This window comes from Lissotriton vulgaris, chromosome 3_2 (assembly GCF_964263255.1).
Source record: "Lissotriton vulgaris chromosome 3_2, aLisVul1.2, whole genome shotgun sequence".
Lineage (NCBI taxonomy): Eukaryota > Metazoa > Chordata > Amphibia > Caudata > Salamandridae > Lissotriton > Lissotriton vulgaris.
In genome coordinates, this window is record NC_141690.1 from 168085579 (window position 1) to 168157667 (window position 72089).

Sequence of the window (72089 nt, forward strand, 5' to 3'; positions counted from 1 at the left end):
CCCCCAAGGAAGCATGGTGGGCGGTGGGACGACAGCGATTCCTCCACCCACTCCCTACCAAGCAAGAATAGACGACCAAGTGCCTGCAATAGAAAATCTCCTAACTAGACCTATATCACCATGTTTAGAGAAAGGCCCAGTTGAATTGGTTGTAGAAGCCTCTCCCCTTGTCCTTGTTCTGACTAATGTACCCCTTTTGAAAGCTGGCCAGATAGAATCTACACCCTCGCTGATGAGCAAAGCCCTACATTGGCTGTCTAATAACATGCTGATAACCGCAAGGGGTAAACAACAACTTGCTGGGGAAATAACTATGGCAAGAAGGGTGGGCTGGGTAGGGATGGGACCAAAAAAATGTGAAGGTGACTGTGTTGTTTTGACTTTTTCATGTACAGAAGTACTCCCAGAAGTATTGGCAAATATACTCCCCCCCCCCAACGTAGGAGCACTGATATAATTCCGCTTACACTCGACTTCTTCTATGGTAAAGGGGGTACAAGAGTGAATTCTAGTGTACTAAGGACTAAGTGGAATTTGGTATCGAATAATGGGAGCAGGGGTGCTCAAGTGAGTGAATGGGGGGTTAACTTGGAAAATAGGTTTGCTGCATTGTCCAACCTAAACGAATGCGATTGACTTGGAGGAGGTGTTAGCACTACGCTTATAGAATCAAGGGAGTCTGATAGGAGCTCTGTTCCCCCAATCCGGGGAGCTGTACTTTCCAATAGCACCCTTGTACATATAGAAAAGAGGGTGGGGGTCCCAATTATCTCAGGGTCCTTATCAGAGTTCAGTAGCCCTGTGCGGCTGACTCTTGGTAAGCATCCTGCGATTCGCATTAGGCCGAGCCCAGATTTCCCCTTTTTAGCTACAGTAGATTCTACGTTTGCAAACTTAGGATTTGAATCTGGAGAGGAGGCTACAATCCAAGTTCCTTTAACATCTCAAGACCTGTCATGCCCCTCTGCAGTGGGGGCTAGGCTGTTCATCCTCTCATGGATTTTAGCTGGAATTTCCAATAAGATAGTGTCTCCAGAATGGTGCAAATTTATTGACCAATATGACATTATTTTATTTCAAGAAACTTGGTCATTGATCCCAGTGCATCGAGTTGGGTTCCTTAGCTTTCATGTGCTGGCTACGAAAAATCCCAAAGGGCGCCCGTCTGGTGGGCTAATAATTTGGGTTCGCCAGTCATTACATTGCAAAATCAGGCTTAGGAATTCTCCATTAACTGATATCCTGTCTGTAAACATTACATGGCCCAATGGACAGGGAATGGTCATTTTTAACATCTATGCTAGGGGGGTTGTGGGAGGCCAAACTTCGGAAGTAATTGCCACCCTAGATCGCAAACTTGAGCTGCTTACGACCCCGGTATCAATAATGGTAGGGGGTGATGTTAATACCACCTTTGAACCGTTGGGACAGGAGGACCAATTTTTGTCTGCAGAAGAGGACAGTAAGTGGGGTGTGCCTCAATTGGAACTACCAGGGGTTCGAAGATGGTCAACAGTGGCCATTCAACCTAAAAGCCTATGTCTGGTGAGAGGACTAAGAGCAGTGAATGGACGCACGCCTTCCGATCGTCAGGGAGCTAATACTTTCGATAATGGGAGGTCTTCGAGCAGAATTGATTATTTCCTTGTGGATATCAGGGAATGGCACAGGCTGATTGACATGAGGATAAGCAACAGGTTGGAAAGTGACCACAATCACCTCTGCATAGAAATCTTAGCCTGTGAGGGCTCAAGAGAACTAAGGCAAGGGGGTAGAATGGTTCCCCTGGATATTGTAGCCTCGAACAATCTTAGGCACATAAATTGGGAGAGAGTGATCGAGAACCCTGAGAGTTTGGAGGCCCTTAAAAAGGTGGTTGCTGAAGAAGTAGCGAATATTAATCTACTTAGTAAAAATCCCCACTTTCCGATACTTATGTTAGAGGCCCATGCAAAATTTTTCATCAAGTTTCAAGGGTACTTTATGAAGTCTAAAAAACCTGCAAATGCCAACAAAAATCCTCCCATAATGGGGTGGTACAACCAGGCCTGTAGATCAGCTCGCAGAAATCTTAGTATTCAACTTAGATCAAGGAACAACCAGGCAGTAAAAGAGGCAAGAGACAAGTACAGGAAGGCCCAGAAAGTAGCCAAGAGGCAATGGGATGAGGACTATAGGCGGGATTTAAAGTCCGCTTGTATGGCAAAGGACCAAAAACGTTTTGGGCCCTCGTAAAGTGGGATAGAGGAGGGAGAGCAGAAACCCCAAAAAACAATGTAGCAAAAGATCAATGGATTGATTTTTTCAAACCTCAATATGCTTGTGATCAAACTGTAGGCGATTGCATAGTACCCCAACAGTATACTACCACCATCAGCTATTTACGGCAAAAGAGGTAAATATAGCATTGGATTGTGTGACTGGTGGTAGGACTCCAGGTATGGATTGGATACCTGCTGATATATTCTTGAGTGATCGGGCAACTTGGGGTCAGTATCTTGAATGGCTAGCAAATTCAGTGGCCATGGGGCACCCATTCCCGGTTCATGGCTGGGTGCGGAAATAATCCCGGTGTATAAAAAGGGGGACAAAGCTCTACCAGGTAATTACAGACCTATCAGTCTTATAGATTCTGTACAAAAAGTGATAGGACGGTTAGTGCAAAATAAACTGCAATCCTGGGTAGAAGAAAACGAAATTTTGTTGCCATACCAAGCTGGCTTTCGCCCTTGCACGAGCTCAATTGATCAAGTTTTCTTTTTTATTGCTCTTTATTGGAGGAATGTGACCCTATCCAAGGGGACCCTTTACGCTGTTTTTGCTGATCTAAAATCAGCATTCGACTTAGTTCCTCGTAACAAACTTTGGAGGGTACTTGCTGATGCTGGGGTGAGCCCCGAACTGTTAATGTTGATCGTCCGTTTGCATGAGAACAATTACGCCAGAATTAGGTGGGGGGCTCAGGGTGAGGTGACTGACCCATTCACTGTCGAGCGTGGTGTTTGGCAGGGGTGCGTCTTGGCACCCACCCTGTTTTCTATTTACATCAATGGCATAGTAGACCATCTGAGCCAGTCCCCCACCGATGCTCCTGTCTTGGCAGGCGCATGCGTTCCAGTTCTCATGTTTGCGGACGACACGTTGATAGTTTCTCGAACTCCAAATGGGCTACAGAAGGCAGTCAACGCATTTGGGGAGTTTTGCAAGGTGCGCGGCCTTGAATTAAACACTTCCAAAACTAAGTTTATGTGCCTCAACCAGCGAAAAACCTTCAAAGGGAAAATTAATTTTAATGGAACACCCCTAGAACAGGTTGAGGCTTTCACATACCTTGGAATTTTACTCCAGAGCAATATGGGATGGAAAAATCATACTGATATGGCAGTTTTGAAATTTCATCAAAATGCGGGCGCAATATTAAATAAGCACAAAGCGTCAATGACAAAACGAATTAGTTCTGCCCTGAAAATCTATAATATGAAAGCTGTGAGTGCCTCCTTGTACGGGTCTGAACTTTGGGGATTCTCAAATTTAAAGCAAATACTGTGTGAGCACTCAATCAAGTATCAAAAAAGTCTTTGTATAGTTTTCACTATTCAATTTAATGTCCAATCTTCCTTCATTCAAATCCAGTTCATATCAAACGATAATTCACAGCCAACACGTGTTTCGTCATGTCCGTGTAGGACGAATTGACTTCTTCAGGGCTGCAACCCAAATATATACAATCAGTCTTAATTCACATAAACCAAGATTATAAACCAACTATTTATACATTTATCAACGTAAAATAAAGTTTACATCGAAAATTATTTTTTCAGCCTGTTCCAAAATCTTATATACAGTTCAAGTAGTTACACACTTGATTTCACAAAAGAAGGAACATAAGTACCAAAACCATGAACTTCACATAACTTGGTTTAAACCATTCACATTTTAAATAACAGCGTCCCAAATTATCTACGAGTCAGTGGTATTGGGTATCAGGTATAAGGCTGTGGTTCCCGATAACACCCATAGGTGCCAGGTCCTAAAGCTTGTAATACTATTAATCTAGTCATTAACTCACCTATTTCCAGATAGATGTATCAGGTTATTGGTGTCAACACGTGGTATATTTAGTAAAAACCGGACTTCATCCTATTTCTGTAGTTTATCTCGTAATTGTCAACTCCTATAAGTAAATCAATCAATAGTACTATCAATGCTCAATAATGCATCAATAATCTGTAATTCAGTGTAATATATGGACCAATAATTAAACTCACCACTTTGTAAAGTGAAGAACGTGGTAGATTTCATACGCGTGTAAATATCCTCATAATCATCTATTTCAAGTTTGATAGCGTCTCATAGGTACCTACAGTAAATTAACATCGCTGTCAATACTAATCAATAAACGTATGGCAGCTTCTAATCAAATCCAATGAAGTACCGACAACCAGCTGAACGTATGTACCATGCAGTTCTCACCTTGCGTATCAGTAATAGCAAGTACCCATATTATTTCCTCTTCTAATGGCTTCTTCTATTGTGAGTGTTCTCAACACGTGTTCGTGTCTAGTAGAAAAGAGAAGACACCCATGAAGACTATGCCTTAACTAAATCCTCCTTAAAGTTCCAAATAGTTCCCCGCACTCACCATTAGTCAGTCTGTAGCGTTCCGACTTTGGCGTTCTGCACGGGCGCCATCTTTAAATGTCTATTTATAGCCATTCACACGGGCGCCATCTTGTAATGTCTATTTGTAATTACAAACCCGGCGGATCAGCTATACAATCAGAGTCTCGCCATATTTTGATGGGCACAATTGCAAACAATACATCCATAGTCTGGATATCGTCTCGTATTAAATTGTACGGTGCTGTCGAAACTTAATGGGATTTTAACACTCCATATATTATAACTTTGAACAAATATTTAGATCGGTTCTTAAATCATAGTATCAAATAGGTCCATGCTTGTGATGTATTTCACATATATTATTATATACCAAACGATACTAATTATAACAAGTTATGTGTCTTGTGTATCTTATATTTTCTCTCCTCATATTTTGCTCCTGAACCTGTAAACCGCAGGGGTCCTCAGGTTAACCACAGCCCCTCCTGTTAACATTATTCACTCTTGTCAGTCATGTTAACAAATTCATAGCATAAAGACAATCCAGCAGGGTAGTAGGTTCGAAATTAATATCCATTTGATTTTATGATATCCGTATATACAATACAAAGGTATGTACTTGCCTAACATATCACTGTACTCTCTCATACTGTAGAGTTTTCTGTGTTGGGGTAAAGTTTGTAAGTTACAGAACAAAACCAATGGCTTCAACATTGTTTTCAGTAAGTTTTACACTGGTATCTCTCATATTATCTCAGTTTCCTAGGTAAAACTCAAACTCATGATCGACGTTAAGGCCACATTCTACTGCTTTCAATCTAATCAGCCAAAGCACCTCACGTTTTCTCAATGTCAATAGTCTATTTCCACCTCGTGGATCAGGTCTGATGTGATCTATCCCATGATAGGAGAAGACATGTTGGTCCTTGTTCTCAACGTTTTGAACCAAATGTGACGCAATTGGGTACCGTGTGTCACCGTTTTTAGTGCTCTGAAGTGCTCAGCAATCCTATCTCTAAGCCTCCTCTTGGTACTCCCCACATATATTTTGCCACACGTACATAGAATTACATATACTACATATGTAGTGTCGCAGTTTATAAACATACCAATAGTATATTTTCCAGAGTTGTTGTACTCAAAACATTGTACCTTCCTCATTGCCCATCTACATGAGATGCACCTTCCACATTTGTAAAAGCCCTTGAAGCTATTCAACCAATCAGTTTTATTGGATTTAGTCGGGTAACTAGGACTCAACATGTTCTTCAAAGTTGTTCCCCTTCTAAATGTCACACTTGGCCTATCATAAATGTACGGTTTCAAATCATTATCTATACAAAGCAGGTGCCAATGTTTGTTCAAAATTGTGAATAATTTTGAGCTGTCCATTCCATAGTTGGTTATTAGTCTAACCTTCGGGTCAGTTGTTGTACCAACTTTACTCTGTCTTACCAATGTGGTCTCTCTTTTCACTTTCTTCACTCTTGATACAGCTTTAGTAACCACATTCTGTCTATATCCACGATTAAGAAATCTGGACGACATATCTGCTATATTGTTTTCAAATTCTCTGTCTGATGAACAATTGCGTCTAGCCCTAATTAGTTCTCAATACGGTATAGCTCTTTTTTGGTAATTAGGATGACAGCTCCCTGCATGTACAATTGAATTACAACTTGTGGGTTTTCGATACATCCGACTTTGGATCCTTTCCCCCTCCACATACAACTCTACATCTAAGAAAGTGATACTCTGCCTATCATATGAAGTGGTAAACCTCAAATTGTATGTATTATCATTCAGGTAATCGAAAAAGCCCATTAGTTTCTCAACTGTGCCTGTCCATATCAACAGGCAGTCGTCTATGAATCGACCCCAATAGTGTATGTATTGGGTCCATTCAATTCCACCAGGGCCCCAGATCCGCTCCGCCTCGAACCAACCCATGAATAGGTTAGCAAAAGACGGAGCAAATCTAGAACCCATAGCTGTCCCAAGGCGTTGTCTGTACCACTGGCCATCAAATAAAAATACATTGTTTTCCAATACTAATCGGGTCATCCGTAATAGCATTTGAGTATGGTCAAACATTTCAGCAGGTCTTGTGCTGAGAAAGTGGTCCAAAGCAAGTATACCCATATTGTGATCAATGATAGTATACAAAGATACCACGTCCAATGTAACTAATAACATACCATCTTCCCATACAATATCTTCAAGTAAGTTCAGGATGTGTTTAGTATCTTCAATGAAAGACGGTAAGTTATAAACATACGGTCTCAGAAAGCAGTCAATAAACTCAGATAAACGCTCAGTTGGGCCACCAATGCCGGAGACAATAGGCCGCCCAGGCGGTTTGTCCCGGCATTTGTGGACCTTAGGGAGTGTATATAGACATGGTGATCTGGGTGTACTTAACGTTAGGTAAAGGAATTCGTCATAGTCGAGCAATGTTTGCTCGTGCCATAGCTTAATCTCATCATTAATTTTAACTATTAAGTCTGGCATTGGATTGGTAGTCAACTTCTCATAGTACAAAGTTTCATTGAGTTGGGAGTGGATCTCATCATTATAATCACTAGTATTTAGTATAACAATATTTCCACCCTTGTCCGCACTACGTATCGTTATTGCTTTGTTATTGATAAGCTCATGTAGCGCATCTCTTTCTCCAAATGTAAGGTTGTTAATTATTGGTCCATATATTACACTGAATTACATATTATTGATGCATTATTGAGCATTGATAGTACTATTGATTGATTTACTTATAGGAGTTGACAATTACGAGATAAACTACAGAAATAGGATGAAGTCCGGTTTTTACTAAATATACCACGTGTTGACACCAATAACCTGATACATCTATCTGGAAATAGGTGAGTTAATGACTAGATTAATAGTATTACAAGCTTTAGGACCTGGCACCTATGGGTGTTATCGGGAACCACAGCCTTATACCTGATACCCAATACCACTGACTCGTAGATAATTTGGGACGCTGTTATTTAAAATGTGAATGGTTTAAACCAAGTTATGTGAAGTTCATGGTTTTGGTACTTATGTTCCTTCTTTTGTGAAATCAAGTGCGTAACTACTTGAACTGTATATAAGATTTTGGAACAGGCTGAAAAAATAATTTTCGATGTAAACTTTATTTTACGTTGATAAATGTATAAATAGTTGGTTTATAATTTTGGTTTATGTGAATTAAGACTGATTGTATATATTTGGGTTGCAGCCCTGAAGAAGTCAATTCGTCCTACACGGACATGACGAAACACGTGTTGGCTGTGAATTATCGTTTGATATGAACTGGATTTGAATGAAGGAAGATTGGACATTAAATTGAATAGTGAAAACTATACAAAGACTTTTTTGATACTTGATTGAGTGCTCGGAGGAACACAGTATTTGTTTGGAACATTGGTTTGTCTTGGAGGCTGTGGTAACCAGCCCCCCACCTCTTCCTGAGCACCACTTGCTACATACTGTCTGAATACTTAAAACCTGAACTTTTTGTTGTGCGCTCTTATAAACCGTTACCATTGTTTGCTGTCAAATTTAAAGCAATTAACACTGGCGGAGAGCAGGTTTCTACGTAGCCTTATTGGGGTTCCCCAAAGTACCCCAACCATTCCAATAGCCTACGATCTGGGGAGAAAGAAAATAGAGGATTTGGCACGGCTGCGACCGTTGTTATATTGGAGGAGGGTAATGACGACCCCTGAATTGTCCCATTATGCCACTGCCCTACGAGATGTTATTGGGGCAGATCGTTTTCATTGTATTCCCTGGCTGAAGGAACTAAGGAGTTTGTTAATTAAGTTGGAATTAGGTCATTTATGGAATAGACCCAATGATACAGGGTTCCCATCAAAGGTAACTCTGAAAAAAATATACTGGGACATGATCTGGTCGCTTGGTTATAGAAATGGTCCCATTACTGGGCTGACCGAACGTTTTCTTTATCAAGCCTTTACCAGCTTATGAGCCGTTTTGGGACATTATTGAACGGCCGTTTGATAGGAAATTGTATTTCCAATTTAGAATTGCAAAATTTTGGGGGTGGGCTTGGACAATACGTGCCCGCGATATTCAGTGTTCCGTTGATGCTTAATGAATTATTGCCATTGAATTTTGTATGGTCAAATTTTATTTAAATGTTAAATTGAACTGTTTTAATTGATGTTCATGAATTGTTTTAAATTGAACAAGACAGCTTAGTTTAATAAGATTTTAATATGAGGATTTTTAAACAAAAAATTTAGTATTTATTCATTGTAGGTTGCAACGTGGTGTAATGCTTTTATGACTTGTTGTCGAATAAAGCTTTGAAATATGAAATTTTGAATAAAAAATAAGTCGTTTTTTCTGTGTCTAGTAGAGACCATATTTCTAATGCGTGCTTAGGGAGGGACTGTGCATTACAGTATAAACAGGTTAAGTGTTTAGGTGTTAGCGGAGTAGACTCTGTTTGGGAACATTTGATGCTACTGTGTGCTTTCATATGTTGCCGACTAGGTGGGGGGTTCCTGAGCTGCATGTTCTCTGGTAAGTAGGCCAGGACTATTACCAAGTGGGTTGTGGGGAGCTGTGTTTAGAGAGTGAAGCTCCTGGCTAGTCTATTTGAGAATGGCCATTAGAGGTCAGTGAGGTGGAAGTTGTGGGTGAAATTGGGCAGGGTGCCTGGTGACGGTCAGGCGCAGACGGGCCTGCCTTTGGTGCACCTTTGGTGCCGCCGGTGTGCCACTGCACATGTCCGCTGCGCGCACTTGCTTTTAGACAGAGAGTGGACGGGACCGGAGCATTAGTGCATGAAGCGCTGACCTTGCGTTCCAGGATGTGAGTATTTCAAAGGAGAAAAGCTGGTAATTAGCCCTTCCGTGCAATCGGCACACACCGCGATGGACCAGGGGGAAACCAGAAACACAAGTGAGCAATAAACAATTTTAAAATCACGTAAAAGTTTAAAAATCTGACAGAGTCAGTTCTGCCTGACCTGAGCAGTCTTGGTAGTGTCTATGGGCTGAGTGCAATTGCACAGTGCTGGATGCTTGTCCACACTGTGCAATCATTGCGAACGGCACCTTGCACAATGCAAGAGGTCCCTTCTTTCCTTTTTTGTCACCGAGTAGATTTTTACTCGAGCGGCAGCTTTCTCAACATGAACAGGCACTTTCTCAATGCGAGCGGTCGCGAGCATATGCGACCACTCGCAAAGAGAAACCTGATCTCCCCCCCCCCCGCATTGAGAAATCTTACCAGGAGGTTTATTTTCCATGCTCGCGCTCGCCAACTTGATGTTGACGATCGTGAACGTGGAAAAATCTCGCCGGGAAGTGGATTTTTCTCACTTGCGCTCACCAACTTTATGTTGGTGAACGCGAGCGAGGAAAAAAACTCTGCTTGTCTGCACATAGCGGAGTTTTTCGGAACTCCGCATAATGCGGAATGCGGAAAACTCTGCAAACTCCGTGAGCGGAGCAGCGTTCACAGCCCAGGGTTAATTCTTACACAACACATTGTATCAGCACATGACCACCATGGGTGCGCAGCCACCAGCCAGGTCATGTTTACATCTGTTCACTGATGCCATATGCAGATAGTGCAGACCATTTTTTCTTGTCCCGGGAGATAGCCCCCGAAAAATAGAAATGCTTTCTCTATCTGTACCTATGTAGGGTTAGGGCCAAGATACAACCTAACAAAGTAGAACCCTATAAAGAAGTAGTGAATGTGACCCGTTACAAGACTATTCCCACAACACTGTACCTCTTCACCAATTGTAGTGAGATTCAAACAGAGCTAGATAGGATGCACAGGCAGGGCACCATAGGGGAGGATACTGTTTGACCCCAAGAGATTCCAGAAAAGAGATTCTCGGATATAGCAAAGTCATTGCACCAGTTCAGAGAAACGCTCTCTCCTACTTTCATCTGTGGTCTTAGGGTGGCCCTTAGCATGTCTAACGCAGTCTTCTTTAACAACAAATGGATGCCATTCATGGAGTTTCAGTATAGGGCCATCCACCTCGATAATGCGAAGGGAAACAAGTCTTGTGGGGAAAGTTAAACACCAGCATGTAAGGAAATATGGGACACTGAGATAGATAGGCACATGTGGTTGGAAGGGAAGGGACATCCCCTATTTGTAGGGAAACTTACACTATATTTCTTGTATTTCAGAGGTAAAGGAATGATCACACTTGGCACAATTGAGAACTGTGGCACAATAAAGCACATACCAGACATGCAATGGGGCACCTACACACTGATGGATACCTACTGGCAATGCAATGAATTTTTATATAAATATGTCCTCTGGGAAATTTTAAATATCCCCACCGTAACTCACATTCATAGTCCACATCACATTCATTCAGGTCCAGTATTAGAAACCACCCCCAATCTTGAGTTTGTTTTGTATTGGCACAAAAACATGTAGTTAGTGGATTGATGGATGAAATGTATTAAAAATAATATGTTTTTCAAAAACATTACACAAAAACCATTTTTATTAAAAAAAAATCACAGTGAGGCAATTACAATGCATTCAATATTAAAACCAATTCATCATAGTAAAATACACAAAATATTGCACAAGAGTTTATAAACAGACAGTAACATTTGTCCTCAGTTGCCACAATCTCGAAAAGAATTAAACCAGATAAATCCTAGTGCTTTACAAATCATATGCATCTCAGGTCATGGTGCCTACAAACGAATTTGTGGCTACAATGAGAGCGTCAACGCATTTCGAAGGAATAGTCATCTAACACCTTCTTTTTCAAGACAGTAGTATTGTTACTCACATTCCTTTAAGGATGCGTACTGGCCCCCCTTCTCTTTAACCTATTTATAGCCGACCTGTCAAGTACCCTAGATAAGGTAAACAGCCACCCACCTAAAATAGGAGGTGCGGCACTATGCAACCTTTTATATGCCGATGACCTGGCCCTGTTTAGCCTTACTAGAGTAGGGTTACAAAGGCTTCTTGATGCACTGTCGCAATACACGTTTGATAACCATCTAGAAATTAATATGGAGAAAACCCTGATAGTACCATTTGGTAAGAAACGCTACAGTGGCGGTGGCTGGTCAATCAATAAAACAAGTCTTACGATTGGCCAATCATACAAATATTTAGGCGTTCACTTGGACTCCAGGGGCAACTTCACAAAGCAAAGCAGTGCGATCGCAGCCAAAACTACGGCTCTAGGGGTATCCCTGGCCAAACTATCAAAGAAACTCTCAGGCCCAACTCTTGCCCCCTTACTAGAAGTCCTTAGAGCAAAGATTGGGCCAACACTCTCATACGGCATAGAGATCTTTAAAGGTAAAATGAATACTGCCCTAAACAAACACACCACTAAAATCTACAGAAAGGCACTTCACTTGCCTAGCACCGCCTCCCCGGCCCAGATTAGATCAGAGCTAGGACTAACTAACTATGAAGCCTCCAATGTCGGCACCTATCTTAAGCTGTGTCATAAACTAAGACAGGCCGATCAAGGTACACTAGAATCTTTAACCTGGAAAGAAATCAATGAGACCAACCCAGGGGGAAACATTTGGCCGCCTCTTGAATGACTATATTCTCCAAATGTCAGTTGCCGAACTCTGGGCCCTTAACCCCAGTCAGACCGTTTTTAAAAATATAATCAAAAAATGCGTAAGAATAAAATCTCTGGCTGCAGACAAAGCTTTAGTCACAAAACGTAGTCACTCGTGGGCAGTAGTCAATTCCTACAAACGACTAACCCCTGCTGCCTACCTCTCCACGACATTTTCACTTCATCTAAAGCGCTGTCTGATTGCTCTAAGAATGGGAGATTGGCGCTTTCTTCAAAATCTACCCACTTGGCGCCGCACGAAGAAGGCCACAACATGCAGAGGATGCGGGTTAGCAAATGAAACAATTTTGCACGTGGTCTGCCTCTGCCCTACATTTAATTCTCAACGCAGGCGTCAGCTTAAGCCAGAATGGAACAGGCTGGGGGTTCGGTCCTGCAGGCATGCCATTACTGCTGCTTTGTCTTTAGATAATATTATTTTAAGCATAAATTTGGCCAAATTTATTCAGCAAGTATACCGTAACCTAGATAAAATGGACACTGCTGAGGTCTCTGCTCATCGCTAAATCTGAATATGCATTCTAATAGAACTTGCAAAGACCGGAAGGGCTAATCTTCAATTTGTAACGTTTTAACTGGCATGCTTTAAGCCACATTTTATTGTTTGCTTCTCTTTTAATCATTCTTTTACTTCATAAAATTGTATATAATGTGATTTGTGCGACCTTTTAAAGATATGTTTTATATCTAAATAAAGGAATTATTATTATTATTATTATTACATTCCTTTAAAATTTTAGGCGATAAATCCGCCCCCGAATCATCAAAAGCACTTCAGGTAAATGAGTCCCGATTACTCCATTTCTTGTCTCTTAAATTTTTTATATAACTCGGGCATCTGGTGCACAGCGGCAAACTGGCCTTAGTTAAGGAGTCACAGCATTGGCCTCAGCCCTGATCTCATTATTAAAAACAATGTTAATCAGCCCGTTGGGTACGCTTCCTCTTTTAGTTATGGGAAGTATTGCACCAGAACTTTTTCTTTCAACTGTTCATCAGAAGGACCTGCTATAATTTCTTATTCGGACAGAGCTTTTCTTTAGTAATATCGATCTCTATTCAATTTCAAGCCGCAAACCAGCGGCGTTTCAGTACGTCCATCCTGGTGCTTTATTTCAATGTTTAACACTGAAATAAAGCACCGGCTGCATTTCAGTATGTCCGCCAGGTGCTTTTTTTCCGAAAACGTGCAACCTCCAACCATGTGCACCCATGAAGTGACTCCAAAAGAAGTCAACCCTTTAGGGAAAAAGCCAAAGCTGAAAAAAAACCAAAGCAAAGATGATCTAAAGGAGATTAGCACAATCTAGTGACAAGTGAACTGAATGTGATCAGCAGGAACCAGAATAGGCACAAAGGTATTCAGTGGCACAGAGGAACAGCACGACTGCATCGCCAATTAGGCAAAAATGTAACTATTGAACAGAGACAAAAAGATGGGCTATTGGGTACTCGAAAGGGCAGCATGTGACAAGAACTTGTAGAAGATACTCCACCTTGCTTTGAGACAACCTATGAAAATACAGAACTACAAGGGCCATTTTGCTTTGGGGAGAAAGAAAAAAGAGGTAACTCCCAACTTCCATATCCATTTGCAGGTTCTAATAATGATACTGCCTATGTGTATGTGGTTGGGATGGAATTGGGACATCATGCTGCTCGCAACACTCAAGAAAATGCACTCACAGACGAGTGTCAGGGCTTTCTAGTCTCTTTCAGAGGGTGTCATGGCTCCAAGCAAGTTTGAATATATTATATGGGGCCATAACTGCGCTGTTGTAGATGGCCCATTCAGTAACTGATAGCTCTTCTGTGGCTTCACCGGCGTGACCTGTAGGATCTGTCCTGTTGTTACAGGTGCCCTGGGCAGCATCTCTGGCAGCTTCCAAGGATTCATCTCTGACATGAAAGTGTCATTTGTGCTGCTGTAAGTATGCTGGTGATGTACACTCATCGGTGGTTGACACAATCTGACTGATGATGTAATCTCAGCACTCGTTAACACATTCAGCAGTCTAAAATCTGTGGAAGTACCTCATGGAGATATCTTCCTGATAGCTGCAAACTAATATATAAATATAATGGTCTGCATGTTACTGGTGCTACTACAGATTAGAATATGAAGGCACAGCTCAGACCAGTTAGTGTGATCTAACATGAAGACTGCAGAATTGAGGAAAAAAGGATAAACTATATAGGAGATAAAACTAAGGCAATGGGAGTATGTGTGATTCTTTCAGTCCCTGTTGTAATACAGTGCTAACTAGAATGGAAGGAAAATAGTTATGTAATGTTATGGTATGCAGATTTGTATAGGGAGCTCATCACCCATGAAGGTAACCAGGCACCTCACAGGTGGTTAGGCGGGCGTCTTCCTGTATTATTTGAAAAGCCAGGTCTTTAGCTTGTTGCAGAACTCAAGAAGTGATGAGGAGGTTCTAAAGGGTGCTGTGGGGGTTGTTCCATGTTTTGGGGGAGATGTATGAGAGGGCACGACATCCTGCTCTGTTTTTGTGCATGTGGGGTGTGTGTCAGTGAGAGTTCAGCTGAGCAGAGGAGTCTGGAAGGTTGGTATAAATGTATGTATGCATTTTCTGAAGTAGGTGGGGTCTATGTTGTGTTGTGCTTTATATATGTGTGTGAGAAGTTTGAATTAAGTGTGTTTGTATATGGGAAGCCAATGGACTTTCTTTAGGAGTGATGTAATGTGGGTGTGGTGTGGTAGGTGGAGAATGAGTCTGGCCACTGCATTCCAAATGGTTTCGAGGCTTTTCAGGAGCTATTTGGTGATCCTAGAATATAGTGTGTTGCAGCAGTCAACTCTGCAGGCTATGAGGTCCTATGTGACTGCTTTCCCGGTGTTATCTAGTAGCCACTTGAGAAATGTTCGCAGCATCCTCAGGAAATGGAAGCAGGTTGTGTTGTGATGATGGAATTGACTTGGGTCACCATGTCGAGCTTGTTGTCTATGATTATTCCTAGGTTTCGAGCATGAGTGGTGGGTGCGGACCTTAGGCCTTTTGGCCAACAGGTGTAGTCCCACAATGAGGTCTTCTTTCTGAAAATCAATACTTCTTTCTTGTATGAGTTGAGTCTGAGGCACCTGGATTTAATCCAGGTGGCCACTGCTGCAATGAAGGCGTAGAAGTCTTGACCTGGGCGCCTTGACCGTGAGGGACAGTATTAGTTATGTGTTGTCTGCAAAGGTGAGCATGTTGACGTTGATGCCGTGCGTTCTGATGATGTTGGCTAGTGGTATCATGCAGTTGTTGAAAAGGGCCGGGCTTAGTGAAGATCCTTGGGGGACTCCACTGAAGAGGTTCTTGGCTTCACACGTGTTAGGTGGCATGTAAGCTTTTAGGGTTCTTCAGGTTAGGAAGGGGCAGATCCAGTTGAGGGTGGGATCTTGGATGCCTGTCTTTTGCAGTCTTCTGATAGGATGGAGTGAGAGACTGTTAGATATGGGGGTCTCTAGTTGGCAATGGTTGGCACCTTTGTCCAAATAGTGACCCTTCTTCCTAGTCAGGCTAAGGGGTATACACTTCTAAAATAACACCTGCTCACCCCCTTGGTAGCTTTTCATGAGCAGGCCGGCTTATCGCAGAGGCAGTGTGTAAAGCATTTGCACATAACCAACAGTAATACAGTGAAAACACTACAAAAGGACACTACACCAGTTTGGAAAAATATTCAATACATTTATATATCCGAAACCAGGCAAAATGACAAAAATCCAACAAACACTACTTTAAAAATATGCACTTTACAAGAATCCTTTAAAAACACAGATCCTTGAAGTCGGTAGCTTTGTCCAGTGCTACTGCTGTGCTGTCAATAACAGTATCCATCAGTTCCAAATGACTGCATCTGTCAGGGGTATCAACAGACTCATAAACAGTACATTTCATGTTGCGGCTGGCACGTTGGTGTGGGCCTTTCATGGCAACAGCTGCGGTTGCAGTGTGAAGTGGAGTGGTGCGACGTGAGGTCCCTTCAAGTTGAGGTGCAGGCAGCGGCTCGGTAACGGTCACCCAGCAGCGCTGGTGAGACCAGGGCAGCAGTGCGGAGTGAAGACGGTGCTCATTGTGGTGCTGACAGATCACGTTGCAGGTGACAGAGCCGGTGGAAGGAAGCTGGCGTTGGTCATTTTGGACTGCGGTGTGGGACGGGGTGGTGCATCATGGGACTTGATGTTACGAGTGATGCCCCCCAACCCACGATGCAGTCATGGAAGTCGCTATCAGTGTGCAGAGATAGCATCGGTAAGACCAGGGGCGGTGAAGTTAAGCGAGACGGTGTGGAGTGCGGTGCCGACAGGTCATAGTGCATGCAGTGGCTCGTAGCGTTAGCGGAGGCAGTTGTTGGTGAGAACAGGGTTGCAGTGTGAGATGCGGAGGTGTCCTCTGCGGTGCCCTCAGGACACAGAGCCAGCGCCGGAGTCCATGACGGAGTCGGTTGCTTTTCCCTTCTCTGTGGCAACTGGTACAACTGTTGCAGAAGTGGTACTGTGAGGTTGGTTAAGTCTTTGCAGTCCCTGACACTTCAGAACAGGAGGCAAGCTCTATTTCAAGCCCTTGTAGATAGTCAGCACAAGTAAAGAAAGTTCATTACAGTACTTTCACTGTTCAAGGGAGAAGCAGCAACTCCCGGCAGCTCTTCCAGCTCTTCATCTTGGCAGGTTCCTTGATTCCGGTGAGTACGCTGAAGTCTTTTATCTCCCTGAGACTTCCAACAGGAGGCCACCTCTACTTCAGGCCCTTGGAGAAAACTCTAACAGCAGGATGATGAGAGTACAATCCATTCCTTTCCCTGCCCAAGACAGAAGCAGCAAGCAGCAGGCCAACACAGCAGGGCATGCAGCAAAGTGGCAGTTCCTCTTGACATTTTTCCAGCCCTTCTTATTGGCAGGCTCCTTAGTTCAGCATTAATCTAAACTTCAGGGGTCTGGGTCTGGGTCTGGGCTCCACTTTTTATAGCACAAATTAATTTGTTCTCTGATAGCAGGGAAGCTCTTTGTCCAGCCAAAAAAAGTTCTGTCTTCTCTGGTGCAGCTACCCGGCAGGAGGTGGAGACTGCATTGTCCCAGGCAGACTAGGCCCATTCAGGTGTGAAAGAAATCTCCTCCCCCTACTTTAAATGCAGCCCATGTCTATTTAGCCCAGCCCTGACTCATCCAAGAAAAGTGGGACGCACATCAACCCTCCCCCCGGTGGCCTGCTGAGACAGTGCACATCCTCAGCCCCTGTCATTCAAAAGCCAGACAGTCAATCCACTAACCAGGAGAGGCACACAGGATGGCTAAGTATTAAAAGTTGGGGTCTCTAGTTGACAGAGGTAGGTACCTTTGATCAAGCAGGGACCATTCTTCCTTGTCAGGTTAAGGAGGATACACTTCTAAAATAACCCCAGCTCGCCCCATTGGTAGCTTGGCACAAGCAGACAGGCTTATCTCAGAGGCAGTGTGTAAAGCATTTGTGAACACATACAGTAATACAGCGAAAATACTACAAATGGACACCACACCAGTTTAGAAAAATAAGTAATCTTTATCTAAACCAAACATGACCAAACAACAAAAAACCACAATACAGTATTAAAAATATGACTTACAAATGGTAGAAACAGTTCAGTTCAAAGCAATTTGAGATGCAATACTTTTCACACAAATTACCCTGGATGCATCACACACAGAAACAAAGGGTCGCAGGGAAGGTGATGCGTTGGTTCCTTTTACTCAGAGGTGGTGATGCGTCCGTTCCTTGCTCCGGGGGAGGTGATGCGTCGGTTCCTGACTTCAGTGCAGGAGAGGTGATGCATTGGTTCCTTAACGGAGAGGAGGTGATGCATCGGTTTCTTATTGCGAAGGGAGGTGATGCATTGATTTCTTACTGCGTCCCCCAATGATGCAACAGTTTTCGTGCCTCGATGCGAAGCGATGATCCAGAACGGTGCGTGGGTTCTTGCAGCCGCACAGCAGGACTTGCGTCAAAATCGGTGCAGTGATCTTGTACTTCGGTGATCGGTGCACTCGATGCTGCATGCAGCGATTTTTTTGAGCTGTGGGCAGGCTCTGCGATGAGTTCTTTGGCAATGCATCTGAAACAGGTGCGGATTTGTCACGCTTCTCGAAGTTGCGTTACTGTTTCCAGTTTTCAGTGGCAGACAGCCTGAAAAGGTCCAAAACAACAGCAGGCACCTCTTAGCAGGTCAGGACTCCCAGCAAGGAAGTTCAGGGGAGCTGGTGGTGAAGTTTTTGGGTCCCTGAAGCTCAGATTCTAGCCCTTCGAGATCTTCTTCAAGAAGGAGACACAGCAAACAGCAAAATCCTTTTCACTTTCCTTGGTAGCAAATAGCCACTGTAGGCCAACCCCAGACAGCACACACCACAGGGGCAATGTTCCTCATCAGTTTCTCCAGCTCTTCTCCTTGGCAAAGGTTCCTCTTGATTCCCAGAAGTGATCTAAAATTCTGGTTTCTGGGCCACAATATTTATATAGCAAAATCCTTTGTTCTCTGGTGACAGAGAAACCTTGTGCTCAGTCAAACCCAGTTCTGTCCTTTCTGGTGCAGCTTCCTGGCAAGTGGTGGAGACAGCATTGTGGAAGGCAGACCAGGCCATCTAAGTGGAAAAAAATCTCCTCCCCCTACTCTAAATGCAGCCCAGTTCTATTCAGCCCAGACCAGACTCATCCAGACTCTCTGGAGCCACTGCACGTATGCAGCCCTGTCACCCCAAAGCCATACAGTCAATACACATCCTAGCAGAGGCACACTGGATGGCTAATCAAGAAAATACCTACTTTCTAAACGTGGTGTTTCCAAACACAGAATATAAAAATCACCCTCACTAAAAGATGCATTTTAACATTCTGAGTCCGCGCATAATCAATGTTATTTTCCTACCTTGTTCCCAGGGATAGTTATGTTTATAAGATGTTATAAGCAAACTCCCCATTCTATCGTATGGGAGCAGGTAGCCTTGCAATAGTGAAAATCGAAATTGGCAGTACTTCACTATCAGGACATGCCACACACAGCAGGGCATGTCCTACCTTTCACATACACTGCACCCTGCCCACAGGGGAACCTTGGGCCTACCTTAGAGGTGACTAACATGTAAGAAAAGGGAAGGTTAGGGCCTGGTAAGTGGGTGCATTTGCCAGGTCGACATGGCAGTACTGGACTGCACACAGGTTCTGCAATGGCAGGCCTGAGTTACATTTACAGCCTGCTTACATGAATCACCAATCCATAACAATAATTTACAAAAGGGAGCACTAGAATTTTGGCACTGAACAGCAGTGGCAAAGTTCCGAAAGTGTGATCGGTCGTATAGTTGATAGTGTATAGGCGCCTCCAGGTCATTTCACTTTATATTTTAGTGTGGGTTCAGATATTTCCGTGGTCTGACCAACGAGACAAAATACAATATTGTACCCCAGCACTCGTAAATTCAAAACATCTTTTCAGAAATTATTAGCACACAAAACACAGTTCAATTTGTCAATTTTTTCTTTCTCCTTTTTTAATTGGTCTTCTTTTTGTTTGCTGTTCAAAATTTATTTCCCAAGCCAAGCCAACATGTGTTTCATCGCCTCTTGTGGGTAGTACATGCGACTTGTTCACGTCTGTTTGTTTTCGCTGTTTTATGGTTATACATGTGGCGATAATTCCAGGCCACAAGTGCTCCTGTGGCGTGAGACGAAATCAGTTTCACAATAATAGAAGCCGGGTATATTTCATGGCGGTGCCTCTCAATATCAGCCTCCCAAGTTTGTTTCAGTTGATCTTGAGCGCTGTTCCGCGTCCTTGTACCGCACGCCGGTCCACTCGAGTGCTAATAATTTCTGAAAAGATGTTTTGAATTTACGAGTGCTGGGGTACAATATTGTAAGTGCCCAAAGCATCTAGACCAGCAAAACAAAGTCTGACACACAGCAAAAACAGAGGAGGCAAAGGCAAAAATACAGGGAAACCCCACGCCAAGGATACCAGGTCTAACACTAAGCAAGAAAATTCTCACTCTCTTGAAGTGGTATTTTCAAACACACAATATAAAAACCATCTTTACTAAAAGATGCATTTTTATATATTGAGTTCAGGCATACTAAACTCCATCTTTCCATCTTGTCCCAATGGGAAGTAATATTTTTTAAGATGTTATAAATGAAATCACATTCTATCCTATGTGAGAGATAGCCTTTCAATAGTGAAAAACAAAATTGGCAATATTTCAGAATCAGTACATGCCACACACATCAGGGCATGTCCTAACTTTCACATACACTGCACCCTGCCCACAGATGCACCTCGGGACTACCTTAGGGGTGACTCACATGTAAGAAATGGGAAGGTTAGAGACTTGCAAGTCGGTGCACTTGCTAGGTCAACATGGCAGTACCAAATTGCGCACATACACTGTATTGCCAGGTCTGAGTTACATTTACAGGCTGCTCATGTGGGTGGTACAATCAGTGATGCAGGACCACTAGTGGCATTTGATTTATAGGTCCTAGGCACACACAGAGCACTGTACTAGGGACTTACCAGTAAATCAAATATGCCAATCATGGAATCACCAATACATAAACACAACTTACATGGGGAGCATATGCACTTTGGCACAGAATAGCAGTGGTAAAGTGCCCAGAGTCCTAAAACCAACAAAAACAGGAGGCCAAAAAGCAAAATGTCTGGTGGTAAACCTGCTGGAAAAAAAACGAGTATAACAGAGATCTTGACAAAAAGTTCTGTGAAGTTTAACAGGTTGAGGGCAGATGCTTCCCCTCAGTCGAGGATCATCTTGATGTCGTCTGTTGCTGCAATATGGGCTGTCTCAGTACTGTAGTTCCGACTAAAGCCTGATTATGTGATGTCTAGAATCTGGTATTCATCGAGGATGTCCACTAGTTACTTGCTGATTGCTTTTTCCCTGGCCTTGGCTGAGTACAGTAGAGGGAGATTGAGTGATAGTTTGCTAGCTGGGCAGTGGGTCTGAAGAGGGTTTCTCTAGTAATGTGTTGACTTCTGCATGTTTCCAGGATTCTGGGAACATGGCAGTGGCGAGAGAGGTATTTAGGATGTGGTTGAGTGTTTGATAGTGGAGACCATCATGTTGTACATGTGATGGAAGCACAGTTCTGTCAGGCATCAGAGTGTATGGTTCTCATGATAGCAGCTGTCTCTTCTGTGATGATAGATTTCCATGCAGACATCGTTTTTCCTGTGTCTTCCATCTGTAGGCTGGAGTTCGGTTGAGGATGAAAATTGTTGTAGATAGTTGGGATTTTGTTTCTGAAGAAGTCTGATTGGTTGTCACGTAGGACTTGAGTGAATGTGGTTGGTTGCAGTCGCTGTTGGGCAAGTGAAGTCCTTGAGTGTTACAAAGATCTCCTTGCTGCTGTTGGAGCTGAGTTATATGCGCTCAGTTAGGACCATCTTCTGGATTTCTCTGATTTTTTGGTGGTAGCATCTTAGTGCAGATTTGTAGGCGAACTTGTGAGATTCATTCTGATTGACTCCATTTTTGCTCTCGTTGTTTGCAGCATCTCCTGGTTGATCGGAGTTCCTCTGTGTACCAGTTAGCTTGCTTTCAAGTTCTCGTCTAGCGTTTTTTTTATGGGTGTCAGGGCATTGGTGCAGTCAGAGACCCATTTGTCAAAATTGTTAATGTCTATGGCTCTCTAGAGTGTTAACATAGGGTGTGTGACCAGTCTGTTTCAGTGATGTTGTTTCAGATTTGGTGGGCTTGACTTGTGGAAGTCATTCTTTTGTTGCATGGAGTGTTGTTCTGAAAGTGGACAATGGTGTAGTCAGTCCAGGTGAGTGGTGTGGCTGTGCCAACCTTGATATTGTTTAATGAGGTGATATTGTTTAATGCGGTGTGTGTTGGCCCGGTGACGTGTTATGTCAGACCGAGGTTGCCTAGGCTTTCCTAGGGATGTGGCTGAGTTGGGGTTAGTCTGATCTTCCCTTTGGTAGTTCAGGTCTGCTAGAAGGATGTAGGCTTTGGAACCAATGGTGAAAGGGACGAGAAAATCTGTGATGTTGTTGATGAAATTTGCTTAGCAAACGATGGTTCTGTTTGGGTGAAATTGTTCGAGATTTGCAGTTTGAAGTGCAGGTGTTCCATGAAGTTGATTTCATTCTCTGTGGAGGTGGTGTGGTTGATGATTTCGTTGGAAAAAATGGCAATTTCTCCTGTGGATTTGTGTTGGTGGTCATGTCTTTTATCTGCCCGACATAACTGTGGCGATGTTGGAGGCATACGCTGACGTCAGCGATGTCTACTTAGGAAAGAGGAGGTCTGGGGCATCATTTTCCAAAGGTACCAGATTTTCGTGCTGTGCTTGATGAGCGAACAGTTGTTGAGGAGCATGCGTATCAGTGTCTCTTGGGTTGCGTGCTTGCTGACAGAATGAGTTGACCGCTGGGTGTTGCCAGTGTAGGTGGTGCTTGCATGGCGGGTGGGTTGCTGAATGTGACATGGCAGTGGGTGCATGAAAAGGGTCCTTCTGCATTGTGCGGCGATGCAGAAATGCAGAAATGGGTGTCCCAGATTGAGATTCCAGAGGAGTGCTGTTGAGTATCACTGAGTATCATTCAGACCAGGGGTTCATGGTTCTGGTGACAGTTCCGGTGGGGACAGGCACATACAGGCTTGCCTTTGGTGCAAGTTCAGTGTGCCAGCAGGCGCCATTAAGTAGGTCCTAGGAGGGAGAGAAGTGCAAGAGGTGGTGGGTGGGGTTGGGGAGGAGTGCAGTCTATAGGAGAGCAGGAAGGAGCAAGAGGCACGGGGATCAGGTGAGGAATGGAGGAGGAGAAGAAAGACACAGAGAAGGCTGGAAAAGGGAGCAGAAGATGACGCATGGAGACAGAGAGAGCGAGCACAAACAATAAAAGCAGAGGAGCAGAGCACCTACAGGATGTAAAGGTTGAAAAAGTAGCAGCACAAAGGGTTATAAAAGAGTGAGTGAGATATAAAATGGATAAAAGTTAACAAGAGGGGAAGTGAAATTAAAAACGGCACAAAAGTTCAAAATCGGTGCGAGAAAGAGCAGAAAGAGATCACAAAGAAAAAGATGAAAAATGGCACAAAAAGTAACAAAGAGTCGGTTAGTGAGAGGGTAAGTGACACAAACAGTTCATAGAGAGGGGAAGATGGGACAGAGAGCTCCGAGAGAAGTCAAGAGGAAAGAGAAGAATGTCAAAGCTTTAACCTCACATCGTTTCTAAAACAGTAACAATTCTCATTGCTAGAAAAAGAATTAGGAATGACATGCAAGATTCTAAACTGAGAATTTGAAACATAGGAACTTGAATAATCTTTTTCAATTACAAAATGGACACCTTTAACAAGTTAATACACATCATCATACAAACACTGGAAAAGTTATTTGGGCCGCATGATTACAGATGTCATCTGCATTTATCTTTGTTGATACTCAGAGATGAATTCAAGCATTCCATCCATCATTCTCTGATCAAAGCGAATCTTCTTAAGTAGGATGGGAATACCCAGGCATGGGTTCCAAGATCGCTGTGCCATAGGCAGAGCTTTAAATGGGAACAATAAGTGCAGGTACTCATTAAAATAAGGTATAAGTGTAGTGTTCTCCAAACCCAGTAAGTCATCCTTTCACTCATCCATCTCTTTATCCACCCTTTCACTCATCCATCAATCTTTTCAGTCATCTATCCAGCAACCCTTTCACTCCTTCATTCCATCCACCCTTTCACTCAATCCCTACTTTCACTCATCCATCATCCACCCTTTCATCCATCCTTCCTCCCTGTCATTCATCCATCCAATCTTTCAATCTTTCACTTATCCACACATCATCCGCCCTTTTATCCAGTCATCCACCCTCTTTCACCCAACCATCCATTCTTCCACTCATCTATCCATCTATTCATCTATCCATCTATTCATCCATCCATCTCTACATCCACCCTTTCACTCACCCATCCATCCATCCTTTCACTCATTCACTCACCCACTCACCAACCCTCCCTTTTACGTTACTTATGAACCTTTGTCGCCGAGCGGACATGTACACACAAAGTGCCACCCAATTTCTTTAAAATACCTCCCAAGAGTGTCTTGATTCTCTCTCTCTTTCTCTCGCTTTTTTTCTTACAAAAAACAGGCATACACGTGCAGGCAAACACACAAACATAAGCAGACACACAAAAGATGTGAGTATGATAAAAGCCATTTTATACTTTTCACATACCATGACTTTTTTAATTACCTCTGCCAGGGGACTGCCATCATTCCTGTTTTTGCACAAATGCACATGATAGGGTGAATGTGATTGACAACACAGGGCCTGAATGGACCCTGCTCTTTCAAGCACAGCGTAATGGTGAGCACCCGGACATTATTCAAATGAGCCCTGCTAAATAGCTCAGCTGGGGCTCAAATCAGGGCCACAAAAGTGGTGCCTTGGCTGCCAGAGACACGTTCCACTCCTGCTCACCAGCACTCAGAGCAAATGCGCCTACCTTTTTATGAGTACCAGTACTCTCCTCTGCAGTGGAGAAGTGCCGGTACTCAGAGTGAAAAATCTAAGAAGTGCTGTTACTCAGTACCGATGAGTACTGGCATATTTAAAGCACTCAACGCTCAAAAAGGCAGAAAGAAGTCTGGGGAAGATCTATGCACAAGAACTTTTCTCTCGGGTAAACTGGTGTAAGGAAAAACAATAGGCTGCACCTCACTGATAAGGCCCAAATAACTAGAAAAGGCATCTGGTTGTCTGTGTTTCTCACTGTAACTCACTGTTGAGACCCACCTACACATAGTGATGAGGTCACATAGTGTGAAATCTGGTTAGGTTTGCTAGAGGGCAAACTGCACTGAAGAGGCCTACATATACCAAAGAGGTCTGGGATTGTCTGGGGTGCCTTGTGTTCTTCTGATGTAGCCTGGGATTTGTGCTAAACAGCCCTTTTGGTTTAGGCCAAGACTGATTGGCCCATGGTTGACCCCAGACAGGTGATCTAAGAACAATGGACTTGCATGCGCCCATAGAGTTTCTGAAATTAATTCGATAATTCCACCCAAACCTTTTCCTATTTACCAAGATGGTGTTAAACGCACCATGCGAGCTATACTTGTGCCCAAGGAGGGTGATCTTCATAGAGAGGACTGGGCAAGGGACAGATTTGCAGTCACTGAGGGCCAAGACAACAAGGTTTGCAATCCCAGAGCCCTGATGTTTAAGCAGTGGTTTACCCTGCAGCTGTCTGGGCTGGATCGCTCTTTGTGGCTCAATGGCAAGCAGTGTATATAGCAACTAAAAGTGTGTTTTATCTGCGAATTCTGCCTGCTGGTAACAACTCCATCATCCCGCCTCCGAGCTTCCATGCTCACCAGGGTAGGAGGCGCTTGACGAGCAGCACCTGGGCGTGGGGTTTCTTAATCTGCCCTTCTGAGCCCGTTACAGGTTGATGCACACATTTTGTGCATGGTGCGGCGTGCGTTGGACCCATTAAACACCCTTTATTTTCTTTGATGGATTTGGTCATTAATCATCCTATCACAATTATATAATTATTTCCGAACATTAACAAAACAATTATTAGTATTACTGTTAATGGTAGTAGTATTATTATTGATCTTATTATATAATCGACAGGTTGTATTAATTAAAAATTATAATACAACTATAGCCTGTCACGGTGCTCGGTTGGCTCCACTGCTAATGTTTTCATCTTCCTGTTGTTCGCTGAGGAAGTGGCCCGAAGGCGCTCTTTCCTCGTCGCCAGCTGTAGTGTCAGCTCGGTGAGTGCACTGGGCTGTAACTTCATGAGGAAGGATTTTCCGCGATGTTTGTGCTGCTTAAAACGCTTTACTAAGTCTGGCACTTCTCGTTTGGCGCCTCGGTGCTTCCTCCGTACTTGAAGTGGTTGGGAAATTGCTGCGTTTGTCTCTCTTCTCACTAATGTCTTGTTAATTGTGCCAACGCTGGAGACATACTGAGTGTGCCTTTAATGGAGGTGAGCTGGGCGGGGGGCGTGGCCGTAATTTAAGTGCTTCCAAAATGAAAGTGACCGAGATGCTGAGACTGTCATGAGGAAGTTGAGGAACACACTAAGCACTTTTCTCATAGAGGGCACGTGTTCATAGGGCTGATAGGCGTTCAATGCAAACATATTATATTGTGATGTTCGTAGGACCAAAGGCATTCCTTGTTCGTTGTGCTGTAGATATGGTTGTGGTGTCGTGGTCTAGTTTTTGTGTATTGTATTTTCTTCTTACCGCTCTTTATTTAAATCAGCTCATAGTTATGCGACAGAGCATATATCGATGCCTTGAAAACATCAACAGAAAAGGCTGAGTCGCAGCGCTTTTCAGGTTGCAAATGGTATGTGCCCGTCAAAAATACTAAGTTTTTTGTGTATATGCTGTCCAAGACTCATCAGAAAAGAAGCAGGCGATGCGGAAGTTAAGGCAAGAGCATCAAGCAGGCTGGGTGTGTGCAAACGTGCACTGCAATGGGTGACTTTTGTACGCCCAGCGTGGATCTGGCTGGCAAAAATGAGCACAGCTACAAATCACAAACGTGCTTTTTTGGTTTGACTTAATTTTCTTATTTGGTGATTCGCTAATTGGAAAGTACCCCAATCGCAGACCTCCAGCCGGCTCCTTGTCTACTGTACACAGGTCGGGGGATTGTTCACATGAACACGGTTTTGAGGGATGCGTGTCAGAAGTGTGCAAAAGTACAATTTTGTTATTTTTGTTCGCGTGAAAGCATTTCCTGTGCAGAAATCCGCACCATAACACACGAGGGAATAACCCCTCCTGTGCGGCAAGGGAAATCTTCAACTTTTTACGTGTGCGTGAGGGGGACACCAACCATGACTTCTTGGTGAGTCGTGTCATGCCCTACTAACCTTCAAATGATTTACATTAGGAGTGAATGCGCGCATTTAATTTCTTCTGCTTTGGGGCTATATTCACACTGTCCGGCTTTAGTGCGCTATCGCGTGTGATTTATGGAACGGCAATGATCACTACTACTTGAAAATTAGTGTTATGAGGACTCCAGTTTTTTAATCTTCAACACGTGCTATCAACACGTATGTATGTTTGCTAACACGCAAAGTTCCTCACATCTTATCCTCCCTAACTCACGCATACTTGCACACAATCACGCACGTATTCATACATACCCTAAAAAATCCTCACACTTACACAATCACCCGTTAGAAACTCGGGCACACTTCTTTCCACTCCCACGCGTATTGGCCCACACACTCCATCATACACAATTAGTCACATATGAACCCACCTATAATTCTCTCTCACACTTCTTCACCCACACACTCACACGGTGTCACACACTGACTTAGACATTCTCGTTCTCACACTTTTTCCACCCTCATGCATAGATTTGGTAACTTTGACCCGTCTTGTATGGTAGCTCAGGGCTTGGAAAAACTAAGTATTTGTGTTAGAACCGAGGGTCCGCTAAGAAATAGGTCTTTACTGGCAGAATCTTATTTACCGCCTGACCGCCTTAATATTATTCGTTCTTCGCATGGGTTTGGGCCCGAGATATCAGCAGCTCTGAGCAGCCAAGGGCCCAGTGTCGAGGTCGGGCATTAATCGTGACCCAGGAGCTGTAACACCCGTCACCGAGCCCACTGGAGGTAACCAGCAGCAGTCACGGGCCTTCAGTTACACGGTGACTCACTGTCCGCACCCGGCGCTCGCAGGAAGTGAGTTGGGTCAGTGTGTAACTGAGGTATGAGTATGGAGGGACCTCAGTTACATACTGACCCAACTCACTCCCAGTCACAGTCACTCTTCAGACTCACGTAACCACTCGCACATTATCTTACCCGACAATTTACACGCTCACTCACACTCCACCACACTGACTCCTTCAAAACACCCAGGTTCACGCTCACACGTTTAGCCACTCGTACACTTCCTCAAGGTTCAGGCACTTCTCTTTCTCCCTCTCACTCACTGCCTGGCAGCGTCGGATTGGTAAACGGGCAATCGGGCAATACCCGAAGGGCCGGTAGCCGAGTTCCAGCTGTGGGCCGTCTTTTGGGCAGCCTGTGGGCTGTCTGTGCTGTTTGAATGCTGCAGTGGCCCAGTGAGTGCCCGAGAGGCCTCTCTGGGGGCAGATGGGCGGATGTGTCACTCCTTTTCTCTCGCTGGTCCGGCCCATTAATGCATGCTGATTGGGCAGGGGCCTGAGCAGAAGTGGTCTCACTTGCATTCATTTGTGGTTCAGTGGTGTGAACTTATCCATGCATTTTTTTTTATCTACGTGAAATTAAGGAAACATCCTGGTAATGTCATCCTGCTAATGTGGACCACTTGTTTTTCAGCGTGCCAGGGCCGATTTTCGATCCCAATCCAACCCTGCTGCCTGGGTCTCAATCGCACCTTCCCTCGGCTCAGAGGTTCAGTTCTCTTTCTCCACTCACCGACTGGGCCTCACTAACACGCCCCCTTAGTCTCAGACCTCCCTTTCTCCTACTCACTAACTGGCTCTCGCTCGCACTCTCCCTCGGCGTCTCAGATCTGCTTTTTCCTCACTCACCCACTCACTGGATCTCACTCACCCACTCCCTCAGAGGTTCAGAGTTCCTCTTTCTCCACTCTCACTCTCATAGGTCTCACACGCTCACTTCCTTCGACCTCCTCATCCTCGCACTCATTGGCTGGATCTCACTCGCACTCCCTCAGAGTCTCTCTCTTTTCACTGACTGGGACTCACCCACCCCTCAGAGGCTCAGATCACCTCCTTCTCCACTCACTGACGGGGTCTCCTTCGCCCTCTCCCTCACTCGGCCTGTTTTTTCATCAATCGAACGAAAGCCGGGATGTCGGGTGCGATCATGTGTGGAGTGACGCGGGTAACCAGGAGGTCACGGGCAGCGGTGGCAGGCTCAACTAAAGAACTATATTTGCTAAATCATTTCCTAGAAACGCGCGGTTGGCAAAGCTTTCCCGGGGTCACGAAGGTCAAGGTTCAGAGATAGAGTAACATGTGACCTTCACACGTCCCCCCGTCGCCGCACACCGCGCCCTGACGTCTGTCCTCGTGGTGCTCCGCTGCTCAAGGGTGTATTTTGCCATCTACGGCACAAGCCGCTGCTACGAGATTTTTTGTGGCAGATGATGACAAACCCTTGCCCGCAGGCTACTCGTGTCACAGCCCTGAGCCGTTTTTCTTTCCGCTAAAAAATGACCTCCGGCCTTCGATGAAACGCAATAAAACCGTAGGGCTCGGAACAGATTATCGGTAACTGCGTAAAGGTTGTTGTAACTTTCACACTCACAGGCGTCTTGAGATCAGCGACCTGTGTTTCACCCACCCTTGCCTTTGGAGAAACAGAGGAGAACCTACGAGCTTCCATCCGAACCCTGCTGCACTCTACGCCCAGGGGCACACGTGGCGCCCGCTAAAGGGGCACTCGCTGGCACAACAGAGCATCCGTTTCTGGCGGATTTATTTCGTATCTCTCTTTTTTAATTATTTGGGTCCGATAAAATATCGTTCTGTTTAATTTCGATAGAAATATAATTATTTTCTGTAAAATTTATGTATTGAATGGCAAGAAAAATGTTTTGATTGTAAACATTTGAGGCCATGAGCAAAGATGAAAAATTGGCCGTATTTTTGTGATTCTCGATAGATTATAGATAGATAGATAGATAGATAGATAGATAGATAGATAACTCTCAGTGTCTGTATGAGACCTTCAACTGTAGATCGGCGGGATCCAGAAGACGATTTATTATTGTTGTAGTCATTAATATTATTATCATCCCCATCATCAAGAAGCAATGCATTTTAAATAGATTAAAACGTGACTTTTAAGTGGCTTCTTATTGGCAATCTAATCGGAACATATTAAAATAAATTAATAAAAACATAACGACAAATATCTTGTAAATGAGAATGCTAGTCATTGTATTTTTCATTTAACTTTACTTATCTGTAAACGTAAAAATCAAATAATTAAAAAATATGTACAAAATTATTGCAGTGTTTTCATAGATGCAGATAAAAAAATCGTTATTTTGCTTGCATTGTAGTACATAAGGACTACAAATACGGTATTGGCCGGGGGATTGGATGTATTTAAGAAAAACATCATGTCTGCTATAGATGTCAACGCTCCTCCCCCCCCCCCCCCCCCCTTACGCATTTCCTTCGTGAACCTGTGGGAAGACAATAAAAAACAACTGTAACTTAAACAGGCCTAAATAGGAAACGAGAATACACAGGTAAACAGCGCCTGCGACACTCGAAGCACGAGCGAAAATCACGCCTCTCACACACAAAGAGACGATACTACATTCTGCAGCAGAAAGATTGGAAGAAAGGGCATTCTTTGGTCGGATTCATTTATTTTGAACTAATCTCGTAAGACAAGTTTGCAATTCGCCGTTAAAAACATGATAATAAATACAAATAAGCATTGCGATTTCGATAAAAAGAAAAAACAAAAAAGCATAAATGGATTTTTTTTAAACGACTGTAGCTTTTAATTCTCTTTGGAGAAAAAATTAGATATGAGTACAAAAAAAATCCGCAGTCTTTTTTTTTTGCGAGGATTTGATGATAGGAAAAGGCGCTTCTTAAAGAAACTGTGAATATTTTCTAACTTTGGAAAGAGCCGATACAAGTATCGTTATCCATGTAGAAGTAATGAACTTGCATTTTTGTTTCCTTTTTAAAGATGCAAGAGGGAAATGCGTTTGAGTCTAGAAAGCAGGTTGTAAAGTCTCCACAGTGCCATAAAAATAAATACATTGGCGAGTGGTGACTCCTGCCTCGCCCGTGGCCCAGAGAACCACGGGTTCTCGCAGAGGGTAGTTTATGTCCGCCAGGGGGCGCTTTTACACATCTCCTTCCACAAGGTTGAAGTATTTGCCCGGGTTCGGGAAGCAGAAGTAGGGGATGGTACCCCCGGGGTACATGAGAGGGAAGGAGACCGGCAGCAAGCACCTGCCCAGGAAAGAGCTGTCCTTGTACATCCCCGGGACCGACGCTGCCTGCACCATGTCCGCGGCATGGTCCGCGGAGCCTGGGCCCTCCATCTCCGCGGACATCTGTCGCTTGAGCTTGTTCCTGCGGTTCTGGAACCAGATCTTGACCTGGGTCTCGGTCAGCTGCAGGGAGCTGGCCAGGCAGGCCCGCTCGGCGCTGCTCAGGTACCGCTTCATGTCGAAGGTGGACTCCAACTGGAAGATCTGGCTCTTGGAGAAGATGGTCCGCGTCTTCTTTTTGGTGACCATGCTGCCCGGCGTGGCGGCGTCGCGGGCCGGGGGCGCGTCGTCCAGGCTGTCGGGGCTGCAGGCCCTGAAGTCCAGCGGGCTTCCCTTGGGAGCGAAGTCTCTGGGGGCGTCGAGACCTTGATCCAAGCGCGTGAAGCAGGGTCCGCGGCCTGCAGGGGGACAAAGACATCAGTTTAGGCCCACAGTGATGCAACCACAGATGACCCCAATAATGCCCACACGCCGACCATACACATGGCAGTGTGGCCTGCGCAACTGTAAGTAACATCCCTGTATACCAGTGCCTTAGCAGAAACACTTTCAGCAACGTCATACAGTTGACATGCACAGCTGACAAGTTTCCCTGTTCTGTGTGTCACACATTTAACATCACCTTTTAGATAGCGGTACATTGCGCGCGGCCAGGGACTTACAGACTCGCCTTTGCTAACACAAGCACGTGTTTAAAAGCTGCAGCATGCAAAGTGACTGTGGCTAAAATGACAGGGCTGCCTGTAAGTGACGGATGACACACGGTTACTGCATGTACATTATACGGCAAAGAGCACAGTGAGACCCGGCTTCGGACGCACTTCTTAACAATGCCGCATTATAGGTGCAAGTTCACTGACTGGCACAGGAAACGGAAATTTAAGGCATGCATTACAAAACGAACGCAGTGGAGAGTACAAATCATGGACTGAGTCTAAGACATGGAAATATAAAATGGCACAACGTGGGACGGTGAGTTAAGAGATCACTGCTGAAATCTGGCGTGCTCTGCACGATATGAGGTATCCGAGCATCCATGCGAGGTCGGTAAATTGAGCACCACTAGACAGGCTGCTAGTAAATATAGGGGGCGGATTGCACATTTGTGCGCTACACGTAATCCGGCGCTGTTATTTACATCAGTAAGAAATTGTGTACGAAGCACTACATAAAGGGAACAACTATTAGAATAATAAAGATTGGGTCTGTAACGAATCACACACACACACACACATATATATATATATATATATATATATATATATATATATATATATATATATATATATATATATATATATATATATATTTTTTTTACCATAACGGAAGGATGTTTGACCACAGCATAAAGCGCAACTGGCAAACTCGCCCTACATTCATTCGCTAATGTTCGAAAGGACGCAACCATCCACCATGGACGTTCTTTCTGAAAAGTTACGCACATGTTGAATCTGTTTCAGAACGAGATATTTGGAGACATTTTTGTTTAATCATTGCAAGGGCAGAGTGACTTTCGGACGGGGTAGAGGCTGCGTTACGGGGGCGAGGGGGGGGGGGCGGTGGAGGGGGCGATATTCGCAGGACAGAAAGCACTGGGAACGGCAAAAGATGCCTCGGTTAGTTAAGAAACAGCAGTAAAGTGGACCCAGGAGGGCGCGCGCAGGAGTTACCTCAGGCCACACTTTGAGGTTACAAGGTACGTTTGGCTGAAGTCGCGCATCTGGGTATTTACCAGTGTTGGTGTCAAGAGTTGCCCCCTCGTCCTCATCTTCTTCTTCTTCTTCCTCCTCCTCCTCCTCTCTCCGCCGCGCATAGGGTATGGGGTCCTCCCTCGGGTGAGTCCTGGGGGTGTCGGGGTAGCTGGGACTGTTCAGCTTCAGAATGCTCTCTATGGTGAACTTGAGCGCCAGCGGCCGGTGCGCTTCCTTTCCGGCGCTCATCTTATGGCCTCTGTGGAGCCTCCGCGGTGGAGGGGGCGCTGGGAGAGTAGGTGGGAGCGTCAGACCCGCAGCCGAAGCAGCAACATCCCGTCGCGAGACCCGAAGCCTGAGCGCAGAGGCGGGTGTGAGGCGGAAGATGCTCTCGCAAGCGCACTGACATCCAAGTGCGCGCATGAAGTGCGCCTGTGGGAGCGCAGGGCGGAGGCAGCAGCCGCCGACCCTCCCTTTGGCACCGGGGCGGGGGAGGGCGAGGGAGGGGAGGGGCCGCGAACGAAGCGGAGTTCGGGCATGGACAGACTGGAAGCTGGCACGCTGCTCCAGGAGAAGAGACCGGGCACGGAGGAATGATAGAGCGTAGAGTGTTGCCATAGAAAAGAAGAGTCTCAGCAGCTAAAAATCAAAAATCGGAGAGAATGTTGATTCTGCCTCTTTGAGTAAAAGTTAAACTAAACTTAGGATACCCAGATTTTAACATCCAAAAACGGGAACATTTTACAAAAATAGAAACGGACTAGGTTTTCATCACTCGAGGGGCAGGGAATTAAGCGCTCAGCAGCAAAAAACAGGCACAATCAGGCACCAAGGAAGGTACTAAATACAATTCAATTTTTAAACCCAGTATTACACTTCCTAATTAGACAGCTTTATAATAACAGCTGCTAACTAATCCAGCTTTGGGCGACATAAAATGTGCATCCAACAACATTTCTTAAGTATACCGCCCAGCAGCTACTCCCACCACCGACCGCTACTGTTTACAAACACAGTGCGTTCATATAAGTGGCCAATAAAGAGAATATCCAATATCAGGTGAAAGTGTATGAATGAGATGAGCCAGCAGTTGTACTAAATGGGAGCTACAGTCGTCCAACCTACTGTTGAGAAAGGCCTTGACCTTTAACATAAAGACGCATGTTGAGATGAGATTGGTAATATGTGCTTCAAAAGAGGAGTTGTGGTTGCATGAAACTGGGTTATTGGTTGAGTAAGGTGGTAGCCCCACTCATGCAACAACCACAATCCATGTCAGGGTAAACCACAAAAGTCACTGAACTAACCTGTGCTTATCCTCTGGTCGCCTGGCCCAAAGCAGTCAGTCTTAACTTAGAGGCCCTGGACCACAAACAGTAATAAAGTGAAAACACAGCACACGAAAGATCCCAACCTATTTTAGAAAAGAGACAACAATATGATACAAAAAATAACACCAAAACAAATTAAATCCAAACAGTGGAACAGGAGTTATGATTTGTTTAAGTTTTAGTGAAATCCAGTGCTTAAAAGATCAAAGTGACAACCACAAGTAGAAAACAAAGATGGGCGCGACACTGCTGTCCTCTCCACCGGATCGCCCCTCAGCATTCTGGTATTAGTAGTGCGAGTAGCACAAAGAACTGAAAAGTTCAAAGTGTATCACTTTGGTTGGTGCAAATCATTTCTAGACAGTTCAATCATCTCTAGACCCGAGACATGCCCCGGGTTTCGGGATTTATATCCCTCATCAGTAGAGAAAAAGTTCAGGGGTGGTGAAGAAAGCCGCCATAGATCCTTCAAGGGCTTCGTTGCCTGCTCGGCACGCAGGTGGGTTTCCCAAAAAGCCCGTCAGCTTTGGATGAGGGATATAAATCCCGAAACCCGGGCCATGTCTCGGGTCTAGAGATGATTGAACTTTCTAGAACAGACTTGCACCAACCAAGGTGATATACTTTGAACTTTCCGGTTCTTTGTGCTACTCGCACTACAAATACCAGGATGCAGAGGGGCGATCCGGTGCAAAGGCCAGCAGTGTCACGCCCATTTTGGTTTCTACTTAAGGGCTTTTCCAAGCCCCCTAAGCTGACAAGCTTTTGTAGACGCACCTGCGTGCCAAGCAGGCAACCAAGCCCTTGACGGTTCTACGGCGGCTTTCTTCTCCACCCCTGAACTTTCTATACTGATGAGGGATATAAATCCCGAAACCGGGCAATGTCTCTGGTCTAGAGATGATTGAACTTTCTAGAACAGACTTGCACCAACCAAGGTGATATACTTTGAACTTTCCGGTTCTTTGTGCTACTCGCACTACAAATACCAGGATTAAGAGGGGCGATCCGGTGCAGAGGCCAGCAGTGTCGTGCCCATTTTGGTTTCTACTTAAGGGCTTTTGCGAGCCCCCTAAGCTGAGGAGCTTTTGGAGACGCACCTGCGTCCCGAGCAGGCAACGAAGCCCTTGATGGTTCTACAGCAGCTTTCTTCACCACCCCATAACTTTCTCTACTGATGAGGGATATAAATCCCGAAATCCGGGCCATGTCTCGGGTCTAGAGATGACTGAACTTTCTAGAACAGACTTGCACCAACCCAGGTGATATACTTTGAACTTTCTGGTTCTTTGTGCTACTCGCACTACAAATACCAGGATGCAGAGGGGCGATCCGGTGCAGAGGCAGCAGTGTCGCGCCCATTTTGGTTTCTACTTCAGGGCTTTTGCGAGCCCCCTAAGCTGACAAGCTTTTGGAGACGCACCTGCGTGCCGAGCAGGCAACGAAGCCCTTGACGGTTCTTCGGCGGCTTTCTTCACCATCCCTGAACTTTCTCTACTGATGAGGGATATAAATCCCGAAACCCGGGCCATGTCTCGGGTCTAGAGATGATTGAACTTTCTAGAACAGACTTGCACCAACTAAGGTGATATACTTTGAACTTTCCGGTTCTTTGTGCTACTCGCACTACAAATACCAGGATGCAGAGGGGCGATCCGGTGCAAAGGCCAGCAGTGTCACGCCCATTTTGGTTTCTACTTAAGGGCTTTTGCAAGCCCCCTAAGCTGACAAGCTTTTGGAGACGCACCTGCGTGCCAAGCAGGCAACCAAGCCCTTGACGGTTCTACGGCGGCTTTCTTCTCCACCCCTGAACTTTCTATACTGATGAGGGATATAAATCCCGAAACCGGGTAATGTCTCTGGTCTAGAGATGATTGAACTTTCTAGAACAGACTTGCACCAACCAAGGTGATATACTTTGAACTTTCCGGTTCTTTGTGCTACTCGCACTACAAATACCAGGATTAAGAGGGGCGATCCGGTGCAGAGGCCAGCAGTGTCGTGCCCATTTTGGTTTCTACTTAAGGGCTTTTGCGAGCCCCCTAAGCTGAGGAGCTTTTGGAGACGCACCTGCGTCCCGAGCAGGCAACAAAGCCCTTGATGGTTCTACAGCAGCTTTCTTCACCACCCCTGAACTTTCTCTACTGATGAGGGATATAAATCCCGAAATCCGGGCCATGTCTCGGGTCTAGAGATGACTGAACTTTCTAGAACAGACTTGCACCAACCAAGGTGATATACTTTGAACTTTCTGGTTCTTTGTGCTACTCGCACTACAAATACCAGGATGCAGAGGGGCGATCCGGTGCAGAGGCCAGCAGTGTCGCGCCCATTTTGGTTTCTACTTCAGGGCTTTTGCGAGCCCCCTAAGCTGACAAGCTTTTGGAGACGCACCTGCGTGCCGAGCAGGCAACGAAGCCCTTGACGGTTCTTCGGCGGCTTTCTTCACCATCCCTGAACTTTCTCTACTGATGAGGGATATAAATCCCGAAACCCGGGCCATGTCTCGGGTCTAGAGATGATTGAACTTTCTAGAACAGACTTGCACCAACTAAGGTGATATACTTTGAACTTTCCGGTTCTTTGTGCTACTCGCACAACAAATACCAGGATGCAGAGGGGCGATCCGGTGCAGACGCCAGCAGTGTCGCGCCCATTTTGGTTTTTACTTAAGGGCTTTTGCAAGCCCCCTAAGCTGACGAGCTTTTGGAGACGCACCTGCGTGCCGAGCAGGCAACGATGCCCTTGACGGTCCTACGGCGGCTTTCTTCACCACCCCTGAACTTTCTCTACTGATGAGGGATATAAATCCCGAAACCCGGGCCATGTCTCGGGTCTAGAGATGATTGAACTTTGTAGAACAGACTGGCACCAACCAAGGTGATATACTTTGAACTTTCCGGTTCTTTGTGCTACTCACACTACAAATACTAGGATGCAGAGGGGCGATCCGGTGCAGAGGCCAGCAGTGTCGCGCCCATTTTGGTTTCCGACAACCACAAGTACCTGGTCACGCAAAAACCAGGTCAAATTCAAATGTTAACGCCGACTGCCATGGAGCACAGGTCAGATATAAGGGTGGATTAGGCCAATACTCGGCTTACCGTCGGACGTAGAGTAAATTCTGAAGAAAAGTTTTGGAGAAGGTAAGAGTTCAGCAAGGTAAGCTCATGCTGAGTCCTAGGAGGAGTCATCAACGATGGTAGAAAAAATGCTCTGAGTGGGGAAAAACTGGATTTCCAGGTCCAGGAGGTCGTTGTCAGTGATGTGGAGGTGGACATCAATGAACCTGGTGAAGGTTTTTACCGGCAGATTTAGACAATGTTTTGGAAGTCAAACATCTTCAGCAGGATGTTGCTGCGGCCCAGGGGAAGGCTTGCCTCCCTGGGCCCTGCCCAGCCCCTGGATGCCTGATGGACCTTGTTGTTGGGACCCCTCTGCCTTGCCTGGGGGACTGGAGGACTTCCTTGTGCTGAGGAGCTGGTTGCTCCATTTCATTATGCCCAGGACTTCTTGAAACTCCTTTGGCTCCAGTTGCTTTGTTGGGCTAGGGTTTCTGTCTCCCTTAGCGCCTGGGAAGCGCTTTGTTTTGAACTCTCCTGCTCGTGGTGCTCAGGTGCCTACCCTGCATTATGCCCGTGGTCTTTTGTATTTTTATTAAGAGTGCCACCGCATTTTATTTGTGTCTTAACGGGCGCCAACCCCATTTCTACTTTTATTTTGTACTTCGAGGGTGCCTAACCCTCGTTCTCCCCCAAAAAGAGATGCCGCCGCAGCCGCGGCAAAGCAGGAAGTCAGGCAGCCAGCTGCCTGGCGGCGGGTGGGAATTCCGGTTCCAGAGAGGAAGTCCCGGTATTCACCTGTTACAACGCATTTTTTACAACGCACTACCACTACAACGCAGGCATTACAACGCATACCATTACAACGCATGGCGCTGGGGGGCGCTCTAGGATAAGAGGTAAGTTTAATTTACTATCCAACACCTTCCCTAGGGTCCACGGGGACTGGAGTTAGAATAGTAAATTATACTTACCACTATCCAGCAGCCCAAAGCGCTATGCGTTGTAGTGGTATGCGTTGTGAATACCGCGTTGTAATGGTATGCGGAGTAAAAGTATGCGTTGTAACGTCATACATCCGGAAGTCCCGCACACACCCCAGCAGCCGGAAAGAGACAGGGAGAGCCTCACGGGCTCCTTTGTAAAAGTCCCGGTCCCAAGATGGGGGACCGGGTGAAGACCGACGTATGCAGACGGTGGGGCTCCCATGAGGAGGGAGAGCCCCACCAGTGCCGTAGATGACGTCCTGCGGGTGGGGCGCGAGGCCAAGACTGGTGCCTGCCCTTGCCGCGACAACAAGAGAGGAGACTTTCCCCCCCCCCCCGAGAGCCGGTAAGCTAAGACGGCTGGGGCGGGGGAAGGCCACAGGTGCACCAGGGCCCACAGTGGCGTGCCGCCCCGACGGCGGCTTCTTCTTAGAGCCGCGTGGCTATTACAAAGGGGCTGAAGTGAGGGAAGGGGCCCCGTGGGGGTCCCCCCAGGCACCAGAGTGGGGCCCTGGTTCAGAGCGGCCCCGAATGGCAGCGGGCCGCTCCCACATTCCCAGATGGCGCCAACGAGGCCCCCAGTTATTTTAGAGTCCCCATGAGGGACTTGGGGGGCATATGTTGCTTAAAGCCCCAATCGCTCCACCGTGGGGGGCATTTATTTCTTTAAGGAGTCAGAGTGCTCCCAGGCACAGTTGTTTGAGAGCCTAGAGGGCTCCAGCAGTTGGCGCAGTTTTGCTCCTAAGGGCCAGTGAGGGCCCATGTTGCAGTTTGCTTCACAGCTGCCCAGCAAGTCGTGGGCAGCTGCACCGTTTAGGTCTTTCTTTCTAGGGACATGTCTTTGGACTCAGGAGTGAGTCGCACTCCTTCGCCCCTACTTTGGCCTTCCACAGCTGCGCAGCACTTAGTGCCAGCTGCAGCGTTCAGGCTCTGTTCATTGTTGTTAGCTGCCCAGCAAGTGGTGGGCAGCTGCCACGTTTAGGTTTTGGCGCAGTGGCTCAACCTGGTCCTTGATGTGAATTATGTGCTAATGCTTTGGGTGTTAGGAAATGTACTGTGTGTAGTATGTTTTGCACACCCTGTGTTTGATGGCTCTCTAGATATGATGTATGCATAGGAGATTGTTTTACCTGTTTAGGTATGTTAGGGAGATTGTACTTCCCTGTGTCATTTACACCCCTAGTGTAAGGTTTTACTTAGGGTTTAACTAATGTACTAATGTAGTTAGACTGGTGGGATACTGTGTATGATGGATTTCATGGCACAGACTGTTGCAAATGCAGTGATTATCAGTGTTTACGGACTGTACGTTCTATGACCTATTATTACTTGTATGTTTTAGTTCTCCTTTACCAAGTTCACTTTGTGATGATCCTGACAGTGGGCCATGTGGCCCCGTCAGGTGTACATAATCCCTTGTAAATATTGCCTGTGCCAGTTGGCACAATGTATATGGTGTGATTACTATCTGATGTGTTTTGATAATACAAAGACTATTTTTGATATAACCTTGTGTGGCGTTCCTTTTGTCGGGGGCATGGGATGTTGTGCTGGTGGGTGCGTGCGCAAATACACAATGCCTTACACGGCCTGGGGGCTGAGGACATTGGATCCCTCGTGTCCTTTTACACCCCGGGTAGGGCTTTGAGATCGGCTCACAAAAACCTTTTGGCGACCCCCCGGATCTTTAAGGCCAGATAGGGAGGGAGAGCTTTTTTCTCCCTCGCCCCCAAACTGTGGAACACCCTTCCCGCTGATCTTAAGGGCCAGTCATCTCTTGCCCTTTTCCAGAAGAATTAAAAAACCTGGCTATTTGCAGAATCCTACATGTAAGATCTGTTTCCTCCTTCTGCCTCCGACCATTCAGCTGTTTATTCTTCCATCTGATGCGCCTTGATGCCTTCGGGTTAAGTTGCGACCATACAAATTGCCAATTCATTCATTCAATCATTAAAATGCTCAACTTAAAATGCCTCCGGGATAAGCCTTGACTGCTCTCGCCAAGCTACCTAGAGGGTGAGCAGGGGTTATCTTTGACGTGTAACTCCCTTGCCCTGACTAGAGTGGTGGTTTCTGCCTGGTTTTGGAGCAAGCCTTAGCCAACCAGAAATCCCATTTCTAACATGCACCTTGGGTTATTGGCTTGCAGGAAATTCCTTATATTCTGTCAGTTCTCCAGGATGATTTTGTTGAAAACTTTTCTAAGTTCCAAATTTTAGGGTTATGCAGGAGCAGTACCACCATCACTTCTACCAAGGGTCCAGGATCTGTCTGGAACCACTGGTGGGGTTAGGACTCACTCCAGCAGAGGCCAGCAGTAGAGTTCAAGGCCTTAGTAGCTTGTTATGCTCTTGTAGCTCACACACCTCTGGAGTTTTCGGGTTAAATGAGATGGTCCAGTTCTCCCACAGGGAGCAGGACTGACCTTCAAGCAGGCGGGCAGTCCTCTGGTATCAGCAGGTCATCGTCTGGTGACAGAGCAGTCCTTCTGAAGTCTTCTGCAGGTACAGGAGTGTACTAATGTGTGGCTCAATTGGTCCAATAGTTAAGCCTGGTGCCAACCTTTGTGTGTGCCCTAACTCTAAATCTGGTTTGGGAAAGTTCTTGCCTTCCCCTTTCAAAGCTGCAGAAAGTCTGGGGTACCAATAGGCAGGTGTCAGGGTTCTTTGTGTGTGCTGGAGGCAAACCATTTGAAGTGTAAGGGAGTGGGGCACAGCTCTGCCCCCAGCCATCCTGGCAGGATGGCCCATCCTGTCCTCATCTAGTACCCCTTTGTGTCATTCCCTGGGAGGAATACACAAACCACAACAGCAGAGCCATTTACAGTCATGTGACCCAGGACTGGCAGATAACACAATTGGTTAGGACAATAAAATGCAAATTTCTAAAAGTGAAATTTTCAGATTTGTGACTTAAAATCCAACTGTAGCATTAAAGAGAATTGTAAATTAGAATTCGTTTGAGTCCAAAAAGCATATTTCTATCTGCTCCCAATCCAAAGTTAGCACGTATTAAATGTACTAAGGTAACCTAGTGTTAGCCAATGAGTGAGATAGGCCAAACAAAGTTAGGAGTTTTTCACTACCAGGACTTCAACAACTTAAACCCACATATCCTACATTTAAAAAAAGCACCCTATCCTATGGGCTTTTAGAGCCTACCTTAGGGGTGACATATACGTATTAAAAAGGAAGATTTATGCCTGGATAAAGGTTAATTTTACCAGGTCAAAAGGGCAGTTTAATACTACCCTTCAGGCTGCAATTGTCAGGCCAGAGACACATTTTAAAGTGCTAAGTTATTGGGTGGCACAACGAATGCTGTAGGCCCGATAGTAGCATTCCATTTAAATTTCAGATCCAGTATACATGTAGTACCATAAACTAGGGACGTACCAGTAAATAAAGTGTGCCAATCAGGTGTAGGACCATTTTACCGTGTTTCATGGAGAGAGCACAAGCACTTTAGCACTGGTTAGCAGTGATAAAGTAAACAGTGTCCTAAAACCAATAAAAAGAATTCAGCAACCCGCAGGAGTGAAGGCAAAAGGTTTAAGCTATACCACACCAAGGATGTCATGTCTAAGAGTGGTCAACAATGCCAGCTAGATGGCACGCATTGGATGAAGGAACCGGACAGGCACCAAGTGTGTTGGGCCACCAGTTTGAGGTTTCGATTACCACAAATTAGGACAAAGGTCTTGTCTATGTTATATTTTAATGAGAAGGCATTCATACAGCTCTCTACCGATTACAGGTGCCTTTTAATCTAGTCTTGACGAACCATAAGTTAATCCTCACATCTAAGGTTGATATGTATATCACCCACAGAGATGTAAGACCTAGAACAATAACATGCAATAAAAGTGGCAAGTGTGGCCACAGAGATGTTAAGGAGCAGTGGGCAGTTAGAAGAGCCATGTGTCACACCATAGTTTATGGTTTTGTAAGTGGAGCATTAAATTGCCAATGTAACGGCTTGTCAGTGCCCTCATAAAAACCAACTGTGTTCTGTGCACTTTACCCTGCATTAGTGAGTCGGTCCAGAAGGATGTCACGAGAAATCATATCGAACCATATCGGAAGCTGCAGATAAATTCAGTAAGATGAGGGTAGGCAAGCCTTTCACACATCCACATCTACAATCATCCAGATGTCATTGCTGACAGCAATCAGTTATGAGACTTACAGTGGTCCAGTCGGGAAATAAAGAAGACAGTCATTAAAAATAATTGACAATAACTGGTGGCCTTAAAGGAAAAAAAGCAGGGTACAATCAATCAATCAATCAATCAGAGCATTTATATAGCGCACTACTCACCCGGGAGGTCTCAAGGCGCTTGGGGAGGGGGGTCCGCTACTGCTCGAACAGCCAGGTCTTGAGCTGCTTCCTGAAGGCGAGGTGGTCCTGGGTCAGGCGGAGGTGGGTCGGGAGGGAGTTCCAATTATTGGCGGCCAGGTAGGAGAAGGACCTTCCTCCTGCGGTGGCTCTTCGGATGCGGGGGACGGTGGCAAGGGCGTGGCTGGTCGATCGGAGCTGGCGTGTGGGGGTATAGAAGTTGAGGCGGCTGTTGAGGTATCTTGGGCCTTGGTTGTGTAGGGCTTTGTGTGCGTGGGTGAGGAGACGGAAGGTGATTCTCTTGTTGACCGGGAGCAAGTGCAGGTCTCTCAGGTGTCCGGAGATGTGGCTGTGTCGGGGGATGTCGAGGATGAGTCTTGCTGAGGCGTTCTGGATCCGTTGGAGTCTCTTCTGGAGCTTGGCGGTGGTTCCGGCGTAGAGGGCGTTGCCGTAGTCCAGTTGGCTGGTGATGAGGGCCTGGGTGACCGTCTTCCTGGTCTCGGTGGGGATCCACCGGAAGATCTTACTTAGCATGCGCAGGATGTTGAAGCGAGGAGACGGCGTTGACTTGTCTGGTCATGGAGAGGGAGGAGTCCAGGACGAAGCCCAGGTTGCGTGCGTGGTCTGTTGGTTTGGGTGCGCTGCCCAGGGCGGGGGGCCACCAGGAGTCGTCCCAGGCAGAGGGTGATGATCCCAGGATGAGGACTTCCGTCTTGTCTGAGTTAAGTTTCAGGCGGGTGTTCATCATCCACTCGGCTATGTCTTTCATCCCTTCGTGTAGGTTGGCTCTGGCGGTGGCGGGGTCGTTGGTGAGGGAGAGGATCAGCTGGGTGTCGTTGGCGTAGGAGATGATGTTGAGGTTGTATTGGCGTGCGATGGCCGCAAGGGGGCTCATGTAGACATTGAATAGGGTGGGGCTGAGCGAGGAGCCTTGACGGACGCCGCAGATGACTTCGGTGGCTTCTGATCTGAACGGGGGAGGCGGACTCTCTGTGTCCTTCCGGCGAGGAAGGAGATGATCCATTCTAGTGCCTTCTCCTGGATTCCGACTTTGCTGAGGCGCTGTACTAGGGTGCGGTGGCAGAGAGTGTCGAATGCCGCGGAGAGGTCCAGGAGGATGAGGGCCGCTGTTTCTCCGTTGTCGAGCAGGGCTCGGATGTCATCGGTGGCTGCGATGAGGGCAGTCTCGGTGCTGTGGTTGGCCCGGAAGCCAGACTTTGAGAGGTCGAGGGATCCGTTCGTCTCGAGGAAGGCTGCCAGCTGCTTGTTGACGGTCTTCTCGATGACTTTGGCCGGAAACGGGAGGAGCGAGATGGGGCGGTAGTTTTTGAGTTCGGTGGGGTCCGCTGATGGTTTTTTCAGTAGGGCGCTGAGTTCGGCGTGCTTCCAGCTCTCCGGGAAGGTAGCGGTGTTGAAGGAGGTGTTGATGATGTCCCGCAGGTGGGGTGCAATGACGGCGTCGGCCTTGTTGAAGACGTGGTGGGGGCAGGGGTCGGTAGGAGATATGGAGTGGATGGAGTTCAACGTGCGGATGGTGTCTTCGGTGCAGATTGGGGTCCAGGCCCGGAGGGTGGTGGTGGGGGGCGTTGGTGCGTTCGTGGGGTGCGTCGGTTGTGCACTGAAGCTGTTGTGTATGTCTGCAATCTTGTTGTGGAAGTAGGAGGCGAGGGAGTTGAAGAGGTCTTGTGATGGGGGATTGTCGTTGGTTCCGGCGTTGGGGTTGGAGAGCTCTTTGACGATGTTAAAGAGTTCCTTGCTGTTGTGTGCGTTGTTGTCCAGTCGTTCCTTGAATGCAGTTTTCTTGGTGGTGTGGATGAGTTGGTGGTGTTTTCGGGTGGCGAGCTTGAGGGTGGTCATGTTGTCTGGTGTTGGGTCTCTGCGCCAGGCTTTCTCGAGGGCTCGGCAGTTCTTCTTGGAGATCTTGAGTTCGTCGGTGAACCATGGGGCTTTCTTGCTGCCGGGTCTGCTAGGCGGGGTCCTCAGCGGGGCGAGGTCGTCTGCGCAGTTGCTGATCCACTTCGTGAGGTTGTTGGCGGCCTGACTGGGGTTCGCTGAGCTGGCGGTGGGGTCCTGGCTCAGGGATGCGGCGAGCTGGTCGGGCGTGATCTTGTTCCAGTTTCTGCGTGCAACCTGTTGTTGGTGGTGGTGGATCGTGTTCTTTCTGAAGCTGAAGTGGATGCAGCTGTGGTCCGTCCAGTGGAGTCCGGTGGCGTGGCTGAAGGCGATGTTCTTACTGGATGAGAAGACGGGGTCGAGCGTGTGTCCGGCATAGTGGGTGGGGGTGGTCACCAGCTGCTTGAGACCGAGGTTGGTGAGGTTGTCCAGCAGGGTGGTGGTGTTGCGGTCGTTGTTGTTCTCCAGGTGGAAGTTGAAGTCCCCGAGGTGGATGTAGTCAGTGGAGGGGAGGGCGTGCGGGCTGATGAAGTCTGCGATGTCTTTGCTGAATTTTGTGCGTGATCCCGGGGGTCTGTAGATGAGGGTGCCTCTGAGGGTGGTCTTGGGGTCGGTGTGGATCTGGAAGTGCAGGTGTTCGGCGGCTGTGAGGGTGTCGTCGGAGTTGGGCGTGATGCGAATGGTGTTCTTGTGGACGATGGCGATGCCTCCTCCAGTCTGGTTGATGCGGTCCCTTCGGGTGATCTTGTATCCGTCCGGGATGGCGATGGCAATGTCGGGCGCCGAGGAGGCGTTCATCCAGGTCTCTGTGAGGAAGACGACGTCTGGTGATGTTGTGTCGAGCAGGTTCCAGAGTTGGACGGCGTGTCTGTGGACGGAGCGGGTGTTGATCAGGATGCACTTCAGGTGGTTGTTGCTGGTGGTCTGCTTGGTGGGAGCTGGTGTAGTGCAGGTCCGGATGCAGGTGTACTTGCAGGAGTGGCAGCTGAAGGGTCCGTGGGTGCGTCTCGGGGTGGCTCGGTAGCATCCCGGGATCCGGCCGGTGTTGAGTGCGTTGAGTTCGGTGGTGTCGTAGGTCCGGCGGGTGGGCTGGTATCTGCGGGGGCCAGGGGTCCTGGCGCTGGGCGCGGGCCAGGCGCGGACGGCCGAAGACGGGCTTACCTTTGGCGCGCCCGCTGCGCGTCAACGCTGCACATTTGCCACTCTGCCATATGAGGAGCGAGGGAGGAGCAGCTGGGAGGCGGGAGCCGGGCGGCGAATCGGAAGGGAGAGAGAGGGAAGGGGGGCGGGGCCACAGGGGGACAGCGGCGGGGAGCGGGCGGGAAACACGACCAGGGCTGGAGGGGGAACAAACGAGGGGGAACAACGAAAATCAGAGGGCACAACAAGCGGACAGCAGAAAAGGTACAAAAAGGTACAAAACAAAGTTACTTAGAGCAGGGGGCAACGCAGGGAGAAAAACGATGGAAAATACAACGGGGAGCAACGCTGACACAAGCGACGTAGATTACAGCAGCGCGGCAGAGGAACTACCGCTCCAGCAGACTAGGAGCACAGCTGCGGGCAGCAGCGGCACTCGGCAGGATTGGAACCTGGGCTCACTCGCAGAGAGTGTGCGCGGTGCGTGGGGTGACCGGCCCAGAGGATCTTGCATTTTATCACTCCAGAAAGTTAGGTTCTTTGTGAAACTCTTGTGATGTCTGTGCAACAAAAGTTATTCTACAAAAACAGGGTGCCAGCTAGATAATTCACATGTAAAAGATGACAACCACCAGGAATATGACAAGCGCTGACATTCTTTCAGAGAAAAGTCTTAGAGAAGTTGCGTAATGTAAAAATGGGGAGGATGCACCCTGCAAAATGTAAAGCGGGGACCTTGAGTATGTCAAATCCACAGATATTTATTGGCCTTGGATGGAAAGGGGCCCCTGCGTAGGGTTAGGGCGCCCCTGAAGGATTGGAGACCACCTGCACTGCAAGGGATGCAGGGGTCTCTGTTACCCCCTGTCTTAGGGTACAATAGAGGTTTTGGGATGCTGACCACCCTATAGGCTCAGGTCCTTGGTCCTGATATATCAAAGGATTTTACCCATTCTATGTCTAAGATGTAATGCGTTGATACATAATGGCTCTTGTGTTTCTATGGCCTTGAAGGCCATGCTCAATCACTCTTTCTCTCCTCTCACAGATACTTTTAACTGCAGGTACTGTAACCACTCTACCAACTCCTCACTCAGTTGACAACAGTAATTATACAAAGTTCTATCAAGTGTGTATTTGAACGTAAACTCTCTCTCTCTATGTATGTGTATACGTGTGTGTGTGTGTGTGTATATATATAATTGAATTATAGCTATTGTAGTCAGCTAGTATGCAAAACAAACATGTTTTAAAAAAATATCTTTTGAAACCATGTACATATGAAATCATTGAGCCCTGACCCTCGTACTTCATGCAATGCCCGCTAGAATTGCTTATATGAGCTTTTTGGGGACAAAGCAAACACTCTGAAACTCATCCTTTTCAGTCCTACATTATTAAAATGTGCATTTGATATCCGACGCATGACTTCAATCAATGAGAAAGAAGCGGCAGATCAACAGGAAACGGAGGGGCCTATATTTACAGATACAAACAGACAACTCCTTAAAGGTAGGGGAGACAAAAAGGAAAATCAATGTAATGCATCGTGTAATGCGCCTAAGAGATGTATCAAGTATGGATTTTACATTAATGTTTTATCATCATGGGTATAATAAGATACACCTTGAGAAGATGTAAACAGCACAAATATTAGCCGCAAAGCAAATATTTAACAAGCTGGTTTCAGGAATAGTTTCTCTTAAACAATTTTTGAGTTTACACTTTTGTTTTCATAGAAACGGATTCATAGTAACATAGACACAACTCTGTGCTTGGACATGCAAGTGGAACAGACAGAGACACATGCTTATACATTCACGCAAATACATGTACCCGGTCAAGAGTGTATAATCCCACATTCATATATAAACACACCCACACACCAACTTTCCACACTGGGTAAAGCAGTAATATTTTCAACATTGCCTTATTGTCTCCTTTCATGTTCAGTGCTTATATGAGGTCAGGCCACACTAACCTGGCACTTAGTATCCATGTATATATTATCTACCTTTCTCCATCCTCTTACCATAAAGGGCGTGCACATCCTATAGGCATTCTGTTTTTTTTCTTGTGTCTGCCCTCGGCAGTCACCCTGAGCTCTGACAGGTTCTGAGCCATTTTAGGGTGGTGGTGGTCATTACTGGAGCGAGAGGGGAGGGGGCGAAGATGGTGTGTGGTCACATCAGGAGTGGTCCAGGTTTTTTCTCTCCTCACCCACTTTCCTTCTCTGACTCAAGTAACCGTACTCACAACGGGATCTTCTTGTGGGAGTCTCTAAGTGGGACACCTCCAGCCGGAGCTCCAGAGACAAGCTCCCACCCTGGGCATTGCTTGGGTCTGTGATCATGCCACTCTGGATGTGGTTTTGGTGTGCAGAAAATCTGATCAAGCTTTGCCTGATAAAGGCGATAAGTGACAAAAATGTTTATTTCTTTCTTTAAGGAGATCCTGATAAGGGCTCCCCTCCTGAACTCTTACCTAAATCTGTTTGGGCTTGTATGGACGCACACAATGTAATGTATATTAAAGAGAGCTTCTTATGTGCTTGTTTGAGGTGGCGGTGGCAGTAGAATTCAGACAGGCATCTAGCTAAAGTATTAAAGGTCCTTATGAGCATGTAGAAAAGAGCAATCTCGACCTATGGTTGAGGTAATGTATTTCTGTTCAAGAGGGTCAAACATATGGATAAATCCCACCATACCGCTCCTTCTCAATCCAGATGGGTGTGAAAGGAGAGTGGCAGACAGAGGCCTTCCTGCTCACTTCACTCTCCTAAGCCCCTTTCGGAGGCTCTATGGCAGGCCCAGAAACAGTCTGTGTCTGAAGCACTGGACAGACAACAAAAATTCTCCAGAAAAATGTCCTGCCTCTCGAGCTTCTTCAGTCTCCACGTAGATTACTATCTCCTCTTCTTCTTCTGTACCATCATTTTGTTATTCCAGAAAGTATATTGATGATGATGAAGACCATATCATTGAGAATTCTATTCCATCCCCAGGGGTAAATATACAGAGAAAATGGATTATCAAACATGTTCCATTATTTGTCTCCCAAACTTCCATTATCTCCTGATGAAGGTCAGACTGGTGCATGTTTCTGCCAGTTTTGTAGCCCCGCTATTGCAAAGCTCAACGGAGCAGTTTTTGACCTTCTACAGCAAGAGTTGCACAATCTTGACAGGGCAAAGGTTCCAAGGTTAATGAGTTATCCGTATCTCTTGTTTAAGGGTGATATGTAGCTTACACAGTCCCTTGTCATGGATCCCATTTTGGAAAATATAACAAATCACGCAGCAATGTTCACAGAAGAAAAAACTCTCATGGATGGAGGAGACAGACCAGCATCTGCCTTAAACACTACTTTGGGGGCTGAAGCTTTCCATGGGGTGCTGGAGTCTATGGAGTTGATGCACCACAATCATTGGTGAAACACGTGCACACAATGTGCTCAGTGGAAGAGGTGTGGCGCAGCGGCCAGGGCGACTGACGCTGGACGCTGGGGATCCCCAGCACAGGCGGCAGGGTCTGCCAGCACCATGTGACTCTGGGCAATAGCTTGCTTCATCTTCCCGACGGTCCTCAGTGCCAAGAGACCTACTATGGGTAGCTGTGCGCTTTACAAATACAGGATTAGTATTATTATTATTATACAAGAAGCTGGCGATTGTTCTAAGTTGATGGTCTCACGGAGGCGGCAGCTCAATGTTTATCAGGTGTGACATGATAAACTGAAAGTGTCAGCAATGACTTAAAGAGCAGTGGTGTATGCTCGTTGGCACTTACATTTGTGTGGTTGGCAATTAGCGAGATCATAAAAATCACACTGTATGAAAAATGCCAATCTTGGGTCCCAAATGATATGGTGATGAACCAGAGTTATTTCTCTGCAAGTCTTTCAAACATCAGAAAAATGCTGAGCTGTTCCAGCCTCGTGCTCGATAGCTTGATCGTGGTAAAACTTTTATGTGTTCTCACCTTTGAACCTGATTCCAACCTCTTTTGCTTTCAACCAAGAGGCCTGTGTGGTCCTTCCTCCAGAGCTCCGCCACCATCTAGGGAAAAAAAAACAATCGTGATCCTGACTTTTCTAATTTCCATTGGATGAAGAGTGAGGTGGTGATCGACTGGGCCTTTTTCATAACCAATTGTATTAGTCGGTTACCAATCAATGGAGATAGGAAGTTGTAACCTCAAGATATTCCATCAACTTTTCCTCCATGCTTCCTGCTTCTGGCTTTCTTTCCACCCCATGGCACACAAGCAAACAGAAATTAAAATCATTCTTAAGCAACATCCAAAATCTTGTCATCGAAATAACAGTTACTAAAATTCCCTTCAGCGAGGAATGTCAGGGCTGGTATTTAATATCTTTTATCGTGTTGACAGCATCAAATAATTACAGATTAGTGCTAGATCTGAAGAACCTTAACTTATTTTGCACAGACTTCTTAATTCAAATTAGAAACACTACAATGCATTCTTGCTCTGATTTCCAAAGTGGACTTCTTAACGTCTGTCCATCTCCAGAATGCATATACCTTTGTGTCCCAAAACATCTCTGCCCTCTTTGGTTTCTGAAGTTCTATAGCAGTAATGAGCACTTGCCATGTGTCTTAGATAGGCCAATGAAGGAACGCTGCCATTTTCAACCATGCTTCTTACGTTGTACTTCCTTTCACACAATAACCTTTTTACACACATTTGCGTGCATGACAATGCTGGATTCGTTTTTTTCAGCTGCTTTACTTACTGATCCAGCTTTAATTAACATTATCACGACTCCTTGAAACCATGTGCAAGGCCTCAACATACATTGTGCGAATGTCGTTCTATTTTTCATTCACGAGGCGACAAGGCTATCTGTCGACCATTACAATGCTGCTTGCACAGGACTCACAAGGATGCTTTTCATTATAAATAAAGAAGCATTTCCAGGATTAGTTAGAGGTTTAGTCTGCCATCATTGGCGAGGTCGCTATACGCTGAAGCTGCAACCCAGCAGGTAACGGGTTGGATCATCCAGAACAGGGAATCTTGACAGAACACACACACCCTAGACTCCTAGGGTAGGTACTGCATAGTAGGAGTATGCCAGATTTCTAGATTGTTTTATATGTCTGGAACTTTTTAGTCTGTTCACTGTTTTAGTTCTTCTAACAACATTCATCTGCTTGTGTCTATTGATCATTGCAGCATATATATATTCCATACAAGAATCTTGTTGGTTCAATAAACATTGAAAAAGTTCCTCTGTGTATTCCTTGAATAATTCTCTGTGAATAAGATAGCATGAGTGTCTGACCAAAAGCGTTCTAGACCTGTTACCATGATCCCTGGGGATCAGGGTTGTCATGTTCAGTGGATGACAGAGCCATTTGTTACCCGCCTGGGTTTAGGGGTATTTATAGTGGCACTGTGAGGTAGCTGGACTATAGGACAAATTATCCAGAGGCGGTGTATAGAATCAGTCTGGTACCATCCCAACATTAATGCTGTCCACAAATACGCAGTTCCAACCGCAGGAGGGAAACTACATGACATGGCGCTGCCAACATTGGTTAGATACTTATTGTAATTGATAACCTGAGTAGTTCAATCGTGCCTTCTCAGAGACCCCTACTTACCTCCAAACGAGAGACATCTGTGGTGGTAAGGAAAGTCCTCCTCTGCTGAGAAGGGAACCCCTATGAATTGGCTGTAGGTTGCTCAAGCTTGAACTCCTAAAGGATTTACTTACAGCAATGTATACACAGTCTGCAATTCATCTTCTATCATGTCCAGAGACAAAGGCAGCAGGATACTGACACACGTTTGTCTTGTTCTTTTCAGGATTCATCAGATAAGCAATCAGAGAGAGGCGGACGGTCAGAGCGCAGATCGGAGGAGCATGTGAAACCGATGAAGGAATCACAACGCTTGTCTGAATACATCATCAAACAGGAAGACAAACCCAAACATTACAAGTCGCAATTCAAAACTAAAAAAGGTAGCAGGACTGAATGTCAGGCATGCCCCCGAGATAGAGGATTCTGCTGCTGAGCGGGGAGTGGGTGGTGACAATGCTAGACAGCACGGCATAAGTCACAATAGTTCTCCAAAACCTGATCGATTGTCTGGTGAGAGTAGCTCTGAGTGAGCATATCATAGTGGAAACACCTGATATCAGGGTAAGTATTCCCCATCAGTTATACGAAATACAACTCCAATTGGATGGGGATATACCCAGATACATCAATGTTCTCTTTTGGGAGTACTGAACTTACGGTTACAGTATTCTTTTGGCTGAAAAGGATTGGCCATTTGATTTTTAAATGGAATGCAAAAAATGGGTAAACAGAAATTTTACCTGATTTCATTAATCTCGTACCAGAATAACTACAACCTTCACACACCAAGGAGTGGGCATTAGCACTAGCTCCTGTGTTATACCACAACCATGTGGGGTAGGATGATGGTTCCCCTCATCCTTATATCCCATTGAGTATGAGCCCACAGCCTCAACAACAATACCCAATTAAATATGAATCCAAGAAACAAGTTAGGGAAATCCTAGAACAACTTGAATACCAAGGTGTAATAGAAAGTTGCACTTCATGTATGAATAATACTTGGTTTCCAGTATTGAAACAGACCATTCATATTGGCTAGTATTAGACTACAGATATTTAAACACAGCTACTTGCACATTTTCAGTACAGAATGCACACAGTGCTGCACTAATTAATAATATTGTATAAAAGAGATAAAAAACAACGCTCAATATCTCAAATGGATTTTCTTCTACCAAAATATATCACCTGGAAGCAGATATGTAACCGCTTTTAGTGTGTTAGGCCCTCAGAGGCAATATTGATAATTGCCCCAGGACTATAAGAATAGGCCGAGCTGTACCCAGCCAAATAAAAAATGTATTAAAGATTTAGGACTCCTAGGAGGGCCACAGAAAAATACAAACGTATTATTACGAGTAATAAAACATTACAAGCTCAATCCACAAGGCATCATATAGTTATCAAGAACCTGCGTTAAGATGGATACATTTCTTTTGAGTAAAAACAGACAATATTGTCAATAATCATGAAACATAAAATACTTGAGGGTTATAACATTACTTATCCTTGAATGTACATTGGACATTGGAAAGTTGCCAGTTCGTAAACAGAATAAAATCAAACAATTCAATTTCAGCTAAAAAATCAATTTAGAATTAGCAGCAGGAAAAAGGAGTAACAGAACATCTCCAAATAAATGCGAAGGGCAGAATAGACATGCCAGGTCATAAGCAGCAAAGTTCATATTTGACTTTAAATGTTCAAATTGGAATTAGCAGCAAGAAAAGGATAGCTGAGCATGTCCGGACCTGTGCAAAAGAGCAATTCAGTAGCAACTAGGTCATATGCAAGATGCAACCTAAGACCCACTTCAATTACAATTTGAGGTTGGCAACAAGAGCATGGTGGAAAACAGAAGCAACCTAACCCTATAGTGCAAAATAGCAGTAAATAGCAGCCAATCAGTGTGCAAAATTGATCAAATAAAATGTTTATACTTCCTAAAAAGATGACAAACAGAAAGGATATCTGCCCAATACAAAGATATGCTAACATTTAAAATATATACATAAACTCCTTAAAATAATTAAAAAGTTTTACACACACTGCTTCGTTTTTTTAACAAAAGAGATGGTCTTGGGCTGATGCCACGTTTTTAACACTAAAAACATCAGTCAAAGCCAACGATAACGACTCAAAGACAATGCAGGGCAAACAAACAAAACATGGTCCAGTGTCTGAGTGCTCAGCATACACAAGTTACAAGTTTTTCCATTATTCAGATTCTGGGACCAGCTTGCTGTAAGATCATTTAAAGGTATAAGATTCAATACGGCATAAAATGAGCAGATGACGAATTCTGTGTTCTAAATTCCAAAATAAAAAATGTTGTGCAATTCTCAGAGAGTTTGTCCTGACTATTGGCTTTAATCTTTCCTTAGAGTTGCAGAATGTAATGTCTCTATTGAAGCTAATCTTGCCACCTAAGGTTTTTTGGAGAGATTTAAATCCTAATGTTGGAAGTGTGAGCACTGATTCTTCTTGAATACCAAAGGCTTTTAGTGCCAAAAAGAAGTCACGGTAAAAATAGTAATTACCTGCCTTAACATCAAAGATTTCATGGCACACTGTGTTTTTGCTGATAACCTTGGGTATATGAGCTTATTGGACTGAGTTCTAATCTGATTGCTGCCGTTGGAACTAACGTATTAAAATTACATGTTTTACGTAATATCTGACCTTCGTACCTATCTAAAAAACTCCAGTCCTTAATGGGGAATGATCAGGGCACAAGTCCTTAAAAAATAAGTGGGGGGACGCTGACATCATGACATGAAGTGATGTCACGAAAGGTGGCTTTCACCATCAGACTCATTGCCTCCCCTCACTCACCCTTTAGCAAATGGAGCCACACATTCACTCTTTGGCCTCTCTGGGGCGAAATCTAGCCCCAGAGAGGCTAAAGAGTGAATGTGTGGCTCCATTTGCTCCAGTTATCGAGCACCCAGCAAAATAAGTGGAGGGACGCCGTCCACCCTCGTGGTATCCCGACTCGAGCACTAGGAATGATTCAATTGAATAAAGCAAGATTGTGGGGATTTTTGCCTTAAAGACCGTTAGTAAGTGTAAAAAATGTCTTCTACCCATGGCACTTTAAAATATACCCAAACCATTGGCGTATGATGTAAGCATGGGCGAATTTTGCGAATTCGCGATTCGTGAATTAGCGTGAATTTGCAAACAAATCAGCGAATTCGCGGATTTCCCCATGAAATCATGGATTTTTTGGCAATTGCACTATACTCAACTGGAGTACTTTCTACTGGCTAATCAGTAAGTGCTACCTTGTTGGATAAATGCATTGTGCTTTTCCTACACTACAGCTGCGTTAATGCCCAGAAGAGTTGACCCCGTATGTCTGTAACTTTGCCAAGGCACCCATAGGCGCTGAGGTCCCTCGAGTGAGCTGTCCATCACAGTGGGGGAAAGGGCGGAAAGAGGTTGTATAGCCTAGTGTGTGTGGGGCCGGGCTTCTGTGCGAGTTCACATGCCTCTTGTTTATAATGGTCAGAGACCGATTGGAGCAGCAGATGAGGAGAAAGCAGTAAGTGCTACCTCGTTGGGTAAATGTATCGTGCTTTACCTGCACTACAGCTGCGTAAATGCCCGGAAGAGTTGACTCCGTGTGTCTGTAACTTTGCCACTGCGCCCATAGGTGCCGAGGTCCCTCGAGTGAGCTGTCCATCACAGTGGGGAAAGGGCAGGAAGAGGTTGCATAGCCTAGTGTGTGTGGGGCCGGGCTTCTGTGCGAGTTCACATGCCTCTTGTTTATAAAGGTCAGAGACTGATAAGAGCAGCAGATGAGGAGAAAGCAATAAGTGCTACCTCGTTGGGTAAATGTATTGTGCTTTTCCTGCACTACAGCTGCGTAAATGCCCAGAAGAGTTGACCCCGTGTGTCTGTAACTTTGCCACCGCACCCATAGGCGCCAAGGTCCCTGGAGTGAGCTGTCCATCACAGTGGGGGAAAGGGCGGGAAGACGTTGCATAGCCTAGTGTTTGTGGGGCCGGGCTTCTGTGCGAGTTCGCATGCCTCTTGTTTATAAAGGTCAGAGACCGATAAGAGCAGCAGATGAGGAGAAAGCAGTAAGTGCTACCTCGTTGGGTAAATGTATTGTGCTTTTCCTGCACTACAGCTGCGTAAATGCCCAGAAGAGTTGACCCCGTGTGTCTGTAACTTTGCCACTGCGCCCATAGGCGCCGAGGTCCCTCGAGTGAGCTGTCCATCACAGTGGGGGAGAGGGCGGGAAGAGGTTACATAGCCTAGTATGTGTGGGGCCGGGCTTCTGTGCGAGTTCACATGCCTCTTGTTTATAAAGGTCAGAGACTGATAAGAGCAGCAGATGAGGAGAAAACAACATGTGCTACCTCGTTGGGTAAATGTATTGTGCTTTTCCTGCACTACAGCTGCGTAAATGCCCAGGAGAGTTGACCCCGTGTGTCTGTAACTTTGCCACCGCACCCGTAGGCGCCGAGGTCCCTCGAGTGAGCTGTCCATCATAGTGGGGGAAAGGGCGGGAAGACGTTGCATAGCCTAGTGTGTGTGGGGCCGGGCTTCTGTGCGAGTTCACATGCCTCTTGTTTATAAAGGTCTGAGACCGATAAGAGCAGCAGATGAGGAGAAAGCAGTAAGTGCTACCTCGTTGGGTAAATGTATTGTGCTTTTCCTGCACTACAGCCGTGTAAATGCCCAGAAGAGTTGACCCCTTTTGTCTGTAACTTTGCCACCGCGCCCATAGGCGCCAAGGTCCCTCGAGTGAGCTGTCCATCACAGTGGGGGAAAGGGCGGGAAGAGGTTGCATAGCCTAGTATGTGTGGGGCCAGGCTTCTGTGCGAGTTCACATGCCTCTTGTTTATAAAGGTCAGAGACCGATCAGAGCAGCACATGAGGAGAAAGCAGTAAGTGCTACCTCGTTGAGTAAATGTATTGTGTTTTTCCTACACTACAGCTGCGTAAAGGCCCAGAAGAGTTGTCTTCAGTGACCACGTGTATCTGTAACTTTGCCACCCGCGCCCATAGGCGCCGAGGTCCCTCGAGTGAGCTGTCCATCACAGTGGGGGAAAGGGAGGGAAGAGGTTGCATAGCCTAGTGCGTGTGGGAAGGGGCCAAATGGGCGGGGCTTCTGTGCGAGTTCACATGCCTCTCGTTTATAAAGGGTCAGAGACCGATCAGAGCAGCAAACGAGGAGAAAGCAGCAAGTGCTGGTCACATGAAGTACAGGGGGATTGTGCTCGAGAAAGTTGTGGATGCCTAGACCCCCATCACGGATTACAGCTAATTGTAGACGGTAGATTTGGGGAGAAAGCACACCTGCCTAGCATCGACCGTGCTCACTAGATTCTTGGGCTGATTATAATGCGTTACTGAATTTGAGCTTCAACTCGGGCACCTGCTTTTTTTATCTGTAAGTGCTTCCTGCTGAGGTTTAAATGTTGGGACAGGCACCTCGTTGCCTAATTATAACTATTCTCTGACCCTGCTTCAAGGGTCAGAGCAGGGTCAGAGAAAAGTTTTAAGTAGGCAACGAGGCGCAGCTCAGGAAGCACTTACAGGGTTACAGCAGGTGCCCAAGTTGAAGTTAATTTCTTTGTCATTTAATTTTGTAAATGGTTACAAAGAAATTAGCTTCAACTTGGGCACCTGCTGTAAGCCTGTAAGTGCTTCCTGAGCAAAATTCGTCCAGCTCGCGGATTCGTGGATTTTGCCGCAATTTCGCGCGATTCACAAAATTGCGAAAAATCCGCGAATTCCGCGAGCGGAATGAATTTTCCGACCATACTTAGTGTGATGTAGCTTTACTGGTGCAATGTTCAATGTGAGGTTTATACTTCAAACTACTTGTTAAAAGTTTCCCTAAATACAGGTATGAGTCTACCACCTCCAGTGTTTCGGGACCAATTTGCCTCTTAAAGTTACACGATTTTCTGCTTTTAACACTTTTCATAAGTAGAATTTTGCTTTTGGTTTACATTCATTTTCAAAAAGTGTCCCGCTTTATATTTTTGTTTGGAAGCCAACTTTCTATGCAACCCGATAGGGGTTAGGTCCATTACAACTATATCATCTGCATATAAAAGACATGCAAAAGAGCGGGTACTTATCTTTGGTGCATCTACATCAGTTAGAGCAAAACAATCAGGTTAGTCTGCTATATAAAGAGAAAATAACAGCGGTGCTAACAAGCAACCTTGTTTGAGACCATTTTCAGAGGGAATTACATTTGATAAACCTTGATTTCCACCCATTAGAATCTGGCACCAGGTTTGCGAATGAAGAGCTATGATTAGGGATCGCAGAGGAGAAGGCAAACTCATTTTTTGCAGTTTTCTTCATAATAGAGGTCTGTTTACCTTATCAAAGGCTGTTGAAAAGTCAATGAAAGCCATGAATACATTTGAGTTGCGATAGTTTGTATATTTTTCCTTAATTAATTTCAGCATGGAAATATTATCTAGCGTAGAATGTTTTTTTCTAAAGCCTGCTTGCTCCATGGGGAGGACTTTCTTCTCAGCCAGAGTAACAGAGCTACTACAACATTGTGATGGCACGCATTGTCCTATACCGATTACATATATCTGATGGATGATGACCTTATAGAACACATAATAAGAGTGGATCATATAATCTTGGGATCTGCTCACCTAGGCTAAAAATTCCATTAAAAAAATCAAAGATTCCCACTTCAATGTCCTTTTTCTGGGATATACACTGTCAAGTGAAGGGAAAAGCCGTACAACACACTTCCTAGAGAAATGTGCGCTGCTTAAACCATCAACAACACTGAAAAGACTATAATCCATGTTGGATTTCTAAATTTTGGCAAAACATACATTCCATATTACGCAGAACAGGTTAAACCATTCTTCATCCTGACTTCTCAAGCACAAAATTGGACACAGGAACACTCAAGCATTTTACGTTCCATAGAAGCTGACATGATAGCTTCTAAACATTTACCCACGTATGAACACAACAAACCTGTTGATCTGCTTCATCTCAGGAACATTAGGGTACACTTATATCACCTTCAGTGAAGGTGGCACAGTACCAATTGCATTCATACACCAATGCTGAAATCCGTTTTGCACCTATTGAAAAAATTCCAAACAGCAGTACAGACTACGAGCTCTTGCTTAGGGTAAATGCAAAATTGTCGTGACTGTGGTGCAGACCTTAGAGGCTGTCACCAAAACAAGCATTCCAGACGCTAAGGCTTTACATCTATGATGGTTAAAATGGGCAAAGTCACTCACTGCAACAGCTGAAGACTAGACCGGGGTCGAGTTCGAGGACTATGCTAGTGACCAAAAAATTCTGCTGCACTACATGGAGTTCCACTTGCGGCGGAGTACTTGACATTGCACAGTACGTGCTAATTGTTTGCACTGGGTGTTTGTCCAACTCTGGAAAAACAGAATGAATGGCACCATGCACAGGGCCAGAGGGCTCTGCTTCTTTCTATTGCTCTAGTAGATGTTCTACTCAAGCAGCAGCTTCCGCAGTGCAAGCAGAAAGTTTCTCAACGCGAGCAGTTGAGGCCATCCCCGACCTCCCGCATTGAGAAATATTGCCAGGTGATGGTCTGGAGTAAGATTTTCCTCGCTCACGCTCACTAGCCTAACATTGGCGAGCAAAGAAAAAACTCTGCTCTGTGTTTTCAGAGAGAGGAGTGGGGAAAACTGCAAACTCCACAAGCAGAGCAGAATTTCATGCCCAGTCCTAATGTAGACTACAGATTTGATTTAACAGCACAAACACAAGCTATTCTGCAATATGAACAAGAATATCCTCTGCCGAATGAAATATTGCCTGTAGATCGCTATGATTACATCATATATACTGATGACAGAGATGATGCGGCTCGGCCAGGTCTAGGCTGTGTTTTAACTTGTTTTTAACAAAGCTTCTTCTGTTAAATACTTATTTTGCACAATACCACTTACTGCTTATTTGCACATTCCTTGCTCGCCCTAGGCACCCCGGTCCGTCACTACAAGTGCCGCTTGAACGGAGGGTGCCCCAGGGGGTCACAGCAGTTCTTCCCACATCCGGGCTGGTGGCATTTCCGGCGTTACGTGCTCTAGTGGACTGCTGCACATTGCAGATAAAAGGCTTGGGGTAGAGCGACGCGAGTCTGATGACAGAGATGACGCAGCTCGGCCAGGTCTAGGCTGTGTTTTAACTTGTTTTTAGCAAAGCTTCTTCTGTTAAATTGCTTATTTTGCACAATACCACTTACTGCTTATTTGTACATTCCTTGCTCGCCCCAGGCACCCCGGTCCGTCACGGCAAGCGCTGCTTGAACGGAGGGTGCCTCAGGGGGTTAGAGCAGTTCTTCCCACTTCCGGGCAGCTGGCATTTCCGGCATTACGCGCTCTAGTAGACCGCCGCACATTCATTATTTAAATCAATGGCAGACCGGAGCGCAGCGGACGCGCGCAGTGGGCGCGCTGCTGGCGCGCCAAAGGTGCACCAAAGGCAAGCCCACCTGTGCCCGTCCGCACCGGGACCGGGCCAGGGCCACAATCCCTGCACAAAACCTACTAGGGCCGCCAAGGCTTAGCTATTCCAGTCATGTACTACGCTCACTTAGAACTAGCACCTATACTAATAGATATGCACATAGAAACCAAACTGTGTCCAATTTGTTCCCATACCTTCATATTTTCTCCTATCGAAGGATTGGCCACATCTAACTCACAACCCAATAGACCAGAGATAAAGTTAAACATCACCAAGGCCGGACTAATCAACGCCAGGTCCGTAGTCAAACATAACATCCAAATGGCGGAGCTAATAGAAAACCAAAATCTCGATCTTATATTCATTACAGAAACTTGGGCAGATGAGGCCTCGGAGATAAATCTGGCCGTCGCTATCCCAGAGGGGTTCTCCATCTGTAGAGTGGACAGGAAAGAGAAATGAGGGGGTGGCCTAGCAATCATATTTAGAGACAAATTTAGATTTAGATAATCTAGATTGTGAGATATTAGCCTTTCAGATCAAGGTTACAAACAACTATACCTTTAATGGCCTTCTGATATACAGGCCACCCAGAGCTAAAACCACGCTGATCCATTTACTCATCCCGTTTTTGGAATCCAGCGTGAAAGGCCCCGACTATACAATCTTGGGAGATTTTAATCTACACCTAGAAAAAAGCTCTGATACAACGGTATCAACATTTAGGGACGCACTGGCCAACTTAGCCCTAGAACAGAGGGTTCTGCAAGACACTCATAGAGCTGGCCATACTCTTGATGGGATCTTTACGTCCTGTGGGGGAATAAAAAAAGTGGAAACTTTGCAAGTCCCCTGGTCAGACCAAAAGGTGATTACCTTCACCTTTGAAGTGAAAGAAGAAATAAGCAGACCCGCACATTCTCTTAAGAGCGTCACATACAGGGAATGGTCAAGGACCAATACCCTGACTCTTCTAGATAAACTTCAGTCATCAAATTTCGAACTGGCCCCAGACAACAATACTGCCAATGATCAAATCACAGACTGGATAAATTCTGCAGTTAGTATTGCAGTCCCTCAAAGAAAAGGGACTTTTAAGAGGAAAACTCCTTCTCAACCTTGGTTCTCAGAAGCTCTCAGGACACAAACTCAAAACTGCAGAAGAGCTGAGAAAATATGGAGGACTAACTACGACTTAGGGCCAAAAGAAGACTATAAGGCTTCCTTGGCCGCTTATAAAAAACTGATTATTGCAGAAAAAAGCAGCTATTTTACACGGAAAATTAACGAGACAAAAAACTCCAGCAAAGACCTTTTTGCCACAGTAAAAAAACTAACAAAAATAGATAACAATAACACTGTTGTAAATCAACAGAGATTAGGTTAAGCATTAGCAGAAGACATGCTGTGTTTGACCATTATCGTAACAAATGTACCGACTCCATTTTGTATTTGCAACGGCCATTTTGTATGCCATACATCGCCACGTGCTCGTCATGTGCTTTGTCCTACCTCCTTGTTAACTGCGCCTGAAGTCTGCCCGGCAACAGGTTATATTTAGCATTCCCCGCTTCCAGCATATCCAGACATGAGCAGTAGGGTCAATGACCGTTACTAATAAGTTCCAGATAGGAATGTGTTTACTAGTTTCCGAAGACTGTTAACTCCGCCCATCTATCGATTGTGCTTTAGTTCGGTGTGCTACTCTATACAATACTGAAGGGTGTTGTGTGGACTGTAGTACCACCTTTAAAGGTAATCAGTCATCATCTATCGCTCTGGCTGAATACTAGCTATTCTCCCCTGAGGCGGAAGCCGGTGGCATCTCCTCTATCCCTCATTACTGTTAAAAAACGCTGTGCTTAGGGTGATTGTTTTTTAAGGCTGTAAATATTTTAATTGTATCATTTTTAAAATATTGTCATTCACTTATTTTGCCGATCCTCGGACGAGATTACATCGTTCCAGGGCTCAGGCATACGGTTCTCACTCCCGGCGCAGCTGATTGCAGCACTGACGCCGGCTGGTAGAGGGCTAAGCCGCCATCTTAGGGGGAGGCAGGGTAGCGCTCCAGCTCTTGGACGCCTCCCGCCCTCCCATGTTACTTAAGGCGCCATCATCTATCGCTCTGGCTGATTACTAGCTATTCTCCCCTGAGGCGGAAGCTGGGGGCATCTCCTCTATCCCTGATTACTGTTAAAAAACGCTGTGCTTAGGGTGATTGTTTTTTAAGGCTGTAAATATTTTAATTGTATCATTTTTAAAATATTGTCATTCACCTATTTTGCCGATCCTCGGACGAGATTACATCGTTCCAGGGCTCAGGCATATGGTTCTCACTCCCGGCGCAGCTGATTGCAGCGCTGACGCCGGCTGGTAGAGGGCTAAGCCGCCATCTTAGGGGGAGGCAGGGTAGAGCTCCAGCTCTTGGAATCCTCCCACCGTCCTCCATAATGGAAATAAAAAAGAGGACTACCCGTCCGCGCAGCGGGCGCGCCGATGGCGCGCCGAAGGCGCGCCTAAGGCAAACCTGTCTGCGCCCGTCCGCGCCGGGCCTGTGCCCAGTGCCGGTCTCCCTGGTACTCTGACTACAAACATCCGCTGGACAGCTAATCAGCTTCTTCAATTTAGACAAGGTATGTGCTCTCCAGCTGATTGCTGTTGCCCTCTTAGTTTAGACGACCTCCCTTTTAAATGTACAGGCTGTGATTTCTTACTTACCTCTCCACGGAAATGTCGCTCTCTATCTATGGTGGCTGCTAAACCCCTTAGCTCCCCCAGGTCGATAAGGGCTGCTCTAGTCAATTGCCGTTCCCTGCCTCGTCATGCTACTGATATATGGTTATCAATAGACACTCAGGCCTGGGATATCCTATTCCTTACGGAAACGTGGATCAAAGATACTTCCAAACCTGATATTTACCTGGCCACTCCCCCCGGCTACCGTTTGGTGGGTATTAATCGTGAGAACGATAAAACGGGAGGGGGTCTTGCCATTATTTTAAAGTCATACCTTACTTTGACGGTTAAGAAACTCCCCAATTTGGGATTAATTGAAGCCATGTATTTTACGATCCTAGATTCGTCCACTATTATTCTGGCTGGCATTTTGATATATAATCCCCCCACTGCTTCTACGTCATCACTTGCCACCCTTCTGCATACTATAGCTGACCTGTCCTTTAGACACGCCTACTTCACGGTCTTGGGTGATTTTAACCTTCATGTTGACAATCCCTCTTGTGCCCAAGCGTCCTATTTAATTGAGACCTTGCAAGGATTAACTCTGCTTCAACTAGTTAAGGGCCCGACGCATACCGCAGGTCATACTCTTGACCTAATATTTACTAACCATCCTGCCATTTCCTCTTCTCCTTCACTGTCCCTCACTTGGTCGGATCATTTTCTTCTCCCTTTTAATCTCACTATCCCTACATTGCCCCCATCTCCTATTTTGACTGGAGAGACTGGGAGAAAATGGCATAAAATCACTTGTGACGCCATTGATCCCCGTTTCCCCTATCAATTTGATCCTGCCATGGACCTCAATGCGGAAGTGGCGAAATACAACTCTGCTCTTTTAGCTGCAATTGATGTCATCGCCCCATTAAATCCGATTATGTCCTCTAGATCTAGACCCTCTGCTCCGTGGTTTTCCCCTGCTTTACGCGAGGAAAAAAGCCGGTGTAAGCAGTTAGAACGCAAATGGCGGCAGACCTATGACCCTGAATTAAAACTAATTTATAAGTCGGCCCTGAATAAATTTCAAAAATTAAAGCGTTCCACGATGAGAGATCATTTTTCGCAGCTCATTAAGAATTCTGAGAATTCTACCAAAATCCTTTTCAAAATTGTGAAGGATTTTGTCAACCCTCCTGCTTTGATGACTCAGAGCTCCCCTAGTCAGGCTCTTTGCAACGGGCTTTCTGATTTCTTTCAGGACAAAATTACTAAGCTTATCTCCCCATTTGAACCAGTCCTATCCCCTTCTCTGATTGACACGACTGACTCTCAGAAAGGTCTGTTCACTTCCTTTAAAGAGCTCACTTCTGAAACTGCCATCAAATCACTTTTTCAATGTAAATCAGGGTCACCATTGGATCCAGTCCCTGCTAAAGTGATGAGCAATCTCGCCCCGGTTTTGGCTAGCTCCCTCCTTTCCATTTGGAATTCCTCGCTAAGTTCGGGTCAATTTCCCTTAGCGTGGAAACAGGCTATGCTAGTCCCAATCCTGAAAAAAACGGACGCAGATCCCTCTCAATTTTGCAATTACCGCCCGATTTCCCTTCTGCCCAAGCCAGCTAAGATCCTGGAAAAGGAGGAGCAACGGCAACTAGCTCACTACTTGGAAGCCGACCAGCTACTGCATGATTCATAGTCGGGATTCAGAACCGGATATAGTACTGAGACGGCGCTCTTAGAGGTCTCAGAGACTATTCGCGAGTGTGTGGACAGGGGCGAGGAGGCCATGTTGGTCCTCCTCGACCTGTCCGCCGCTTTCGATACTGTGTCCCATGAAATACTTCTGGACGGCAGTGAGGAATTGGAGGCACGGTTCTGACTTGGATCAGATTGTTTCTTATTGGGCGGACGCAGAAGGTATTTCTCTGGCCCTTTGAATCTGAAGGTAAACCTCTTTTATATGGAATGCCTCAGGGCTCCGCCCTGAGCCCTTTATTTTTCAACATCTATTTAGGCCCTCTGGCTAGGGTAGTGGAAGCTTGGGGGGTCAGAGTGATCTCTTATGCTGATGATACTCAGCTTGTGTTTTCATGCAGTGATCACTCTGACTCCAACTTTTCCAATTTTCGCAACTGCCTTAGCAACATTTGTTCCTGGATGGCCACTAACCATTTAGTCCTAAATACTGACAAAACTGAGGTGTTATTTTTTAACCAAAAAACGGCTCTTCCCAGTTCTTTGTGGTGGCCAACTGTATTGAATCCCCCTCCGGTCCCAGTTCAGACGGCTCGCAACCTGGGCTTCCAATTTGATAATGCCCTCTCCTGTAAATCCCAGATCAATAAGGTTGTATCGGCCTGTTTTGGCAAACTGCGTATGATCAGGAAGATCTTTCCTTACCTCCCTCTGGATTCCCGTAAGACCATTTTCCATGCCCTGATCACGTCGCATTTGGACTATGCCAACAGTCTCTATGTCGGCGCCCCCCTTTACCTTATTGAACGGTTACAAATTGTACAAAACGCGGCTGCGAGACTGATGGGAAATATTCCTCTCCGCCACTCGGTATCATCCTACCGGAAAGAACTCCACTGGCTTCCCATCTCCCGCCGCATTCAGTTTAAGGCTCTGATTCTGGCATTTCGCGTTCTCAACGGTTCAGGCCCGGTTTATCTGAAAAAAAGACTCAAGCTCTCTCAATCTGTTAGAACATTGAGATCAAACAGCCTTCGTCTCTTGGTGGTGCCCAGATTTCGCCGCGCCAGGAGTGGGGGCAGATCATTTGGAGTAATTTCAGCTAAACTCTGGAATAGCCTCCCTTTAGATCTGAGGTTCAGTGAGTCGGAACCTTTGTTCTGACGCAAACATAAAACTTGGCTGTTTACTACTCTTTAAACTAGATTCCTTTCTTAGCATGTATTCAATTAGCGCCGGGACACCCCCTCTGGGAGTAGCTGTGCGCTTTATAAGCTTCTTAAAAAAAATAAAAAAAATAAATAAATAATAAACTTTGCTTTTGTATTTTCCAGTTTCATTGCCAACTTCTTCCTAAGGTCTGAGGACTCCGTGCAGAGAAGGGCGAACCCCTTACACTAAGTAGGCCTAGCTGAAACGCGTCTGCAACACATTAAAAGAGTTTCAGTTCCCTGAGTGCCTAAGCGAGCAGAATCTTTGCAAGCATCGGAGCTGGTATGTAATGTGAGTTCCATCCTCACACATTTGTGGCACCAGCCTTAAGAGTTCGGCGAAACCTGCTTCTGGTGGAAAGTGGAGCGTTTATATATATAACATCGGGCACAGAGGGTGTAGAGTGACGCTATCACCCGGTCTGTGCCTGGAAGCTGATAAGCTAAGGAGGATGTGGAAGAGAGTTTCAGGACTTGAAGACAGACAATAACGTGAAATTTACAAGTGAAGCCCCAGCTACCTGAAGTACAATGTCAGCGCGCTGTACCCTGGGACTGGTAGTCCCGAAAAACGAAGCGAGCGAAATGACAATTGGCTCCAGGTGAGCCCAACCATCAACTTGGAGGGAGAAGCCCATAAAATCCCTGTGTGGGAGCCATCACTGACTAAGGACTTCTGGCGTTTGAAAAAGGCACACGCCGAAACCGGTCATGCCACAGCCCTGAAATAAATATTTGCCTGAAAGCCCCGCTGTGTTCCTGGTGGTCTTCTTGAGGAAAGGAGAAAGGGAGTGAATATATATATATATATATATATATATATATATATATATATATATATATATATATATATATATATATATATATATATATATATATATATATATATATATATATATATATATATATATAAAATTTGTTCAGGCCTATTCATTCAAAGCACTAGTCAACTGTCATTCATATTTCGACTCCCAGCCCCCCCACCCCCTTATGGCATGCGGCCTAGTACAATGGATCAGCCCACAAGAGAAGTGCTCTTAAATCCCAGGGTGTCTGGGCCAATACTATTTTGTTTCCATTCTTTATGTTTTTTATTTGTAATCATCTTAATGTGTTTAAACAGTCTTCAAGTTACAGGAATTCAAATCCAATAGTGTGGTTTCTTTATGCCAATAAGAATCATATTTTTATTGTGAAGTGCATGCATTAAAACTAAATGGGATTTCTCTATCTTTTCTCAGTACACGTACCGGCTACAAAACATCCATACTGTTCTTGGTTAATTTATTATAAAAAGTAATTCCAAGCAAGTGACTGCCTTGTAGGCAGCGTGTTTTCTTCTATTCTTCTTTATTTCTGTGGTGTATGCGTGCAATAAGAAAAACCACAGCAGCTTGCCAAGAGCAGTCTGATTTGCTTTGCCAAGGCTTTTTCTTTTTGCTTGATGTGAATAATGGCAGCCGTTGGTCATTGTTCTCATACTAACGAAGAGGTTGACAAATACTTCACAGCTCACATCAGTTGGAAACGCCTATGCAATCCACTTTTCTATTGCTCGAGATGAGAAACACTGCGGGGCATATTAGCAAGAACCTCGTTAAAATTATCACTGTTTTAGCGGCAGGAAACTGTGGCTAAAACGGCGATAATGTGTTTGCTAATATGTGTTATAGAATCCCAATAGAAGCCCAGGTTAGATGTGCCATACATCTAACCTGAGCTTCTATTGGAGTTCTATAACATATATTAGCAAGCCCATTATCGCCGTTTTAGCCACAGTTTCCTACTGCTAAAACGGCGATAATTTTAACGAGGTTCTTGCTAATATGCCCCCACATTCTGATGATTACATTCTACAATTAAAACACCAACAAGCACGGTGCAGAATCGACTGCTGGTCTTTCCAGTCCCAGAGAAAGGGCGCCAAAAAGGAGAATGAGCGACAATGCTGTGTACATTTAGGTTGGTCCTGCACAAATGAGAATAAAATATGCGCTCTAAAATCTGATTTGAAAGTTACGTCTTCTTCCATTAGCAACATTAGGAATCATATACTGCTGGAGGAAGATAACTGCAGCATTTATAAATCTTTTCCCTGCGAAAGCCGGACTGGGAACCACAACCGGCCCTGGCAAAGCGCTCGGCCGGCCCCCCTCCCCACGTGGGGGTGGTGGGGGGTGGAGGGGGGGAGATGCCGCCGAGCTCTTTGCCCGGCCGATTTTGGTACAGGACCGATTTTCGGCCATGTAACAAAAGCGACCCCCAGGGGCCCAAAACCGGTCCCCACCCGTGCGGCGCACCGGGGGATTGCCCAGTGTCCGCTATGGCCAGTCCGGCCCCATTGTTTTGCCCAAAATACCAGCAGAACAGCAAAGCTTTCACTAGATCTTTCTCTTGATTCTAAATGTTGCCCTCACCCATAGCCTGTCTGCAGCAGCTCGTTTGCATTGAGTTTAAAAGACTACGGAGTTTCCAATTAACACTTCTGAAGGAAGCCTTTCCTAAAACATAACGGTTTCCAATGTAAAAAAACATTTTCCCTTTGCTGTAGTTAAACAATTTTCCTCCCAGCTCAAAGAATGGCTCTCTTCTCTCAAATGTTCTGCGGTGACAGCATATGTACTCATTCGGGGTAATTAAATTCCAGCTCAGTTTCCTTTTCTCTAAGGAATACAACCCAAACTAGTTGAGCTTCTTGTTTTTATCATAACTAATGTCCTCCGTCCCTTTAATTAATTTGTGACCTATCTTTGAACCTTTTTACCATTTACTAATATCCTTTTACATCTGTGCTGCACTAAACCTGTAACTCAATATTTTAAATGCAGCCTGAATAGGGTCTTGGGCTGCTTTAAAATGACTTATCAAGCTCTATTTACAGTAAGGTTTGCTTTGAGGAAAGTAAACACCCTGCTTCGAAAACCACAACATGATAGCGCGTTCTAATGTTCTGCGTGTTGTGTAGTAGTAATCCCCAGGGCTCTTATCTGCGTGCACTGTTAAGTATGACCCAATTTAGATTGTATTGGCCTGCGTATCCTTCTGACCTAAAAGCATCACCATGCACTTATGCAAAGAAAGACCGTATCTTCCTCTGGTCTGACTGTGTTCCAGGGCTCGGCGTTTCTTTTTGCGCCGTAACTGTGCTATGCCCTCTATTTACTTCTGTTTCTATTTTCATTTTACGAGCAAATGTGGAAATATTGTTCCTTGCATTTAACTGAACATCATTCCCGAATGTCTTAAGTAGCAGACTCAATACAAAATACTGGTCCCAAATCACAAAGATTGGTGCATAAGTAGGTGTGGCTTACTCTTGCAGTACTCCTGACTTAACCATGACGTTGATTAGTACATCATAAGTAATACTGAGCGTGGCAGTCCCACACAAGACAATATTCTGAGTGCAGTGTATTTATGAAATTTCGAAACAACACATCTCTTATGGTTTTAGGTATCAACTCTGGATGGTATGGAACCTTTCCGTGTTCTTACAGTTTCAACATCTATAGTCCCGAAAGTATCTTTCGCTCCCTACCAGACCGTCGTGGCCCTTACTGGCTGGCCATGAAATGTTATTGTAATCCCTTGGGTCTCCTGAGCATGGGCGTAGTAGGCATGTAAGGGTTTTTCATGGGTTTGACAAGTGCACAGGCGACAAAATGGATGCAGTGCATTCACCAACTTTTGAAAACAAATGAAGGTAAAATGCCACTTTAGCATACTTGCCTTTTGGTCTGCACTTACTGTGATTTGGTGCCAAGCTCCCACTGGGGCACAAACACATAACTCCTCTCACAATGCTTTACATGGAGGGAGAGTCATTGTGAGAGGAAATAGTTCCAGCAAGGAGCTAGATATGGTTTGAGTTTTCTTAGCAAACACAAAGAGATGATGGAATGGACGGAGCGCTGAAACTTTTCAGACACTCACCCCCAGTCACTATTAGATCTGGGTTAAATCCATCATCATTCTTTTGGTCACTTCGCCACCCATGACTAAGCCATATGCAAATCAATCTTGACCCAGGTCTTCCCTGGACAGGAAACAAGCATCCTGGGACCTGGTTCTAATAGTGAGGGGGGAGTGTGTGGGGGGTGGGGGGCAGGGGGGGTAAGTGTCTGAAAAGTTTCTGTGCTTCATCCATCATCTCCTTATGTTTGCTTTGTTCGCCCTTAGTTGGCAGGTTATGCCCAGACCTGGGTCCCTTGCTCACTTTGCCAATGGATTAAAGCTAGCCTGGCTGATGAGGTGTTCTACCCCAAAATTAGTCCCAGGATGCTTGTTTACGGTCAAAGGGCGACCTGGCTTGGCAGTTCGGGCTGGACTGTTCCGATGAGGAACAGGATCAAGACTGATTTGCATATGGCTGGGTCTGAAATGGGGGGGGCGAAGTGAGCTAAAGAAAAATAATGGATTGAACCCAGATCTAATAGTTACTCGGGTGAGTGTCTGAAAAGTTTCCATCATCTCCTTATGTTTGCTTGGGTTTTCCTTAGCCCAAGATGTTGTTTAGATTTTATAAATACAAAAAAACACTTTGATCTTTCTGGGGGCACAGAACTATGTCTCTGTGCCCCAGAGTGCTGCAACATATTACTTGGATTTATTCTTAGGCTAAGAGAAAATCCCCAAAGTTACTGGCTCCTTGATGGCATCCATAACTTTGTGTCTATGCCTCAGAAGAGTGTTCTAACGGGGATGTATGACGTTACAACGCATACTTTTACTCCGCATACCATTACAAAGCGGTATTCACAACGCATACCATTACAACGCATAGCGCTTTGGGGTGCTGGATAGTGGTAAGTATAATTTACTATTCTAACTCCAGTCCCCGTGGACCCTAGGGAAGGTGTTGGATAGTAAATTAAACTTACCTCTTATCCTAGAGCGCCCCCCAGCGCAATGCGTTGTAATGGTATGCGTTGTAATGCCTGCGTTGTAGTGGTAGTGCGTTGTAAAAAATGCGTTGTAACAGGTGCATACCTTCTAACGGTGTCTAGCTCCTTACTGCTGCATACAATTGTTTCTCTGTGTCCCAGAACGGAGCCAGACATGGTTTGGATTATTCCGTAACTGTGTCTGGCTCCTTGCTGGGCCACAGACACACAGCTGCTTCCTCTTACAATGCTGCTCTTGGTCAAAACATTGTGATATGAATGAGTTGTGTGGAAATGAATCAGGAGGATGTATTTAGCATGCAGAAGGCAGTGAACGGAAAGAATATTAGTCTATCCCCTTCCAATTCCTACCTTCTTAATTTCCTCTGCTGTTGGAGTGGTAGGGGCGGTGGAAGGGAGGGTGTGAGACCATGGGATTCCTGCCACTCTCTCTCCCAACTCCCTCCTTCCCACTGCCATAGCAAAAGTAAATGAGGTTGGTAGGCATGGTTAGGGATAAGCGTCCGTAGCCCCGCCTACTGGCTCAGACCTTTGAAAGACCAAGGAGGGCCTTTGGAATCCCTCCCAAGTCATTCAGATATGTATGTGACATCACTAATGTTGTCAAACGCATATCAACTATGCAGTCAGGGAATATTTATCAGGTGTCCTCATTGTGTAATTTTACGGAGCTCAGGCAAGAGCAAACTTCTTCCCATGAACACCACTAATTACAGGGAAATATCTCCATTAATTACTGTAGGAAGGTGCCTCTTTTGACGTGGTTACCCCCCACATTTTGCCTGATGCATCATGTTATTTTGAACGTAAGTGCACTGGGTCCCTGCTAACCAGGCTCCCAGCGCCAGAACTCTTTCCTAAAGCTGTACAACGATTGCCACCACTTCAGCAACCCCTGCAAGTACCTAGTAAATGGTACCTCCAGTATCTAGGGCCTGTGCACTGAAGAGAGTCCTCTAGGGCTGCAGCATGAATTGTGCCACCTTCTGCGCCCCTCACCAAGACCATGCAAATTGCAATAGCCGGCTGCGTGTCTTGATGCACAAAAAACTGGAGTTGAATGGCAAACAGCCGGTATTCCTTGCCCACATACACTACATGAGGTATAGGTAAGCCACTTCTACTGCAGGCCTCCCAGTCCTAAGGCAGGGTGCACTGTATCCAATGTGTGAACATATCTGCATGAGCAGATATGACCCTACAATATCTGAGTCCATTCTTGAATACTGTAAGTGCACAGGGAAGCCATAAAGAGTGCATGGGCTAGATAATTGTCATTACGAGTTTCCTAGCTGCCACCAGACATGTTTCTGACATCACAGGGTAAGAGCCAGTGCTCTCAAAGGCCAGGGACAAAATATGCTCCACCCTCCACAGGCCAGGAGGGCCTGCCGGGGTGGGAAGCTTCAAAGTGGATGCCTCCTTTGAAATGCAACCCAGGCAACTCCAGATAGTGGAGGATGACAACTAGGCCTGGGCCGATCTCACAGAGTTTAAATCTGTGGAATTCCACAGCGTTGGCAAAAAACTGTGGCAAATTCAGTGGAGTTCAGTGAGCGAACAGATTATTCCCTGACCACCCCTAATAAACTCACCTTGGCTGATGAGGGTCATTGGGGGGCCAAGAACCCCTATTCTTGCCACAAGTAAGTCCCCCACAGCGGAGCTGTTGAGACGTCGCCTGAGGCCCCACCCCCCTTTCTCAACCACTCTGCAAAGGGCTTCCTGGCACACTACTGGTTGGGGGATGAAGCCCCTTAGCTGCTGGGGGTTGTTGGGGGCCA

General features: G+C 45.7%; 1 protein-coding gene across 1 annotated transcript; it reads right to left on the reverse strand.

The window, feature by feature from the left end:
* Positions 1 to 30499: 30499 nt before the first annotated feature.
* On the reverse strand, positions 30500 to 33369 carry LOC147725467 (homeobox protein Nkx-2.8-like). The gene is made up of 2 exons (XM_086964537.1): positions 33025 to 33369; positions 30500 to 31690 (listed from the first exon to the last, which is right to left on the reverse strand). Exons 1-2 carry the CDS (start codon positions 33230 to 33232, stop codon positions 31143 to 31145), a joined length of 756 nt encoding a protein of 251 aa, XP_086820663.1. The 5' UTR covers positions 33233 to 33369; the 3' UTR covers positions 30500 to 31142.
* Positions 33370 to 72089: the final 38720 nt, after the last annotated feature.

What these genes read in the sequence shown, in the direction of transcription:
- LOC147725467 (XM_086964537.1), bottom strand. Translation starts at nt 33,232, where the DNA reads ATGAGCGCCGGAAAGGAAGCGCACCGGCCGCTGGCGCTCAAGTTCACC. An exon ending in AACTCTTGACACCAACACTG is followed by an intron (nt 31,691 to 33,024) that starts GTAAATACCCAG and finishes GTCCCCCTGCAG; the next exon opens with GCCGCGGACCCTGCTTCACG.